Source organism: Candoia aspera, chromosome 1 (assembly GCF_035149785.1).
Source record: "Candoia aspera isolate rCanAsp1 chromosome 1, rCanAsp1.hap2, whole genome shotgun sequence".
NCBI lineage: Eukaryota > Metazoa > Chordata > Lepidosauria > Squamata > Boidae > Candoia > Candoia aspera.
The window spans coordinates 323,837,274-323,902,674 of record NC_086153.1 but is presented as its reverse complement, the minus strand read 5'-3'; the positions used below and the strand labels follow the sequence as shown (position 1 = coordinate 323,902,674).

At 41.8% G+C, this 65,401-nt stretch overlaps 1 protein-coding gene across 1 annotated transcript; it reads right to left on the bottom strand.

Moving 5' to 3' along the window:
- Nucleotides 1-9,163: 9,163 nt before the first annotated feature.
- Nucleotides 9,164-62,036, bottom strand: FRMD6 (FERM domain containing 6). Its single transcript, XM_063290527.1, has 14 exons — nucleotides 61,878-62,036; nucleotides 30,543-30,793; nucleotides 28,519-28,609; nucleotides 26,895-26,974; nucleotides 24,332-24,408; nucleotides 22,405-22,591; nucleotides 17,448-17,603; nucleotides 15,825-15,890; nucleotides 14,201-14,269; nucleotides 13,524-13,698; nucleotides 13,021-13,359; nucleotides 11,916-12,050; nucleotides 11,221-11,312; nucleotides 9,164-10,425 (listed from the first exon to the last, which is right to left on the bottom strand). The coding sequence occupies exons 2-14, from the start codon at nucleotides 30,639-30,641 to the stop codon at nucleotides 10,141-10,143; spliced, it is 1,851 nt and encodes a 616-aa protein (XP_063146597.1). The 5' UTR covers nucleotides 30,642-30,793; nucleotides 61,878-62,036; the 3' UTR covers nucleotides 9,164-10,140.
- Between the last annotated feature and the right edge of the window lie 3,365 nt (nucleotides 62,037-65,401).

The following is a 65,401-nucleotide window of genomic DNA, read 5'->3' as shown; positions in this document are numbered from 1 at the left end:
TAATGCTGGGAAAGGTGGCAGGAAAGAGAAGAAGAGGAGGACCAAGCAGCAAGGCAGATGGTTTCAGTTACAGTGGCAATGAGTGCACCACTCGAAGACTTGAAAGAACAGTTTAGGGATAAATCGTTATGGAGAAGATCTATCTATGTGGTTGCTAGGAATTGAAAACAACAATATTAATCAAAATCAATTTCAGAACTCACAGCCAGCAGGGCCTCAGGCCCCCACTGCTCACCACCCTGTAATAGGTACTCCTTTCTGCCTTGTGAAAAAGGTGAAAGGTCCCCTGTGCAAACACCGAGTCATGTCTGATCCATTGGGGGGATGCCACTTTTGCAATGTTTTCTTGGCAGACTATAGGGCAGGGTGGTTTGCCATTGCCTTCCCCAGCTGTCACCTTCCCCAGAAAGCTGGGCACTCATTTTACCGACCTCAGAAGGATGGAAGGCTGAGTCGACCTTACCTACCTTACCTGCCTTACCTCCCAAATATTTGGACTATGCTATTTGGAAAGGTAGAAGCATGGACTCTTCCTCCCTCTCCACTGATTCTGTGACTGTATTATCCATCTCATTCCTGGAACTCAAATTCTTGCAAAATGCCACTACCCAGTGTCAAAGACAGAGCTGGCCTGCCTGAAAGACTTACAGATGAGAACTTACAAAAAGTCTTTATCTGTCCTTCCTCCACCCACGTCTTCTAGCTTTTTTATTTAGAGGGATGATTCCAGTATGCAGTTCATGATTAGTTCTCTTGTATTCTTCTAACCATTAGAGATCACTACCCTCTTCCCCTCAACTCTGAATTCTTGGAATGGCTGCAGAAAGTCTTAAATTAATTCTGATTTATAGAATTAGATCTCAGGAGAAGTTACAGTCCTGATACAAATGACAGCAGCACAAATATTTAATTGCTTTTGATAACTCATGAACAATTTAAATAGTAATAGTTTTTGGATTGATCGAGGCTCTTTCACTATCTATGCAATTTATGGATAATATTTTTCATGATCCTTTTAGTCTTTTATTTGGACAATATGCTTATTTACTTTGTGCACCCAGAAAAAGTTCAGACATTCAACACTTTGGGGACTACAGTTTCTAAATTAAATTGGATAAATGAGCTTCTGATCACCCTAGATTGGACTATTTTGGTTACAGCATTACCTTGAAAGCAATTAAAATGGAACCGATCAAAGTCCAATTTATTAATTACCTGCACTATTAAGGACATGTGGCATTTTCTGAGCTTTGCCAATTTTTATCGTAATTTCTTTCTTTCTAATTTGGCTGCACTAACCATAATGCTGACTCATCTTATAAAGAAGTTGCTGCTTGCGTCACATTTTCAAATGTATTCAGAAGACATGCTAGATTTCTGGACTTCCAGAGAGAACATGGTGAGCTAGACATCCCTGAAGGATGAAATATCCCTGATATTCTGTCCCTGAAGGATGAAATACAGGATCCTTGTCGGCGAAATCTCTCTGAAGAAAGGGGAGATCATGGGATTGCCCAATGTACTCCAGACAGCTGCTACTTATGAGTAAACCACAGGAACTGGGGTTTTTGTGGCCAGCTGGTGAGTGGAGTGGCAGGGAGTCAGAGGATTCTATCTACGCTTGCAACCGTAATGTAGCTTATATGGACATAAAGTTTGGCCGAGCCTCATTTCTTAATCATGTTTGGAATTACTTCTTTACTATTTTTTAAATATTAGGAACCTTCAGAACAGCAACTTTGATGGCTTTCACCAGGTGAGTTTCCTTCAGTCCTTAACAAAAGAAATTTTAAGTGCGATTTTAAGGACTTAGTGGTTTTGGGGAATAAACGGCAAAAGGGTGATTAGAGTGTTGTTTTTGGAAAGTTATAAATGGACTAAGGGTCTAGATGGACTTGAAATTGGATTTTGAAATTAATTGAATGAATTCTTCCTGTGGGAAAATGCCTCTTGTTTTGAATTCTGATCACCCCCCACCCACACATACATGATAGGACTTTGAAGGTTGGACACTAGAGGGAACTAAAAGGAAGTAAAGATTACAATTAAAGAAGAACACATATTTGATTTGTTAACACAGAATGGAGCAAAATACTTTAACACTGAATGTACTGAAGGATATATGTGAACAATGGTCTCAAACATTAATTTTAAGAATGTCTACCATCATACATAGACTCAGCATGAATGAGGTTATGGAAGAGATCAAAGATCAAAATAATTTGAATGTGGATTTAAAAATGACAGGCTAGAAGAATGAGCTGCAAAAAGATGAAATACTGGATATACAAATGAAACTGGCTGATGTTTTAATAATTAAAAGGGACATACAACCAACCAACCTGGACAGTGACTTGGATAATTTTCCAATATTTAATCTACAAAGGAGACCTATTAAAGTTTTGAAAGACTTGGTGAGAAGGAATAAAGATAAAAAGAAAAGAAATCAAGTTCTAGGACATTATTTGAAGGGATTGAAGATCAAGGTTAAAATAGATGTTATTTCTGGTAACCCTTAATGGACTTTTGCTGACCAGGACTGAATGACAAGGTTTTAAGGATTTGTCTATAGATAAGAGAAGTTATATGGGATGAAGAGATTGTTTGTTGTATTTTAAGAGAAAGTGATAAGTTGTTAAGATTGTTTATACTTGTTGAGTTGAAGGGGGAAGCTACTTCTTTCTATTTCTTTTTTCTTTTTGTTATATTCTTATTTTTTCTTTCTTTTCTATTTTCCTTTCTGTACTTTCTATTTTTTAATTTCTATTCCAATTAGAATAGTGAGCAAAAGAAAATAGTATTTTTTTTTCTGACAAACTCAAACAGAAAAAGATTCCATTTAGATGGGATAAGTTGGACGGGGTGATTTTTACTTTTAAACAGCAGAGATTCAGAACTGAGACTTTCTGGGAAAATTCAAAGAATTGGAGGAATGCAAATGGAAGTGACAATGACATGTGATTAAACAAATGCCACAACAGATACAGCAGGACACTGAAGATGCTACCATGTTGGGAGCTACAGGTATTGATTTTTCTAAAATCTTGGTGTAACTATGGATTATAAATGATTAACGTGGAATATAAATGGAGCAAATGCTCCTCAAAAGAGAAAAAAAATCATCATTTGAAAAAGTTAAAACAAGATGTGATTTCCTTACAAGAAATACGTATTAAGAAAAAGGATATAAAAATTTGAGTCAGAAAAATTTGGGTGAAGAATTTATTTCAGCAGGAATGAAAAAAAGAAATGAAGTTGTTTTGAATATCAGTTCTCAACTATCTCCAAAACTTATATTGACTGATTATTGTGGCAGGTATGTTAGGATGGAAGTTAATTTACAGGGTGCTAAGACTTTGATATTGGGAATTTATGCCCCAAATGAAGATAAAACAGCATTTTATAAAGAAATTATGGATAAACTATTGGACTTTCTGTATGAAAATTGGTGTCTCCTGTCATCAATGACTGGAAACCCCTTATGGACTTTTTGCATAAAAAAAAATGTGACTTATGGTTTTGATGATTATAAAGGTTATAGAAAGAAGGGAGTTATGATACAATCTTAGGGAGGTTTGATTAGAATTATATGTAGAACTGCTGATCAGAAGCCACTTCTGTGTGTGTGTATACGTATGTATGTATGTATATTTTCTGTTTTCCTTTCCTTTCCTTCCCTCCCCTTCCCCTTTTTCACATTTACTGTATTTTTTTTCTCTGAATGCATTTAGTATATATGTAAAAATCTTTTAATAAAAATTACTTTAAAAAAAAGAACAGAGAAGGGCCCTGAAATAGTTCAGCCACTGGGCCCCTCAAAAACACAGGAAGAGCTCACTCAGGTAAGACTTTTTGCCTGAGTCAGGCCTCTTGGATCATAGCCCAGCTCTTATTTAACTGTTCAGGCACATGGATCCTTGAAAGCAACAGCAACAAACACATAGGACATGCAGACTAGAATTGACCAAGTGCCTGGCCAGAATAGCCCAGAAATGTATATCATACCTCTAAAGCATCTTCCTCAATCTCCTGTGAAAGGCCAAGGAAACTATGGTCCCTGAAGCTAGGGGTGTAGAGGGCACAGAGAATGGCCTTGGAGGACAGGGAAGATCTGTTACCAAGGTAACGATCAGACAAGCACAGCTTGAGCCCTATGCAAGAAACTAATTCAAGAAAACCTCCCTAATTTACACAAAGATATAGTGAGGGAGAAGGGAAGCACATTCAGATGTACAAGGTTCTGTTACTATAGGTGTTCCAATAATAGTAGTTTTAGACCCATATGACATTTCTTTCTTAGTCTGGTCTACCTTATACACTAACATAAGGAGATAGTACAATGGTTTCCACATTCTCTTCTCCAATTTCCCTTCATACAGGCCTGACAGGTGACATCTTTCTAATACTGTACAGTATTGTAATGATTTTCCTGAACCACCAGTGTTTAGTGCTGGTAATTCTGTTCAAATGAAGACCAGGAGAGCTAGAGCAATGTAAACTGACTTTTATTGTCATTTCTTAGAACTGTACCACAAAAGGCGCACCACAAACTTTCTGCATAACAAAATACATTGGCTACATTCCTTAGAGCTTGCTCAATTGCGTGCATTCCACCATCCAAGAGGAAAGGCCTTTCATAGAAAGGAGTAAGTCATTCACTTGTGCTGTGGAACAGTTGTTGCCAGAAAGTGAACCAGCAGCAACAGTGATTGGAAGCCAGAGACACCCCAGACCCGCTAAAGAATTCCCAGAAATGCAAAAGTATCTATTTTTATATATAAAAATACAATCTTGTATCATACAGCCCTGTTGGATAACATCTGCAACGTTAAAGGCTTCTTTGAATCTTTTGCTTAAACCACACCTGGCAATAGTTCCTTGTGTGACATACGTACTGATCAAGAACAATTGCTAGCTTCCCTGGCTGTAAGCCACAGCACACCATCAATGAAGTGGTGCATACCCCTTTTCAAGATGGCAATCTCACTCTCACTTGCCCACAAACATGTTCACACATGGGCTACCCTGATATTGAACCCAAATTGGAATCAACAACTATTAGGCGGGGTTACTTCAACCTTCCCTAACCTGGACATCTTTCAGATGTGTAGACTTCAACTCCAAAATTTCTCAGCCAGCCATGCCTATTGAGGAATTCTGAGCATTAATCCATACATCTGGAGGATGACTAGATCAAGGAAAATTGGAGTCCTTTATAAAAGTGTGAATGAATGGAAGCAACCTCTTATGGAGAAGGGGAAAAAAAGCACCTGAAGAGTTGTCATGGGGAAATAAGATGGAAAGGATTCTTTTCTGTTGCCTATGTATATTTCTTGATCGCCATATTTGCTCTCCCTCTTGTCATCCAGTTGACATAACTAGAGATGCTGCCAAGGTTATATTTTAGAAGCAGAGATGGGCAAAACATTGAATTACTAATTTACCAATTCTTTTCTCATGGCTGAATTTTTCTTGTTTAAATTCAGCCTCTAAATGAGGCAGCCTCTCAAAAGTGTCTGTCAACCAACCATGGAAAAGTAAGCCCATGTGTATTGTGGAACCCACCAAATACAGCATATTTCTTGGCACTTTTATGAATTAGGTCAGGATGATTGCGAGGAAAACTCACTGGTATATTTCTCAAACAACGTGGATTCACGTGATCGCTTTCCACGAGTGCTCTTAGGGGGCCTAGCTGATACTCTCATTATAGTATTTCAATTACTCCTTCCTTGTGCCATAAACTATTGAATTTACTTTGATGATTTGGGGAGCCATCCCCATCTCTGTTGCTTTTAAGACTGAAAAAGCCTTATTTCAACATAACATAGTGTACTGTGTGACACTGTTCTTGAATCCATGCAAGAAACAGCCTCATTCTACAAAATCTCTTTCATCACACAGGACAGATATTGGGGAGCCCCCCCCTCCCCACATAAAGCAATGACAATATGGGCCTGGCTTTTGCGCAACACATTGGGCTTTTGGATGAGAGCATCTTTAAAATCAGCTACAAGCACGAGACAAAAAAGGGGAATGTGTTGTTGAAGCAAACTCAAGACTCAGGTAGGTAGTATATGGCACACATTTAAGACAACCCAAGGAACATGGTTTTATTTAGTACTATGTTCTCCTACCTGGCCAGCCTCATTTATCTTTATACATGGGTCTTTGATTTCAGCCTGTTATTTCACAATGCAAGTAGATTTGTGGATCACACAACTTTAGACTGATATTAACTGGTATTAACAATAGCTAATTTGGGGGTGGTAAACAAGAACATATGAACTTCTAGATAGCAATTCAAGAATTAGCTCCATTCATTTGGGCTGGGACAGTTGGAAGTTTTTCTTAGGTTATCTGGTGTGTCACACCTTACTGCTGTGTACGAAACAAAAGATTGGGTAAACTTGGGAAACTGATCAATCCTTATGCATATACCTATGTGGTATTTTGAAAGAAGAGAACCCATCTGAATTCATGCCAGGCAGCTGGAAGAATTTAGACTATGAAAATGGGTATCATTCTTTCCAATAAATATTTCTCAAGAACAGCCTTCTTTCCACAGATATGGATGAGTCACTCCTGTCAGTGCTCCAGATGATGTAATCAGCTTAGCAAGCAGAAAGGACAATACAGCACATGGCAATATCACATTACTTCTAGCTTGCATCATCCACCAAGCCCAACATGACCTATCAGATACAGGGAAAAAGCTTATCAAAATAAAGACCCATGGCACTATGCCTCACTGAAGGTAGGCAACCACTAAGCTGTGTCAACCAACTGAAATTTATGAAGAGAAAAATATCAGTCATTGGCATTGCTATTTGTATCCAAAGGAAGCAGGAACAAGTTCATCAAAGATGTAAAAATACCACTGTCCTCTACTGGATGCCCTCCAAATATGCAGGCTACACTTTATCATCATCCTGACAGCTGATTTATATCATCTTTACTGGCCCAACAGAATACCAATTATCTGATTTTGACACCCCCAAATGGAACACTTCATTGACTTTTTAAAAATAAAAATATCCTTTTCCATGTGTGTGTGTGTGTGTATGTGTGAGCACATGTGCATACACGCATGTACAAAGAAGTATGTATATTTATATGTGTGTGTTGGGGTGTGTGTGTTTTTAGTTAGAAAAATACCATGTATCAAAATACGGCAATACTATGGCTATGAATACAAAATCTCACAAAAATATTTTTTTTTTGTAAAAGGCAATGTGCTTTGAATCTTTTTGTTTTGTTTGTAAATGCTTTACCCCATATAGTGGCTGAAAATTATTGTACCACCAGAACAATTTCTGGTAAGGGACAAATCTGCCCCTTTCCAACCACAAACAAGTTCATGGCTGCTATCCTCTGGTACAGGAAGTCCTCCTCCTGAAAGTGGTGTGACTATGCCAGGAGGAGAAACCATCTATGAGTCATGTAAAGCTTCCAGATGCTCTGGGACCATTGCTCACAAAAGTTAGCCATCTAGAACACGGACAAGCATCAGGGTCTTTCAGAGAACTGTACTATGGTCTAGTAGAAAAAGTCAGACCCCAGCATATGCTCTTGCTATTGCATGTTGACAATATAGGACAGCGTTTCTCAATCTTGGCAAATTTAAGATGTGTGGACTTCAACTCCCAGAATTCCCCAGCCAACATGCTGGCTAGGGAATTCTGGGAGTTGAAGTCTACACATCTTATAAGGTTGAGAAACACTGGTATAGGAAGACATAGCCAATTCCAGGTCCCAAAGATAAAACCTCCCTTGGGTTGATCTCCAGTCTTGGTGATGACATAGAAGCATCTATGTTCATTTCTTGGGAACAATATGGAAGTGGTCTGTCACCGTTTTTTTCAGGGACATTTTTACACCTTCCCGGTCTAGTCTATAGCCTTGGAATTTCTGCTGGGCTCCTATTCAAACACAAACCAGGTCCCATCTTATCTAGCTACAATCAAGGCTGATTAGCTGTTGCCACCTAGGTGGCCTATTGCAGCTCATATTTGCATATTTCACTTCACAGGAGACTGTAAATAATTACATGTACATAGACAGACAATAAAACAAGCATTTGTTGTATGCATATATTATAATCCATTAAGTGCAAGTCTTACGCACTTGACCAATGGGTGAAGGGTCCCTAAAGCACAATGGTAGAGAGGTAAGGAGGCAAAGATGGACCTCGAAACTCCTGGCGGAGATTGAAATCCTCAACCGTCTTGGGGAAGAAGGTGAAGAGGATGTGTTGGTTATTGAGATACGTGTTTCTGACAGTCTGGCACCCGGAAGCCCACAGCGAAGCAGCAATATGTAAAGATTTCTTCTAATCTACTAAAAATGGGCAAGTATTCACAATCCATTTTTAAGTTATAAAATGCTACACTGGATTCTTTTTTGCTAAGAGTACAGGGGGGCTGGATTCATACATCACTCTGAACTGGTAACTGAATCAACCTATTCCTGGGTTTGCACAAAGCAATTATAAACTAAGCAAGGGACTGGGCTGTGAAGTATACCAAGTCACCATAACAATCAAGGTTAAAACTAACCAAGTTTAGCAAGTTGTACAGTTGCTAGGCATTGTGTTGCAAGCCCAGCCACAGTGTTGCAGGGAAATCTTACTGGACAGCATTTTCTTCTATCTCTGTTCTATTGGTACTCACTCCTTCCCTCCACATCAGTGTGCTTGGACAATGGAAGGGTTGGCCGTCTTGCAGTGGGCCCCCCTAAAAAAGATCTCATGTTGCTTTGTTCTTCAGTGATTGGAGCATGGCAGCTGATAGAGCTTTTGTCACAACCTATGACAGACATAAAATCAGAGCATTCCTTTTGAAAGTCACACTTGTTCATTGATCTTATACTGGAACAGGATAGAAATCTCCCCCCTTTCCATAAAGGAGAGAGGAACATCTCACGATACATGGAAGCAAACTGTTTTAGTTAAAAAAAAGAAAAAAAGAACTACATTATCGGGGTGGGGAAGCCATGTTGCAACACAGAAACAACTCTTCCCCCTTATTACGCTCCATAGCAAAAAAAAAAAAGGCATTTCTTAACCATGTGTGAAATTTGCATTTACACGATTGTCTATACATGCAGTTTGAAAGAAAGGAAGCATTTTTTTTTTAAAAAAGCATTGAAATCAAAACCAAAATAAAACATCAAATGGGTTTTATATTTTCAAAAATACATTAAACATATACTCTTTTCCGCAATGTGCATATTTTTATATTCTCTCTCACACGTGCATACGCTCTCTCTCCCGCTCTCTCTCTGAACTTAAGGTACTTTGGTCAGCAAATCCTATTGCTACATCCTCATTTATTCTTAAGGGTTTCCCCCCTTTTGAAACAACAAAGCTTCCAGAAGGTTTCCCAAACCACCTAACATCTATTTTGGGATTTTTTTGTTTACTTGTTTTGGTTTTTTTTGTTGTTGTAAACTTTACAAAACAGCACAGAGGTTCCATTTGGATCAAACTCACATACTTTTTTTTTGTGAGGGGGAAGATCACAAGATGGATTAATTGCATCTCAAGTTGCTTTCACCCTCTGAGCAACTTTTCTACACAGATGTCCTTTGGGTTAGTTATTGCTTACAGCTTTGTCTTGATGTCACCCACTTTGGAGGGTGCATTTCTTTGGCTTGACAGGGCACAACAAATGGGGGAGCAGAGAAGAAATAAACTGATATTCTCACAGGGGGAAGAACTGGACTGCAAAGGTGACGGAAAAATCTACGGTATGCATAGCACAGAAGACTTAGAGCTTCCATGAGGCAAATAAAAAAATACAGATAAAGAGATATATTTATACTTAAAGTAAACATTGTGCATCCTCCTTGTGAGACAAGAGGTACTCCAAATTGGCCACTTTCAGAAGAAGAGACCATGTCTTCTAGATCCAACTGATTTATATCCAAATCAAATTCTGCCTCATGGCAAGCATTGGTGCTGAAGAGCCTACGTGTAGGACAAGCATTTATAAAAGTGCAACAGTTTACAAGGCCTTGATTTTTTTAGCATCCTGGGAAAAACGTTGAGGGGAAAATTCCTGTATGGCACATCAGAAAGGGGTTTTGGAAATGGAAACGCTTGGCTGAGTTTTTCATTAGAGTTTCGTTGAGCACCCATCAGACAACAAATTCTGGAACGTCTTCATGGGCAAGATCCAAAGAAAAGTATTTGCTGGCTCTTTTGACAGGGAAAGTGTTTTGGATGTTGATGCACTGTTGAGCTAAACAGCCATTACAATACAGGCCCTCTTCAGCCAATCCATGGCCACACCCAAATGTGTAACTCTGTGCTGTCTCTTGACACAGGCTCGCCAGGCGCAAGAAGTCTTTTTGGTAGAGCCGAATGTCATCCAGACTCAAGCTGTGGCGATCAGTGGAGGTCCTTGGCTTATGGCAGATGGTCTGTAGAAAATAAGTAAAGGTTTAATTTGCCCTTTCTCATTCTGAAACCCTCAAGCTGTGTCGAACAACACCGGTTATCTCTGGCTAGTATGTTCTTTAAATACAATTTGCTATTGATCAAAATATCCTGAGGGGTTTTTTTGTTGATGCTTTGAACTTGACTTGGAGAAGAATGATCTCTTCCCACATTTAGCCTCTTCTCTAAGGAGAACAGGAATTTGAAAAAAACACATAGGCTGGGTTCAAACAATGCATTAAATTGTAAACTTGGGTTAACAAAACACAATGGCTGTATTCACATCACATGTTGGTTTCAACAAACAAATCATATTTTGTGTGATAGTCCTTCACACAACACACCAGGATAAAGATTGTATTACCATAAGACACTGATCTACCTGCTACTGAGTTACATTTTAGCCTAGTCTGGCATGTTGTGTAAACTCAGCCAAACAGAATCTTCACTGTTACTTTTGGATTATCCCAAGGCTTAAAGTGCCTGATAAGGTGCCTTGTCAAGGAATAATCCAGTGTATTTGTTTCACTTCTCCTCTTTCTGCCTGCAGTCATAGCATTGCAAATGGAGAAAGGCAGAAGACATCATTAAGTAATGTGAGATGCTTGAAATGCAACAGATAAATGAAAAAACATGGAAAGGATTTTTCTATCATTCCAAAAACAGTGGTTTTGCCTCCATTCCTGCTATGATTAGCTACCATTAGAATGTTACCTTATGTCATAATCATCCACCCAATCAGTCTGCAAGATTTGGTTCTCCCATCACAATTCACAAACCTGTGGCAATGAATCAATGCTCTGGCCACGAAGTTTCACCACTGTCTCTGAGGAGCTGGAAGTAGACGAATTCACGTCTTTGACAACTAATCCTGAGTTAGGTGACAAGAAAATAAAACAAAAAGAAGTGAGATGTTTTCATGATTCAATAATCACTCAGTTTTCATGGTACTGTAAGTATTGCTCAGAATACGGTACATTTGAAGTTCACCTTTTGCACTGTACTGCATTGTAAAATCGTATGACCCTGCTATCTTTTAGCTAGTCTTTATGGAATTTGAAGTATAGCAGCCATGAGTCAATGGAATAAATACAACCTTCCTTAACTAGGTACTCTCCATATCTGCAGAACTTCAATTTCTATAAAGCTCACCCATCATGATTCATGCTAACTGGGGATTATGAAAGACGAAGCCCACCACTTTTGGAGGATCCTGGCTGGGGAAGGCTGTCCTAACAGATCCCTGAAAATTATTTGAGCAAAGGTGGTCAGAATTCATCCTGCTATGGCACAATTTGGTATATTAAATACAAGATGTTAAAGTTAAGACTGATATAGCTACTCCCCTTGAAATTGCTAACTTGAAATGGTTACTTCTTTACTGACCATTAAATCATTATGTTGTTTGTAGTGTATATATGGGCATTTCTTTGAAACTTTATAATAGTAATAAAAAGAATATCAGGTGTATTACCTGAATGTCCGTTAAACTTTCTGGCCATCAGCATGTCCTCTGTGATGTAAATGCAGACATCAGGGTTGACATCATCCAGAGATGTTTCGCTTGTTGGCTCTAGATCTCGAGGATCATCAACCAGCATTTCTATTTCTGAAACAAAGAGAGGATAAATGTCAGGTGAGAGGAGGATCTGGAACAGCTACATTGACAAGACTGCGGTTTCAACAAAACATCATCTCATCTGCACAATAGCTATCGATGATTCTGGGGAAATCCAGACAATACAACACCACTTTTTTGTAATGTTTGAGCCCCAAAAAATACAAAGGGAGAGTACAAGACACAGGGTGCCTCCCCCCAACCCCCATGAAAAGCAGCTGTGGGAGGCAGCAATCTAATGCAGAGAAATAACAGAGGAAGATGATGTGCACCCCTTTTCCTTGTAGGCTGTTTGTCCCACCAACTGTAGGACAGGATGAAATCCACGTGGAAAGGATTAATAGCCCTCCACAGGCCATTTTGTCACTCACGATCACTTCCTTCTGGCAGCCAAGTTTCAATAAAAAGAAAAAAAAAAAAGCCTGACACCCATCGGGAGAACGCCTGTATGCTTTGGTCATCTTCTATGTCCTGCTTTTTATTCTTGAGAATATAGCTTTGGATATTTTTAATAAAAGGGGAAATAGGAAATATAGTAGTTAAAGAGATAATGAGGTAGAAACCAAAGCAGAAGAAGGATGCAGAGTCAGGGGATAGATCCTTCTACTTGAGCATTGTCTTTATTAGGAGTTTTCAAACTTTTTCAGGCAGCAGAAATTGTTAACTAAAAATTCCAGGAAGCTGAATCAAGAGGCAAAGCTCTAGTGATAAAAATTGGCTGTGTCTAAATGAACCCCATCAACTTCTCATGCATCCCTAGGGTTTTGAGGAACACCATTCGAAAAAACCCTGGTGCATATTGGCCTTCCCAGCCTGGTTCCCTGTTGGACCAATACCCAGAATCCCTGTAGCATCATGTTCTGGAACCTGAATCCCAATTCATGAAACAAACCAACCAACACACCAAACTCTATATTACTGGGTCAAGATTGTCAAGGATGGACTAAATACGGATAATTACCATCCTCCTGGGAGGAGTCCTCCTCCAGGCGTTCCTTCTCACTGCTTTCTACTCCAGAGGTGTGAGAACTTCCATGACTGGTCATAGAGCTGCAAGCTCTCAGCTGGCGATGGACAGCAGCCACCATGAATTCCTCCTCAGCCACCCGTTCCCTGGGCTTTGGATCGGTCTCAATCCCAGAGGTATGGGAGCTGCTATGGCTAGCAGTTGAGTGGCGGGAGAGACGCTTGTGCTTCACACTGCCTGAACTACTTCCACTGGCCCGGGAGCGCTTCTCCAATTGATCCATATCAAGGTCTAGAGCATCGCTGATGTAGGACTCACGGTATTGTTTTTTCTCTGGAAGAATCATACATGAAAGAATGTAACACCCATACTTAACCTGGCATCTGAATTATGGGCTCAGAATGATGGTGCATATCTGTGGCTTCATATACACTGGGTGCTATCATGAAGTCAGAAATGCATGTATTGTCTCAAATTGGCATAGGTGGGACTGCTACCTTCATTCTCCTCCAGCTTCCTGATCTGCCGCAAGACAGGCTGCAGGTTCATGTAGAGGCGGTGGCTATTGCTCAGGAGCTGCAGGAGGTGCCGAGATCGCAGAGGGCAGCCGGTGTAGTAGGTGAGCTTGCGAGCAGATGGCAGGCCATCAGGCAGAATCTCAAACCTCTTGCCCTGCAAAAACAAGAGACATATGCAGAAGTCCACCAACACATAGAGGCTTCCATTTAGCTTGGCTTTGTAGGGATTTTTAAAGTTCTCTCTTTGGTTGTCTCTACCTTACAGTGTTTGTCATATCATAGTGTATATGGCAGCCTTTCTCAACTTTTTGGCCCTGGAGGGACCCTTGAAATATTTTTCAGGCCTCGGGGAGCCCCTGTACATTCAGGCTCAAATATAGGCTGGAAGTTACAAAATTATTATATTTGTTTCAAGCGTAGGCCTGTATATATGCATTAACAGTGTTCCTAAATTAAAAATAATGAAACTTGCCTCTTTAATATGAAATTGCCCAAATTCAAAATAATATTTTAAATAAATTGTGATTTCTCAGGGAACCCCTAGTGACCTCTTGAGGAACCCTAAGGTTCCACGGAACACTGGTTGAGAAACCCTGATATATGGTATCAAAATACCTTCAATATAGAGGGTCCAACTTTGAGATTTTCCTACTCACCACAAAAACAAGTTTTCCTACATTTGTCCAAGGGAAGTCATACAGCAGTTGTCTTTCACTGTTTACATTCTGAAACAGAAGAAAAAAAAGATAACTTGATTGTGGTCCAGTTATCTTAGAAAGTGTATGGCTTTCAAACTGAAGTTATATGTACTGCTCACTGAATTCAGCCATTATTTTTCATCTCATAAGTTGAAAAGAAACACTGGACACTAAGCTGATGCATGAAGCTTTTTGAATGATTCGCTTGATGTGGTGCTTGTCACTTTGCATATGAGGTTCTGTTTCATGCTTTTGGCTGACTGATTAGATTGGGCAGATAACTTTTTTTTTTCTGTTAAGGGCTGCATTACCCTAAGAATAATCTAATGAGACTGTATTGCTGGTGAGGGTGTTGCTGGGACCCAAAGCGGGAAGAACCTACTCATCTTTCTTTCTCTTTGCTATTCCGTCCTCTCTTCAACTTCCTCTCCATTTAGCAAATAAATATTTTTGTAAGCAGTATTTTGAAATTACATCATGAATTACAAGTTATCTATTATCCTCACTGAGTCAGCATCAATTCCTGTTCCTCAGGTGGATCCATTTCTCAGCTGTGTTCTTTAATACCTTTATTTAGTTCCATTAAAGTCCAAACCTGGAACTTCCAGAAAGTTCTCCTTAAGCCATTCAACTAGCTGAGCAGTATCTGGGACTTTTGGCCATTCAGTTACCAACAGGGTATAAAATAATGCAGAAAGCATCATTCATTCATTCATTCATTCATTCATTCATTCATTCATTCATTCATTCATATTATTTCTTCCTTCTTAGAATGAAAGATGGCATAAATACCCTCTTCCATTTTTTCCCTAAAACAACCATTCCCAGCATTTCAGGTAAGCTGGGCTAAGAGAGAGGGACTAGGCTCAAAATCATCCAGTGAGCTTCCATAAATGGGGGTGGATTTGAGTCTTCTAATCCACCATCTTAACCACATCATCATACTGGTTCATGCTTTAGGTTAGGTCTGCATATGAGACTATGGAATTTCAACAATGAAATTTGTGAGTGTTTACTCAAAATGTTTTATTCACTCAGATAATGAGCTCTGCAGAATTAGGTTCAAAGAACAGCATTTTTAACAAAAATCTTTGTACTGAGCAGGAGAATCTTGTGACACCATGAAGGTAGCACTCTGGAGCACTTTTCAAGTGCCTGCCTTGCAAAAATTAGGCTTAGAAACATCCTCCTGTTCCCCTACCTTGTTGCAAAAAATGATTCAGCTCAACAGCAAGAACATGCAACATTTTCGAGATGAAGGGCCACACCTGAGCTTCAAATGTGCATGGAAAGTATGGTACAGAGGGCAGGACCAAAAAAATAATTTCATTTCATTTTAAGATTAAACTCAAGATCATTGTTCTTGAGTCAGGCACTTAATACTTTTCTCCTTTCAGATTAAAAAAAAAGTAGTTTTGGAGGTTTCTGAGCCCACACCCAAGGCTTTGAGGAATTACATAAGACCATGGGACCACACCTTGTGTGCTTCTGCCAGAATACTGAAAAAGGAATGGCCTCAATCATGTCTGGACAGGCAACCAAATGGCCCGTGTACCAATAAGTCAGTTATGGAAACATGTACCTGGAATATTTGGATCCCTCTTGTGGTAAGCCCAAGGGAGAGGGAAGCCTCAATTTCCTTCTTGTCCTACAAGAGAGAAAATACACTTGCATTATTTCCCCACATAACATTTGGCTCAAGGACAACATGAGTTGTACACATTTACACTGACTGACTGAGAAAAGAAGCATTCCTATATGAAGACCCAATGAAAGAAGAATTTGAGCTTTTTAGCACCACAATAGTTGGGTTGGACCGCGGCTCTCAAATCCCCAGGAAGACCAGGATGGAGATGCAGGTGCATAGCCCATGGACTACATTCATTCTCTTCGAGCATCATCCCTTTGGCACTTCCAAAATTATTTTGGAGTAGGTGAGATCAGCATTTTCAGCCTGGGGGTTTTCTTACCTTTGTTTTGCTTTGGAGGAATATTTGGAGGGAAGGCTTAGCTGATCTTGTTTTCCAACAGAATAGCTAGATGTTTCTGGGAAACTCACACATAGGGCAGCATCTCCTGCTTATTGCCTACAAACAACTGGTATTTGGAAGTACACTCCTTTGCAGACAGAAGCTCCGTTTAATGATTACAACTGTATTTGAACATATCTAAATACAGCAACTAAGATGGTCAGCTGGTAACACTGAATGTATGCACTAAGAGTTCATAAAAGAATATAAAGGCAGGAGGCCTATAAAAATCTTACAACATCTTCAAGTAGGATCAACTTTGCTGTGCAAACAACTAAATAGCTTCTTGGGGCAACAATAATTCAGTGAATGACAACTGAGCAATGAATGTATTGCTCTAAATGGGGTAGCTCTGGATTTTTAAAAGATTGTACAGCCTAATTCAGTATCTAGAAAAATCCACTCCAACGTATTATAAACAATCTGAGACTGTCTCCAGTCCTGGCTGTAATATTTGGAATGTGCACAAGTAAGACATCCATAGTGGAGCACTTGAATTTGCAAAAGGCAGGCCCTACAGATTTCATCCCAATGACTTTCCACAGTTCCTGCATAGTGGAACTCATGCTGCTATTGGGCAGTGCAAGGTTTGTTCATCTCAATTATTTGAAAACTGTTCAGCAAAGCAACGTATCACTCTCTGGATCAGGAACTGGGTAGCACATCTTCTTAAATGCAAGAGGGGAAATTAATTCTGGTCTGTTCCTACTGTTAACCCATCTCTCCTCTGAGCTATGTGCATTGCTCAACTCACTGAATAATCCATACTCCCCTTGTCATTTCGAGAAACATTTCGAACATTTGCTTGCAAAGCAGCTACTGAAAGATCATGACTGCACCCAGCAAAGATAGCGCCAATCCAGGTAGCATCCTCCAGAATCTCAGCTGCCAGACAGCACAATGCCCACAGCTTTAGAATTTATCACACCCCTTTATCACCATTTTAAAAAAGGGACTATAAAACTTGACTTACAATTTAAAATGTGTCTCTAAGCCTACCTCCAAAGAATTTTTTTATTTTATTTTTCATTTTATTTTTATGATGTGAAAGAATCTTATGATAGGGAAATTTTCAAAAATTATGACTAGGAGGCATCATCCCATAAAACGGTTAGAAGCTGCTCAACAGTAGTCACTTCACCCAAAGATACACTTGCTTCAACCTCACTCCATACCTTGTACAATCTATAATAATGGACAGCTACATCATCCAGCCGAACAGCCTCCTTGATGTACTTGAGATGGGCTTCAGAGGCAGTCAGAGCACATTGGTCTTTGTGCATGATGGGGATGTGTTTCAGGATGTAATCCTTCCCTCTCTTGGCCAACACCTGTCAAGAAGAGGAATACATATTAAATATTAGGGTATGGGTTCATATTCCCAGGCACCTAGCTCTTCAACTATTTATTCATTTAGTCAATTTATATGACTCTGGGTGGTGGACAGTGTTAAAAAAGTAAGAGACAGAAACACATACAAACATTAAAATACACAGCAGCTGAGAAAAACCACAACAATCATTAGCATAGCCAGGAGACAGCCTCCTTTGCACATTGATTGCAGCCTTCCCCTCTCCAAACATCTTGGAGGCAATGAAAATGGCACTTATGCATTTCCTGGGACATTTTAAGGCATTAAAAGATTGCTCTATTTCAGAATAACCAAGGGGTGAAGAATATAAAAACAACCCTGTTGAATCAGGCTTAAGCTTGCCTTAATTCAGCATTTTGTTTCTTACAGCGGCCAACTTCTGGGATGGATATATTTTCATTCTCCTGAAAGCAGGAGATGAAAATATGCACATCATCCACCACTGTTCCCCTGAAAGTGATATTTGGAAGCGTGCAGCCCCTAGCCCAGAGGCAACAGTGAGCCTTCAAGACCAATAGACCTGTCCTCCAGCACTGCATGTGCTAGCAGACATCCACGTCATTCAAAAACAAAGCAAAGCAGAGGAGATATTAAAACACTCCTGGGGAGGTGGCTTAAAACGGAAACAGTGAATCAACACTGTTGAGAGGTTATCTTCTTCTTACCTGGCAACTTTACACTGACAGTTATCTTGGGAGTTGGCAGAACTTGAAAAGAGCTCAGTTCATCTACTAGAAAAGCTATCAAACCATGTTTCCATTATACAATATTTGAAGGAAGGTTTCATCGCAAGCAGTTGATGCATGAAACTGCCTTATGCTGATAGGCCTTTTGCCATAAACAATAATAGGCTGGATAGACCCATTTTCTCTGACTGTCATCCTCCAAATATATTGGAGCCACAACTCTCAGCATACCCAGGTCAGCACAGGCAACGTATCTGCAGGGCACAAGGCTGGTCTGCAACAACCAGGAGACACCTTTCCAGCACCTCCTTATTTTTCACAGAGACAAGAGAGATTGAGCCTGTTATCTTCTGCACCCAATAGCTCGTTTGCTACCACTGAATTATCATCTTAGCACAAGTCCTCCCAGAAAGATTCCAAGATGAGTTGGCCAGTTGGCTCTTAAATACATCACTTCTCCCAGTAACCGTTAAACTATTCTTACTGTTACGAAGTTTTCCTAATATTAAACCAGAATCTGCCTTCCAGGAACTTAATGTATTATTCCATATCATACATCTCGGAATAACAGCGAAAAGTCCTGACTTTCTTCTGTTCATTTGTAGGATAGTTTCTAAAAGTTGCATTTTAGACTTTCCCTCCCAAAACTCTTCTGCAAAATATTCAGTGAAATTACTCCTTCCTTTTTCTGCTACCTAAAAAAGAGGACGGGAAATTATGAAATCATTTTAGCATTAATAGTATTTTCACCTTGTGGAAGGAACAGTGGGCTTGGTTGTCAATTCTTCTCACTTTCTCAGCACATCACATTCTTTATTCACGGTACACACTAACAACGTTGTTTTGTTTGGTAACATTCTAAATGTCCCCAGAGAGAACACTCCAAGGGTTTTCTTTTGCATCTCCCTATCAAAGAATTTGGTGAAATTGCATCTTCCCCACCCAAATTTTGCACCATCCAAAATTATGGTACAGAACTTCAAAACCCATTTGCTTGGTTGTAGCGTCCAAAAGACAGCAAGATCTGCTTGAAATGTAACTGACCCTTCAAGGAGAACATGAAAGTAAGAATTTATGCCACATGCACTGAATCAAATAATCTCATGTTGCTATTTTCCTACATTCATATATGCTAAGAAGCGAGACAGTGAGAAATTTCTGGTGAGGATGTTTATGAATATGTGGACAAGGAGAGAAACGAGACAATCAATGTATTAAATAATAAAATCTTTAAAATTTAACTAAACAATAATAAAAATTAATCACAAATTAAGAAGTGCCTTATAATGAGTCACTGGTCTGCCTAGGTTTTGGATCTGCAAGGGAGATGCTAATCTGTCCACCAACAACTCCCTTAGTGCCTACCAGGCTCCCAACTCCATTTGGCCTTTTACGTTGAAAAAAATAATTTAAATGGGCCCCACAAACTTGTTCTTTTCTTTACAAAATTTAAGTAATATATGGTTGCAGCCCAGTGCTTTATTTGGAAGTGTGCCCATCTAGCCAGAAAAAAAAAGACTTACGGGCAGAAGAAGTGGTAGGTTCTGATAGATCAGTGCTCCATAGTTGAATGGCAGCTATCGTATAGGAATGCCCACAGCATGCTCTCAGAACTCCAAAGTGCTTTCCAACCCTTTGAGTCCTTTGACCTAGCCCACTTCTATCTGCTTCAACTGATAGCAAGCTCTCCAAGGTTTCTGACAAACATCTGCTAAAGAGGATTCATAATGACACTAATCATGGGATCTGGGACCTTTCATGTGAAAACATATGCTTCATAAGACCAAGTTGTAAACCAGTAGATTGTGTTCAATCCAAGCTGTTGTCAAGTGAGGATAATAAAATACCACTGCCATCAACTTTTCTTTGTGATGCTTCTGACATGAACCAACCAACCAACCAACCAACCTTTTCTTTGGCTGGAGTAGAAGAAAGAAAATCAAACATTCATCATATCTTAGGACTCCATACCCCGAGGAAGGTGATCTCTGCACAGTTCTAGGTCTGATGCAACAGTCAAATCATTTGCCAAGAGAGGAAAAGCCTAGTGCTCTATTTGGGCTTTAGAGATCCCTGCCAGAGGCAACATAGCAGAGTCAGTATGACATGGTGGTTAGAATACTGGACTAGGACTGAGAAGATCAAGGTTTAAATTCACCCCAATCACAGAAATTGGGTCAGTTATGATCTTCCAGCCCAACTTACTTCACAGGGTTGTTGTGAAGATAAAATTGGATGATGTACTGTTTATATTTTGTTGTGAGCTCTTGGAGTAAAGGTAGGACACAAATTTTAAAAAGTACCCAATCTCTACTGAGGAATGCAAATTATGATTATCCAAATATATTTGCCTGGGTGCACATAGCTACATGATGGTAAATTCAAGGATCATGATGTGTAGATTGGCCAACAAGTTGGCTCCTTGCCCCTTAGGACAGGCAACTTGAGGGCAATTAAACAGTTAATTGCCTCCTTCTCTACATCCTCCACCCACGTTTCCGTATAGCACCAAGCAGGCATGAATGTCTCTGTTATGCATTCCCCATGACATCACCCTCTCTTTATAACAAGAATCTATTCTCGGGATGCCCACAGCTGCTGCACCAGCCACTACTAAACATTTCAGCTGAAGCACTGCCAGCCACAAACAGTCACACAGCCAGGGAAGATATTTTCACATACTCACAAACTCCTGGTACCCCATTGCTACTGTTTAAGCCCAAGCATGTACTTCATTTCAAGGGCCCTAATTTGCTCTTCTTCACTCAATGCTCTCCAGCTCATACTTTATTCCAGAGATACGAGTAACAACAGGGTACCTCCCCTTCCTGCAACAATGAATGATTTCTTTGATATGGTTACAGCTAGGCCACTCTAAAAAATCACAGCCAAATGTCCAAATTACTTGCTTCCCTAGGGACAAACATGCAGCTGAGATACGTTATGATCAGGGACCAGGACTCAAATGCATAAATAAAAACGTCTTGCCTCTGAAGCAACAGCAGCACATGAGGTCCCACTACCTGACACAGAAGAGGATCTACCACTCTCTCACACATCACATCCTCCACACACTCTCTCCTACATACAGCACCACCAATTGTCCTTGGCTACTGTATCAATGTCTGCCTATGATGGTTTTCAGAATTTTGGAAGCAGTTTGAAGTGTTCCAGACATGGCATTCCACATGAAGTTTTTTATGGTGAAGATAAAATTAAAAGAGGAGGTTTTGTTTGGAATACCACACCTGGGACACTCAAATTGTTGCAGGAAGGGGATGTAAGGTACGTTGCACCTTGTTCCTCCCTATGACAACTCCTTCAACAAATAAGGTCCAAAATATTAGATTCATAATTTTCAAATTGTGCCTCTATAGAAGCACAGCTCATTTGTTATCACTGGGTTTCCCTCGCAAAGCACTGTTTTAAGGAAGCCCTAGTTTTCTTTATAGTGTCTACTCAAATCACAGAGATCTAACAGGCCTCAACAATGCCATTCCCGAAATTAGCTTGTTCTAGAATCTTTTGCAACATGCCTCCAAAGTTATTGGAGAAAGCCAGGAAGCCTGAAAGCCAATTTTATACCACACATCTCACCGTTATCTATAGCTTCCAAGTTCTTGTCCAGCTGATCTTAAAGCCATACAACATCTTATTAAAATGTGTCAATTGGGGCTCACTCCTTTGATATTTCTGTCCTTGCACAGTTGCTATGAGTCTCACAGTTCCTTGAATTGGCTAAGTGCACCAACAGGAAAATTGACCAAACAGTCATACTTCCTCCCTCCCTTTACCATCACAAAAACTAAGCAGGGAGGAGACTCAACAGCCAAATCTCTGAGAAAACCAACTTGGCTCTGGCAAAGCTGGAAAGGCTCACTGTGACCTTCTGCATTTCTCCCAGCTGATCGTGGCACTGGCTGACTCTGTCCTGAAACAACGTCTGCTGGGTGGAATGGTTCCGAGGGCGGCTGACCCCAACGCCACCGCAGGCTCTGTTTGTGTTTCAGCATTCAAAGTAAATAAAGAACATGCCCTTGAAGGCAAGATGGTGGTCTTGGAAGGTGTCCTTACCCACGAAGGAAAGTATGCCTCGGGTTCAAAGTATTTCCCAAAATGCTTGTTCCTTTTGAAATTGCCCAGGTCAGCCTGCAATGCAAAGGCTGCCAGGAGGAAATAGGCCTCTTCGCGCAGCATGCACTGAGAGCGCAGGACTTGTTTCCTCAGATGCCAGTAATAATAGTAGCGTGCAGTTCGGTCACTGGCCAAAGACGAGAAGAGAGAAAACAGAGAAGAAAAAATGAGCAAATGTTCAGGGCGGAGAGCAAATCAGCAAGAAAAACAGATCACAAGCACACTATCTGGGAATACTTTGGCAGCTTTTATATGCTTGATGGCAGAGCGTGCTCTTTTTTTTTCTGTTCAATCGTGTTCGATTCTCAGAGACTGCCTGGACAAGTCTCTGCAGTTTTCTTGGCAAGGTTTTTTATTATTTATTTATTTTTATTTATGTATTCAATTTGTCCCTGCCCATCTCCTCCCATCGGGGGACTTCAGAGGTGGTTTGCCATTGCCTCCTTCCTAGGGCTGAGAGAGAGTGCCTGGCCGAAGGTCACCCAGCTGGCTTTGTGCCTAAGGTGGGACTAGAACTCCCAGTCTCCCGGTTTCTAGCTTGATGCCTTCACCACTGCACCAAACTGGCTCTCTTTTGGCAGCTTTTAGATGCTTGATGGCAGAGCATTCTAACTCTTATCCCTGCTTTAATGGTATATTTCGCCTGATTTACGTGACAGAACATGGATTAACATTATTCTCCCAAATCTTTAGTAATGCCTTAAGCCTGATGTGTAGCGGTATCTCCAAGTCGGGGAGACGGGTTGGGGCCAAAATACTCAAGAAGGCAGCTGCAACCACACTACTGAGGTCACCATTTTCACTTTTTGTATCAGCCCTTTGAGGTAGGCCAGGTCAGGAAACAGACCCCATAAGAAATAGCAGAACCCTATTTTATTGATGAGAGCCAGTTTGGTGTAGTGGGTAAAGCACCAAGCTAGAAACCGGGAGACTGAGAGCGCTAGTCCCGGCTTAGGCATGAAGACAGCTGGGTGACCCTGGGCCAGTCACTCTCTCTCAGCCCTAGGAAGGAGGCCATGGCAAACCACTTCTGAAAATCCTTGCCAAGAAAACTGCAGGGACTTGTCCAGGCAGTCTCTGAGAATCTGACATGACTGAACAGATTAAAAAAAAATTATTGATATAACACAGTGTTTCTCAAATTTGGCAAGAATTCTGGGAGTTGAAGTCCACATGTCTTAAAGTTGCCAAATTTGAGAAAAACTGGTAACAGAATCTTGAAAGCCTGACAGACTCAAGGCAGGACACTCCTGAGTTTCTTTCTTACACCTTCCTCTTTTCCCAGGCTAAGTTCATGTCTTCCTAGGGGCCGCTGTACATTTTCTTCAAGGCCATCTCATTTCTCCCCTACGTGTTGTCACACTACTGTGGATGCCTCTGCTGATGTGAATTTTAACTTTTCTTACCATTGCTTTATAGCTTTAACATTTATCTTGCTTATTCATATGTTTATTCATTTTATTAACTTACAGTGTTTTATTACTTTATCAAATTTAGGTAAGCCTTGAGAGGGCTTTCATCCTTAAGGGCAGCCTGCAGATATTTTAAACAGTTAAATAGGACAAATTATCTTGATGGAAAAGTCATGCCAATTTCCAAGAGTCCCAATGCTGAAGATCTGGTAATATGTCAGTGCAGCATTTCCCTGTCTGTGGCCTCCATATATTTATTGGGATTATATCTCTCCAGATTTCCTGGCAGAAAGATGAACTAAGTGATCAATAAGCAAAAATATTCTTTAATTTATGGACAATTTTGGGAGCCAATATTTATTTTTTGCCATCCTCTAGTATCAAGGCTTTGGATAGGACTCTCTGATGGATACAAGTCCTCACTCCTCTAGGCAATCTGGCTTCCTGAAACTTACCTGATCAGGCGACCATTCTCCACATAATACTGCACTCGAAAGTGAATGATCATCGGGGGACCAAACTGGTCTATACCCTGGAGCAAACGGCAAATACAAGTGTCAGTTTCCAGACTGAGCAAAGAGTGGGGCATAAAAAGAGCTATGCTGGGTCAGTCCAAAGGTTATCTAGTCCACTTTCTGTTCCTACAGCAGCTGCTGAGATGGCCATCTGTAACAACCTCTCGCTCATGTCCCAAACTACCACCCTTCAAAGGATATCACCTCTAGTACTGACAGTCATGCACACCCATGATGATGAGTACTTTTCAGTCAGAAAGCTAAGATCCCATTTTTTTCCTAATAATTCTGTCTGTTTTTTAAGGAGCACTAGCTGGAGACACACTACAACAGAGAGACAGAGCTGGCTAAGTTGCAATTATATCCGCCAAGGAGATTGGGCAGAAGTGTGCAGGAACACACTGTTTATAACAGTTTGTTCATCAACTATCAGGTGCAATGAGACCTTAACCCAAATTTATGATGCAGCTCATTCTCCATCCTAAGTGATGCCTGAGCTTCACCGTTTCCTCTTTCGTCTGGATACAGCAGAGAGAGACTACAGTAACTTGGGGGCCCCGGTCAAACCTCACAGAACTCCAAATATTAATTTTCTGATATACCCTCCATACTCCTTTAAGTTATCTTGGGGCAATCTCACATCTTGCTGGGATCTCATTTCATAAATGAGAGCCCAGATTTCTGAAGCATCTAGCCCGACTGACTGTTTTATAGGTTTTGTTATTCACTGTATCATTTGTTCTGGAGTGCGTGATGTTACTACATTTTAATGGTAACTGGACTGGAGTCAGTTTTATGACTGAGGTGGGTGATGAGCCCAATAAATAAATAAATAAATAAATAAATAAATAGGTAGATAGATAGATAGATAGATAGCTGAATTAGAGAATGGAGTACTTTCTGTCAATATTTTATTCCTTAGAAAATTGCCCATCATCTTCAGATTACTTATCTTCTACTTATTTAGTGTCTTATTTGCTCTGAAAAAAGGAAGTCAGAGTGCCTTTAAAATGGCTCTGAGGCTAAATTAAAGCTGTTGGTTAACGTAAGACTAGTGGGCACAATTGGGCCCCAAAGCAGTGCCCAGGGGCACCAGTGTGCCTTCAGGACACTCTCTTGGAGCCCTTCAGGCTTCATGCCATAATTATTTTCATGACCATCCCTCACTATGACTGTTATGCATGGTGGAAGGGGCAGGGCTGGCCTCACCAGAAGTGAAAGGGGTGGAGTTTGTACACTGCTGTCCAGAAGTCCCACCCCACCATAAAACCAGAAATGGCACTTTTCATCTGACATTCAAAAGCCCATTGCACCCATCTCCAGGACACCAGAGGGGGCAGGGCTTACAAAAAGATGTCATTGATCACAACTCACATAGGCTAATTTATCTCCATTTCTTTTCTGTTGTTTTCTTCAAGAAATGTTAATTGCTGTTTTGGTTTAATTGAGTCTACTGCTTAAAGTAGTGGTCCAGGTTATTCAAAAATTCAAGATGTGTCAGATATCATAATAAGCCTTAGGGTGGACAACCTTGCCTGCTTTTTTGTTGCTTTCTGTGCCACCACCCTGGCTGTCCTTTTGTGAAGGGGCAATGCTCTCAAAATTGACCTATGCCCATTGGTCAAAAAGTTTGGGGTCCTCTGAGCTAATTCAAATGCTTTTTAAGGAGACCGTGATAGAGCTGAAGCTGGTGAAGATGCTTAAAGGATGAACGAATCCCCTTCTGCCCATTCTCTCACTGAGTCTTTGAGAGTTGGGTGGCATAGAAGTTTAAATCATCATCATCAATCATCATCATCATCATCCCAGAAAGGAAGAGGACAAAGCATGCAGAGATGTTGTTTTTGCAATTTTCTCAGTTTTCTGCTTGCCTCCAAAGACATTGGAAGAGTCTCTGGAAAAGAGTCCCCCTTTTCGGGGGAGATGGGTGGTGATAGAAATTTGAACAATAAACAAATAAATAAATTGCAGATATATGGGCAGCAACAGCAACAACATCGCTATGACGCTCCAGGGATTGATATGATCCCACTAAGGGTCAGAGATGTCCAAGGATGCTGGCTCTTACTTCTGATGCATATACAGAAGAGGCTGTTGCTGGGCTTGTGGCTAAAGGGCACATTTGCAGAGGGTTTTTTTAATTGAGCCCCACTGTAGCCAGGAACATTCAGTATTTTGGAGCTGGAGTTCTTGCAGAAATTGCCTCTAGAAGCTGAACATCAGCTTGTGTTTCCCTCCCAGATGCTCACTGTGGGACAGCCTTCACTACGAAGTAACTCCAATACTGCACTTACGCATGCGTACCAAAGAGCATGACACTGAGGCCAGGCGGCCCTTCTGTTGCCGCCCCACACATAACATATGGTGGGGTGAATGAGGCTAGAGTGCATAACCTACTAGCCATAGCAATGGCAAAGAAAGGCAAGCATGCGGTGTAAGTGGGCAGCTGCTGCCTATTTCAGTCCTCCTGACCATAAAGATGAAACCAGAGTGGCACTCCTACCTTGCTCGCTTCTTTCTTCCATTCTTTTGGGCAGTATTTGTAGAGCTTCTGGGATAATTCCATGTATACATGCTCATTATCTGATACAGAAAGGGACAAGAAGATTGTATTTTGTATGCAGGCTGAGCAAAGCGCTTTCTGATATTCTTTTAAAAACAGTAACAATGATGCACTTATGACTAAGGAAAGCCATGCTTATAAAAGCTGCTTTTGTGGACCAGCTGAAGCATTTCTGCTGGGAAGAAAACGACAGAAGGAATTCCCTCATAAGCTCTCCTTCAGGAAATAGACATTTTAAAAAACAGCATTCTATAATTTATTCTTCTAGCACAACTTGTCCACTTTTTTAAAATGTTGCAAAAATTGCATATTTGCATACCTATTGCAAACAATATGGCAAGGCTGATGAAATACTTTTGTTTGCTTAGGAAGTTTGACTTTTTAAGGATAATCCTAGTAGCCCAGTATTTCTATACTTTTACTGTGATATTTCTACAGTAAAGGTCCAAGTGGTGAAATATTATCTAACCTATTACCTAGCCATGGGAATGTGATCTTATTTCAAGCACTCTAGTTTTCTTTCCTTTTTATTTTAAGAGTCAATTATGGTTTTTGCAAAGCATGGACAACTTTTAGCTGCAGCTTCAACCCATTGCCTCAGTTTGTAAACAAAGATATTGACCAGGTTTGCATATTTGGCTACCATTGTTTACTTAACTTGGTTTATAAAATAATCAATAATTGTCTTGGTTCCCATAATGTGCTGAGGTCTTAAACCAAATGGTTAGATTCACACACTGGGTTAAGCCAAAATCAAGCAAACCATGATACAGCTTAGTGAGACTGTGAATCTAGCCTCTGATACTGATTACACACACACGTGTGTGTGTGTATACACACCAATCAACCAGACATGAGAAGCTGGAGAAGTACCAGGGCCTGAAGGAGGAACTAGAGAGGATGTAGAAAGTGAAGGCCAAAGTGGTCCCAGTGGTAGCAGGGGCACTTGGGGCTGTGACTCCCAAGCTGGGAGAGGAGCTCCAACAGATCCCAGGAGCAACATCAGAGTTCTCTGTCCAGAAGAGTGCAGTGCTAGGAACAGCTGAGATACTGCGCAGAAGCCTCGAACTCCCAGGCCTCTGTTAGAGGACCCGAGGTTGAGGAAGACACACACCACCCATAGGGGTGAGAAGGGATTTTTTTTTTTTATTGGTGCCTTTGAGTCAGTGTTGACTCTTGGTGACTGCCTGGACTAATTCTTGCAGTTTTCTTGGCAAAATTTCAGAAGTGGTTTGCTGTTGCCTTCTTCCTAGGGCTGAGACAGAGTGACTGGCCCAAAGTCACCCAGCTGGCTTTGTGCCTAAGGCAGGACTAGAACTCACAGTCTTTTGGTTTCTAGCCTGGTGCCTTAACCACTACACCAAACTGGCTCTCTGATAGTGATCTATTGCCACGGCATACTTGAAACTATTATTTAATGATTCTTCATCAATTCAATTTTTCTGCAGCAAACAAATGCCAAACAATCCCTGGGAAAATAACGCAGGTCCAACGACAATCACATGATACAAACACAAAGTGAGTGGAGAATTCACAGCAATAGCATTGCTCCATTTGGACTTACTTTGTATCACACTGAGCCCAAAGAGGTGCCCATCCTTCAGCCGTAGCAGGTCACAAACTTGGACAAGTAACTCATGGCACAATATTTTAACCTACAGAATGCAAAGGAAAAGGAAACTACTACAGTCTGTAATTATTTTAACAAGAATGTCAGGGGAAATTGCAAGGAAAGGTATTGTGCCATTACTCTGATTTTTATTAAGGAACTACAATGGTCACAGTAAAACAAGGCTGACTTGTTCAAAGACCTATCAAGCTATGGTCAAAGCAGCCTGAATTATTTACATTACAAATTGTGTAAAAACAAGATCCCCCGAGGCTTTCACTGCTTGCTAACCTTTGCTGGCTGCATCTGACAAAATGCTACTCATTAGAATACATCTACTCTCTTCTTCTTTTTAACTAACAGAAAACTAGCAAAATCCATCATACCAAGAAGTCCCCAAATCTTACCATCTTTTGCTATTTTTATGTTTAAGAGTTTGGATTTTGTGATACTTAATTCTGTGGGGCTAGGGAGACATATGGCCCCTGCTTCATGTGCCAGTTTGGTAGCAATTTTGATAAAAGCAGGTAAATAAAATACACCAACCCACTGTGACATTGTCTCATTTCCAGCACATCTCTCTTGATACTGCAAGGATCTTGTCAGGAGGGCACTAAGCCAAACTTAGTAACAGCAGGGGAAAAAGAGCAGCGCAAGCACCTCTTAAGAACAAACAAAAAGATATAGAAGAGGAGGATGGAGAATGGTCCAGTTAGGTAACAAAAACAGGATAAAGTTCTAACTTCTTAGTAAGTCATTAATCTATTGAAGAATCATTTGGTCAGGAAAGGTAGGCCTTTTATACAGCAAAAATGGAGAATACATTTTCCTCAGGATGGAATTATTGGATTACTGGTGTTCTCTGAGTTTGGTTTTCTTCTGGCAGATATTTCATTCCCAAACTAGGTCAGAGCCCTGGTGATGTTACACTATCTGAGAATGAAACATCTGCCAGAAGAAAACTGAGTTCAGAAAACACCAAGAACCCAAAATGTTACATAACACCAAACAACTAAGATATTAAACTCAAAGCCTTCTATTTCCAAAAACAAATCTGTTCTTACTGCTGAGCTGAGACAAACAGCTTCTGGAACAGAAATAGAGATATGGTAAGATAACAATTGCTTTCTTTTTCTTTTAGTTGACAGAGTCTCATAAGGACAGACACAAGACCATGAAGGGTTAGAAAAGTACTCTTAATTTATTTCCAAAAGGCAATTTGTGGAAGTCAGCAATGACAGAAGCATTTGTGGAAGATGGGTTTCTAACCTATCTGTCAACAAGCATCCTAAGATGTTTGTGCTGGCTGGCCAATTTGGATAAAGCTTAGATTTGTCATTTGCTTTCTCCGAGATGATCCTTTTTTATCAGATAAAGCAACGTGGGGTGCCTTCAGTTTGAATGAAGACCAGATTGGGGGCAGGGTTGGGTGGGAGAAAAGAAGGGAATGTGTCCTTCCCACACATTTATTGACTCAAAACTGCACATCAACTCCATTTGCTTTTCTTCTCAAAAATAAACGATACATTTTATTTCTCAAATAGAAATCAGAGGATGGGGATTAAGAGCAGCAAAAAAGCTGGGAAGAAAGGGATTTCAAAAGTGTTGATTAAAAGCAAGCCTTAGTATTGCTGCAGTTTCACAAAAATACATTTGGTCCTCTGCAACTCAGTGTGCCTTTGTATGGGCTTCAGTCCGGTTTATGGTCTTTGAAAGCACATACCTGCAAGAGAAAGCTTGATGCACAGTACTCTGGGTCTCAAGAAGAGCACGCTGGAGATGCCGATGCTTGATGAATCAAAGTAGCATCAAAGCACAAGTGCAAAACTGGCAGAGCTATGACCAGCCCCCAGAACTTTCAAAGATTGGAAGATAAACCACCACATTGCCATGATGCAATTTTCTGCTCTTATATAGGTGTGTGTTTGTTTAAAGAAAAACAGACACGCAAACACTGCCATGGGTGACAGTTCACTCACATTGATAATGATGTTGAGGGAATCGTCATTGGGGAGGAAAATACAGACACTCCGTCGATCCTGCATGACTCTGTTATTGTGGAAGTTCAGTTTGTTCATTGTGTTCCAGGCCCTCCCTGTAGACTGATGAGTGAGCCACTCCGAGACTGGGTAGGAGACTCAGGGGCACAGCTCTCAACAGAGTGTTTCTCTTTGTCACCCACGGCACAGCAGGCAGGACAACCCAGCATTTCTCCCCATGGGCACCATGGCTGGAAAGGAGGAGAAACACAGAAGATGTTAGACCCTGCACAGCACAAGGAAGGGGGAGAAGGATTTTGCCCACTTTGCCAAATGAGTTGATGCAATGATGAGGATAAGCTCTGCCCCCTCATGACGCAGCCCCATCCACTTTACAGCATTGTCCCCAAACTATTGATGCCAACTCTCTCCCCACTTCATTAAATAAATCTTCCAGCTACCACAGGGCTGCCCACCTTTGCTCTAGGTGAATCAAATACGTGAGCCAAGTCACCAGGAGTCAACCTCCCCCCCACCAACTTCTGCAAACCTCCAAAGATACTTGACCTTTGCCAGTCCGTAGATATACCATAGGCCACACTGGTCTTAAAGATGCTCTTTTGGAGGTGGAGCCACTCCACTTACACATACACCCAGCCTTTTCCAAAGGGGGTAATCTGATTGACTGGGAACTGGCTACTTGAAAGACAGCTCAACCCTGTTGAAAAAATGGTTCCATTTGTTTTAGGACAGAGCTACTGACCTTGAACTATACCAGAGATGGCAACCTCACCATTTCCCTTTCTGCCCACCCCCTAAATCACGGATAGAGATTGTGTGCACACACACAAACACACACACACACACACACTGCCCAGCCCTTACAACCACAGGTACATGTCATAGGCCTTAGGATCGTATCAGGCTTTCAACTGCATGCTAAAAGCCATAGTTCAATATGCAGAGACAGCTAGGATCCTAATCTTTGGTGGGATGTCAAGGGTTCATAAGGGGTTCATAACCTTATGTTGCTCCCCAATGAAAAATTAGCCTTTTTTGCCATAACCATGGTGCACAGCCTCCAGGGACTGCAAAAGGATCTGGGAAGCCTTATTCTTTGCACTCTGTGCTGCCTATATATTACACTTCTCTTAAGATAATGTTACCTATGTCTAATGAACTGGACTGGTCCACAAAAGCTTATGCCATGTACATTCATGTTGATTTTATTTTTTAAGTTGCCATAACATCCTTTGTTGTTTCTGCTATATTAATATGGCCTTCTCTAGAACTATGAAATTGTTGGGGAGGAGAAAACTTTTCAACCAAGATCAGGAACAGATTATTTGGAAAATCCTGTTTCGTTCCCGTATGTCTGCACTGTAAGACTGATCCTGTTGTCTTTGTTCCATATGTTTCAATCTTCAAAGACAAATTGGATAGCTACTGGTGACCGACCTTCCTAGTGATGATCTTCAACTGTATTCAACCGAAGCATTCAGTGAGTGCTGAAACTGTGGCAGGGAATGCTTCTCATTGGCTAAAGTATATGGATGCTCCCAAGGACAAGAGGAACCATGAGAATGGCATTTCTGTGCACTGCTGCCTTTGGGTTCTCCAGTATCTGGGCATGAATTCAATCTGCTAAGAGGCCTTCCCACTGCTCTCCTGCCTCCACAGGGCTGAGAAAGAAAGAGGATAATATCAGGAAGGCACTGACAGGACTCTAGGCCCAGTAGTCCTTGTAGTGAACTTGTCAAAAGCAACTTTCCCCAACTTGGTGTTTTCTTAGCACTTCCTCCCAAGATTTGTTGGACTTCACTTGCCTTAATTTCCTGCTAGCATGGCAATCTGGCTATGCTGGTGATGGAGAAGGGGGCTGGATGGGGGGCTGAAGTCCCAACAAATCTAGGTTGGGGAATACAGATCAAGAGTGTGGTAAATCCTAGATTATTTGCTCATTCTGAACAGATTAGAACAAATCTGCTCCAAACCAGTTACTTTGATATTTCTATAATTCTCTTATTAATATTAAGGGCAACACTTCAGTTGTCAACATCATTTCTCCCCTTTCTTTGAAAGTTATTTTCTGGAAGAAATTTAAAGCCAAGATTATTATGAGCCTTTGGAATCCAGATACTTAAAGGGCTTAGTCAGCCAGCTTTTCACTACCCAAAACTGAGTGTGATAAGCGCTAAACTACTGAGTTCATCTGAAGTTACAGAAACCCCACAATTATGTGGGTAGACAGCTTATGAGATTTTGAAGTCTTCCTTCTCTAACTTGGTGCTCTGGGTGGCAGGGGATCGAAAATGTGGGTTTTAGGCCCCACAGAGCCATGGAGCACCAGGTTGGAGAAAGCTGTCAGAACCTCCAGAAGAAATCACTGAATTACACTAGAAACTGGGAAGAGACTTTCTCTTTGCGCTCACCAGACTTCACAACATGGATTTTGGAGCTCTCACAACATTTCAAGACATCCCAACATACAAGCTATCTTGAATTATGTCTATATGGGTACTTGACTCTTTTAGTTAGAGGTATGCTACAGATGACAGGTTTCTAAAATTATTCTTGTGTTGAGTCTTGCCCAACAGATTAATCTGCAAGCTCATTTACTCTACATTCTGGTATCATCTTAATATATTTGACTTCTTAAAAAATGGGAGTTTGGACACTATACATGATCCAAAAATGCCTGAAGGGGATTGTAGAACCATAAGGATTCTGACCTTGACTTCTTAGTATCTGAATCTGATAGTGAAAATGACTCAGGATCAGTGAGTTCTGATGTGAGAATCAACTCCAAGAGAAGAAGACATCTCCCTTCTCCGAAACACTCCAAAGTTCATTTATACCATCAGCCAAAAAGCTATGCTGCCACCAGTGCTTAGGACTAAGGGTGCAGGCTCTTTAAGGCCAAGAACTTCCAGACAGGGCGTTGCTGTGTTAGCAGCTGCTTTGTAGGCTGTGAATCAGCACTGAAGCATCCCTCTTGTTGAAGCCTTGTTTTCTTACATGTTTCAGATCTTTTTGTTACAATAGAGATTGCTATCTAGATTGTAAAACAACAAAGAATCTCAGAGCACTTTAAGACTAAGACGTGTCTTAGGCACATGAGCTTTCATGGATCTCAGTCTGCTTCATCTGACATGTATTTTGACCCCTTGCTGTCAACTGTGACTATGCCCAGCACTACAGATTACTTCTTGGATTCTGACTTAATGCAATGACAGATCAGAGTTATTAGCAATATCAATCACGACAGTATCCTGCTGTCTGTTGTAGTATGCCCCTCAGCAGCTGATGGACTTGGCAGCTATGACCTTCATTGTCCATATACTAGGCCTGCATCAGAAGGGGCTGTGTATGCGTACAAGTAACTGCATCAGATCCTAGTCTACTCAGATTCCCCCCTCTAGTGGAGAAGGTCCCCACTGATCTCTACATAGACCTTGTTGCATGTCAAATATATAATTCTGTGGCACTTGGCATTTCACCATCCCTGTCACATGTTTTTTGCATGTGGAAGAGGCTCATCTGAACCTCCTCTGCAGATTCAGGCCCACTGGATTATTTGGTCAAGCCCCAGTAAAAGAAATGTTTTTGAACTATGAATTGAACAGTATAGAGAGAAAAGAAGATTGCTTTGATGGAAATATGCAGGAACCATTAGGCAAAAGAGGCTGAATCGTTTTTTTAAGTCCAGAACAATGAGCTAACATTCGGAAGAGGCTCAGGCAGATGCCTCCCTAATTAACTAGAGAATATGGAGGGGGAGGTATAGCACAATTAGACTTGCAAGGTTCTGTTATTGTAGCCAATCTCAATAAAAATAGTTTTTGCCTTCCCCTGGTATTGATTTCCTGGTCTCATCTATCTAGTGGGGCTGACAGCTAAGAGGCAATATAAGTCAAATCAGTTGGCTAGCCCAATTATTCATTTGAAAGCTTACAGAATAGCAATATTACTAAACTTAGTATACACAGACCAGCCTCCTTCCTCCAATTTAGCACCCTCCAGACTGCATGCTGGCTGCCGTGACAGGCAAGAGAAGGTATGGTCTGGCAATGGGTGGGCAGATTTAGAAGAAAGGGGATCAACAGCTTGGTGCAGGTCCCTTCTTCTAAGCCAGATGCTCCTGTTTGAGCCCAGGTGGCCCAGGTCTCCAGATGCTGTTGGTAAACACCAGATCAGTGTGCCATAAGACTGCATCCATGATATGGTGAAGGATAGAGTGAGCTGACCTGGTATGTATTATTAAGACCTGGCTGGGCTGCAATGAAGATGTAGCTTTGTTGGAAATCTCCCCGGCAGGGTTTCAAGTCCTGCAGCCACAATACCAAGATTAGGGAGGATGAGTAGCTGCGAGCATTTGGGAGACTTTCATGGTGATAAGGCGCATTGCCCCAGAGGTGGAGGGCTGTGAGTGCCTCTGGGTGGAATTGGATCATACTGACAAGCTGGGGCTGCTTCTGGTGTACCAACTACTTACTTCCCAACACCAACCCTTCAGGAGCTTCTAGATCTTGTCCTTGGGCTGGTGTTACAGTTCCCAAGAATTTTAGTCTTGCCCTGGGAAAGGGGTCTGGTACAGCATGTGAGTTCAATGCCTCCATGCTGACCATAGGCTTGTCACAAGTAATTGCAGCCCCAACAGATGTGAGAGGGCACACATTGGACCTGGTCTTTATTCAGAGCAGAGGAGACATGAACTGAAAATAGAAGACATCAACAGGTGCCTTTTGCTGTGGTCAGATCACTTCCTCATTTAACTGTACACCATGGAAACTCTGGAGCTCTACAAGGTGGTCTGAGATGGTCTGCCCCAGTTACTGAATCGATCCAGAGGGTGTCCAGAAAGTTATTAGGTAGTTCCCTGACAATTTGGTGGGCAGTTCTGTCCCCATGCCTGATCAATCAATGGAACACAGAGACAGCCAGAGTGTTGGGGGAGATTGTTCCAGCCTGGACTCTGCCTGAATGAACCTGAGCAGCTCCTGAGTTAGCTGAAAAAATGAAGCAACTGAAAAGTCCCCTAGAGCAACTGTGACAGAAAGCCAGAAGCAGAAATGTACTTTTATGGGCCCTTTTAAGGGCCAGCTGAGAGTTTTCCCTCCATGGGAGGTTCGTGGGGTCACTGGCTTTCTTAGTGGTGGCTCCCACCATATGGAACACTTTATCCTGGAGGTTTAGGTAGCCCCAAACCTGCCTTGCTTTTAGGAAGCAAGTTAAACTAAAGAAGTGCTATTCCAGCAAGCTTTTGGTCCGAAATTCTGCTTGGGCCACTATCAGTTTCTTTATCATTGTTTCATTTCTATTGCATTATCTTTTGAACAGTTGTACCCTGCCCAGGGTCTGTATGAAATGTGGCTAAATAAAATCAATAAACAAACACGTAATAAATGCACACAGGTGGAGGACACCAGATTGGGAAAGGCTGTAGATATATGTAGACCAACAGGAATCCCCAAATGCTAGGCCATGTAGCAACAATGCCTTTAAAATCAGCAGCTCATTCACACCCCCAGAAAGGCTATAATAAATCAGGAGCAGCATAGAATTCACTTCTTTTTAGTCCCCTCACTCCAAATCACAATCAGAAGTAAAGGAACTGATTCCCTACTGCCAGGGCCGCAACTGGGGGGGGGGGGGGAGGCAACCGGGGCATGTGCCCTGGGCGCCGTGCCAGTGGGGCGCCAAAATGAGTGCTGGGGGGGGGGGATACCAAAATGGGCGCAGAATCCACGTTTGCCCCAGGTGACACAGATCCTAGTTGCGGCCCTGCCTACTGCTCTCAACCTTTGGAGAGAGCCAGTTTGGTCTAGTGGTGAAGGCACCAGGCTAGAAACCAGGAGACTGTGAGTTCTCGTCCTGTTAGGCATGAAGCCAGCTAGGTGACTTTGGGCCAGTCACACTCTCTCAGCCCTATGAAGGAGGCAATGGCAAACCACTTCTGAAATCTTGCCAAGAAAACTGCAGGGACTTCTCCAGGCAGTTGTCAGGAGTCAACACTGACTCAAAGGCACCCTCCCCCCACAACCTTTCTCTGATGATGGGAGGGGCAGCTTCCTTCCAGTGGCCCACCAGATGGAAAACAGTGTCCAGCTCACTCTAGGTGAGATCCCCTGGGAAGCTATACCTCTCTGTTATGTGGATTTTGTGGGAAAACATCACAGGAAACATTTTCTTGCTATGAATCAATTAAAATCTGAACTATCCTACTAATTTGTAATTAATAAAGGAAATATATGCTGTGCTAATTCTATATTTTAAATATAAATACCTTAAATATTTTGCCAACTGTCCAAAGTAGTTAAGCTCAAATATCTGATTGGCGGTGGGGGTGGAAGGACCAATAAAGTGCAATTAGTGTGGTTCAAAGATATATTCAAATCATCTGTGAGCTTTACTTCAAAATTAGTTTCATGGTGATATCTGGAAATATTTTAAAATGTGGTAATTCAATAACAATGTGCACCTCCCTTACATTATTTAAATTTTAAGAAAACAAGGCACAAAAGAAACCTTTACTAGCAACAATCCTACACACCCAATTTGGTTTGTATTTATTAATTAGGTACTTGTTTTATAAAAGAATTAATTTCTAAATGCTGAACAGTTTAAATGGGCGTTAACTACTGGAATAGGTTTCACTAAATGTTTCTGGGGAGACCTCAACTTCAGTGGACAGAATAACTTTTTTAAAATGGATGTGTTCACTTGCTTGACACAATTCATGCGGCTATTTGTAAGAGCTGCTCTGTTGGATCAGATGCCTTTCATCATCTCCTACTCTGACATCCTTCCCACCAGCCAAAGCCGCTTCCCCACCCCTTTCTTCACAGCCTCCTCCAGCCATTACTGAAGTGATATAAAACTTTTCCTCATTACTGTTATTTTGGTCCAAAGATGGCTTGATGACTCTAGAAGTCACTTGTGGAAGAAAGATTTCCAGGCACTCCAAGAGCAGGACAAAAATTAAATAAATCTGCAGTCATATGAGTTGGTTATCTGATTGTGTTTAAAGGAGAAAAAGGAGATTTTCAGGGTGCTATCTTCTGTTGCTCGGTATTCAACAGGCACAGGAGGAAATGCGGAAAACATAGACGCTGCTACCCTAGAATTTTGGCTGCTCTGTCCCTTCCTCCTTTAAATAAAATAGATAACTGATATTCACATCTGAGAATCTCAACTGGCTCTTTTCCTTTTGTGCTGTGTCTCAGACAAAAACGTTACAGCCACCCTGAGACAGCAACCTGCCTATAAGCAATGGGAGAAGAGAGATCCTAATTCATAGGGAAGAAATCATCCACCACCCAAAATTAAAAAGAAAATTAAGCCATCATCACATGTGTTTTGCACTTCACACAGACCAAGACAGCAAAGCAATAATCTATCAGTTCTGCATGAAGAAGATACCAGGACAACAGAGGACAAAAAGGAGAAACTTTCTGGTCTGCAATACACAGCCAAGCAATTCAGTACTTTCCTCATACAGCATTTATGAGGAAATATCATGCCAGTTCCACAAAGCATTTACCTTGTATGGCTTACATATGCTTTTATTCTATGCAGTAGGTTAAATATGCCTTCTCCCATCTCCTGAGATCATGTCTATTGCAACTAAAGTACCCAAGATCTCTCATGGCCCGGCTCTGAAGTCCTGATTAAGATCTTAAAGTGTCAGAAGAACGATGAACGGTGAACAGAGCCATCACCTTTTCTATAGTGACCCTCCAGCTATGGAACTTCCTCTGGAATGAGGTTCACTGGATCTTCCATTTTTTCCCCATATCAGGTGAATTTTAATTAAATTAGCCTAAGCCTCATGAAATAGCTGAATCTCATACGTTCTCACATCAGACTTAGTGAGATGTTGACCATTTCTAATCTTTACTAACATTTTAAAGTTTCTTGGCACTTATCACATCAAGTGAAAATGTGTGATGCTGCTTACCCCCTTAGCAGATTTAGAATGGTTAGTTCATTTGCTTGCTCTCTAACCAGGTGGTTGTGCTGGGGATGATTTGAGTATTCATAAAACCATTGGTATGGTGGCATCATTAGCCACAAAACGCCAATGCAAACAGCTGAAATTGCATCCTGCCACTCTTCTAATCCTCCAAGCTCTCCTAATCACTCCACTTTTTTCTTTTTCTTGAACCAGCTGGACAGACTTTCAAATAAAGCATTCTTCCACTTTTTTTCCCCCTCAAGAATGCCTATGAAGCCAATGTGAGGCCTAGGTGACTTGTAAATAAAGATGCTTGGGGAGGCTTAAAGTTTTATTTGAAGCATTCTCCAGCTTCCTTTTTCTTTTTAATTAAAATAATATTTTAGAAGTAGGCACCCAGCACTGTGTTACTTCCTCCTGTAGTAGTATTTTACTGAAGCATACCTGTAATTTTCAAATGCTATGAAGTAAAAAATCCTGCTCTCCTCTTGGCATAGCAAGCTAAGGAGAAAGTGGTATTTAAACTAGAGGCTATGTAGCAATCTGTTTAAAGGCCTCTTCGCTCTTTGGTAGCCAGATTACCTGCTGTATTTGCTCACATTCCCTTCCCTACCAAGTAAATTATAAAGTCTTTGCCTTTTGCTTGTGGATAAAATACCACATCTGCCAATGGTGCTTTAACAGCAGCTCCAGCTACCCAAGAAAACAATCAAAGGAGAAAACCACACCCCCACCAAAACTGACAGGGCAAGCTCCTGCATATAAACAGGGAGCCAACCCCACACTCACTCACACTGATGTTACCTAGTTGGGTGATGAAATGTCTGCAAGCAAACAGCCAAGTTCAGAGAGCACCAAGGACTCCACAGTTCAACCCTGAACTACAGATATTCTCTTCTATTGAAAATAATCAAAAGCCAATATAGCTACATTAATAAATTTAAAAAATCAGATGTGAAGGCTATCGTTGCTTAATATATTCAATAAACCAGAAAGGATAAAAACTTTTAATTTTCGAGAACTCTTCCCAGGCAAGTGGGTAAGGGGGAAAAGGAAGGGAAAAATGCTTTTGTCTGATTTTACAGCCACGTCTGTACCAGGCCAGATTGTTTGATGAAGTGATGAGGAGCACAGATTTACAAACTGAGGTTTAACAGGCACCCTGCACAAAGAAGGTGTGCTCTTGTGAGAGGGTTTTTTTATGGCCTGGAGATGATGAACGTTGATTAGAAGCGTTGAGCAGGCCTGACTGGCCTTGACCACCAATGGGAAGGCCTGACTGGGCAGTACGTGTAGGCTCTGTTGCATCCACGGAAGCTAAGAAACCATCTGGTATGATGGCTTCTGCTGTTGATCTTTAATGCTACATTCTGAAGCTTCAGGGCCTGTTGTGCTGAGGTTTGGAATGTCTCTCCAAGTCCCAGTTTTCTTGGGCACCATAAAGAGAATGGAAGACATGACAGAAAAAGACTCCCGTGCAGCTAGTTGCTCTGTCACACCAATGTCCAGCAAGTTTCTATGATTCCTTAACCATGAGCTATCCTTAACCGTCCTCACTCTAAACATTCATCCTTCCTTCCTTTTGTTCTCGGCCACAAAAACCAACCGTTCTAAAGCAGTGCTTCAAAATCAAAAGTTTCTGCTACTTGTCACTGTTTACTGTTTGAACTCATACAGCTATTCATCTTAAATCAGGTTTGTGGTATGAAATCATCAGTCTGTGCAAGCAAGATCAGTGTTTCCTGTTTGAAATCACCAATTTCTGCAAATCCCTCACTTGAATGCTACATGCATTGCTTGCTCAGCCTATCATCTTTTTTTTTTTTGTCTCATAGACATTTCAGGTTAACTTTTCTTCCTTGTCAGCTGTGCAATAACAGTACACAAAAAAGAACATGTCCAGGAAAATCTGGACATGGTACTCTCAGTATTATAAGCTTGATAAAATAGGCTGAGTGAACAAATGTAATCCATGACGATGACGACAGTAGATGCAAACCTAACACAGGCAAGACTTCTACAACTGATGATGTGCTTCATGGTTCATGTTTGGTTTTGCTCACTTTTTCAGCCTTTAAGGCCTGCAACTGGCATGGCTGGGATGACATCAAAGAGAGTGGGATATTCATGTCAGTCTTTTTTTTTTTTTTTCACTTGGAGGGCTTAAGGGCAAAGGTTTCCATATTTTTACCACCCTGCTACCCCACAATCATGCTGAAAATCAGTGAAAAATCTGGAGATGCTCTGTCAGCTGTAAAATGAGGGTTGGAGCAACATCCAAACCACGGACAACAGGTTCCCCATCTTTGATTATAGCTGTCATGTTTGATCTGTAGCATGTTTTCAGCAATCTACTTTCCAGCAGAATCCCCTTTTTTGAGAGAGAGAGAGAGAGAGAGAGAGAGAGAGAGAAAGTGTGAGCGAGTGCACTAGTATAACACTGTAGCTACGACAACGCTGAATACTAATAAATCTCTGGTTCAAATCTCATTCACAAATTCCATCCCCTTTCAGGACTCATTCAAGTGTTAGCCCCCAATTTTCTACTGGTCTCATTTTTGGTGTGTATACATGCAAACACACACACACACACACACAAGGATGGAAATGTTGGCTCTCATGGCTACTGAGAAAGTTATAGTTTGGAGAAGTGTGGAGGATCTCACTTGAAAACCCTCTCTCTCTCTCTTTTTCACATATGCACATGGAAGAACCAGTGTACTTTTATATACCTTCAGTGGCAAACCTGGGTCTGCGACTCTACAAAATGTGATTAAAAGTTTGACATCTCTAACAATTACTTAGCTTCTTTTCACTGTGTTCAGACATGCTGCGATGCATGTGCTTAGCCTGACCCTTTAACTGTAAAAGTAATGGCTTCCCCAGTTCAAGGTATTGATAGTAAAGGTAAAGGTTTCCCTTGACGTAAACTCCAGTCGAATCCGACTCTAGGGGGCGGTGCTCATCTCCGTTTCTAAGCCATGGAGCCGGCGTTGTCATAGACACTTCCGGGTCATGTGGCCAGCATGACGACACGGAACGCCGTTACCTTCCCGCCGAAGCGGTACCTATTGATCTACTCACATTTGCATGTTTTCGAACTGCTAGGTGAGCAGGAGCTGGGACGAGCAACGGGAGCTCACCCCGCCGTGCGGTTTCGAACCGCCGACCTTCCGATCGGCAGCTCAGCGATTTAACCCGCAGCGCCACCGCGTCCCTCAAGGTATTGATACAAATGAATAAAGACACCAGTTCTAAAGAGATGTTCCTCCCCCAGCATCACCAACCCAGGCACACAGATCGATTGAGGAGGTCCTGCCCACAATCCTACTTTTGAATACGGCCTACGGAATACTAACTTGCGATAGGCAGAGCCATCTGTCTGGTGGTGCCCTGACAGCGGAATTCCCTTTTTGATCAGATATAGAAGGCACCTGTTGAAAACTCAACTTTCCTGCTAGGGTTAAAACTGTGATGCCTTACATTTTACTGCCTTGCTTTTTATGTGTTATTTGCTGACACGTTATGTGGTTCTTGGCTTTTACTGGGTCTTGACTCTATTTTTGGATTTTTTTTAATGATGAAAGGACATCGTGATTTTTATAAAATAATTGATCAATTTAAAAAAAAAGTGCTTCAGGGAATCCAAAATGTACTGTAGTGATATCCAGCATTGGAACCTCTTGTCTCTTTCCTTTGCAATGCAGAGATCTTAATAGTCATACACAGAAGTGATCTTTCAGCCTCCACCAGAAAATACCTGTACCACAGATCGCTATCTGCTCAAGCTCACCCTGTTGGAATGACAGGCTGTCACATTATTAGACCGGAGAGCTGTTTTAAAATAAAAAAATCCATGGAGGCAATGGGGTTTGGATTTTCTTTCCAGTTTGAAATGACTCTGATAAATGGGAGGATCTGAATTCCAACAAGCAACAAAAAAAAGTTATGTCATTTAGATGCATTTTTCGCAATGCAGGCCCAAGGGGGCTGGAAAGAAAGAGAGTGCTGGAGTCAGGGAAAATTCTTTCAACCATCTGCTTTTCATTTTCACAAAGAAATCTTTGATTCCTTCATGCACAATACACAGCTAATGTAGCCAAGTTCTCCCCCTCAGCACTGGAATAGTGGTAGGCAAGCAATGCTGTTCCAAACTTTTCTACAATCCTGGTGATCAGGAAAAGAACCTCCAAGTTGAGATGGTCCTTGGTCTATCTGGGATATTTCTGCTCCAACTGGGATGGGAGGTCTTATTTGCTGAACTGCCCTAGGAACAGGCAAAGCCAACCCGGACCCTTAAGATGTCTTTCAAGCCCACCCAGCCTTTGGCAGGGGAGCAGATTAAGCAAGGGACTCTTTCCATTGCTCCCAACAGAAAAGGCTAACCAAAGGGCTGGTGGCAGTCTACCTCAGATCACAGCAGAGCCCTTATGTTTGTGCTGGATGGTGCAGGGAAGTGATCCCTCGCCTTTTGCACATGAGGGGAGCCAAATGAAAGCCCATTTTGCCTGTTGAATCTGGTTAACAAGCCTTGGTTAATAACAGCAATCTGGCACATGGAGAACTTCTGAGATTGGCCGCCTGCTGCAGGTGTCCTAGAAAAGATGTACCATGTCATGAAGATGTACTGAATGACATGAAGATTCTGCTTGGTTTATATGCAAAGGCAGAAGGAAAAAATAGTGAATGCAGTATTTCAAATTCTGGCAGTCCTAAGATTTAGACACACTTGGGTAGCGCAATGTAAGCCAGTGCAAAGTGAGGCAAAAAAATTAGCTTCGTGCACACTGAGGGGATTTGACTTGGCAATTACTCAGCAGGAAAGAACCTAGTGTCATGTTGGAAGAATTACATAAATATTTAAACACTGCTTAAGGCAGAGGTGCCGCGAGTAAATCCAAAATGGGAATTATTAAGAAAGACTGAAAATCTTGGTATTAGGATATAGATTTATGCTGAAAAGTTCTTTAAAAGTAGGAACTACAACAGTCAGTGAGTCAGAGTACAGATTCACCGAGCCCAATGCTATCTCCTTATTTGCCCCTGGCACACTAAGAAGGATGCCATGTTAGAGTCCTTCTTCTATGGGGGTGACTTTCTCTACGCAGAACGGGGTTTCATACAAAGCATTCCAACACGGTCCTTTCAGCTGAAGAGCAGGTAAGCCCTGTTTGCTAACAGAATGCTGGGATTTTTTTTAACACTGCAGAGGAGGAGATATGCTGGATGACTAGACTGTAGCTCACAAGTCCTTAAATTACACGTCCTAAGCTTTTCATGTTAAGATCAGTGAATCAAAAGTGCTGAATGAGATTCAGAAGCCCTAGATAACACCGAAGCATTGTAATTCAGTAATTGGGAATCAGGGAATCAAACAAGCTTTATAAAGCTAAAAGAGGCAAAATTGAAAAGCCCTTGTTTTGAATTTCAAAGGCATTTTGAGTTTTGCTTCTACAACTTCAGCAGAGATACTGTGCCAAGTTGAGCAATTTTTTCCTCCCCAAATCTGAAGCAAAGCTTAATGCCTTGAGAGTGGGAAGTGGGACATTAAGACATTTATCCCTGGTTATTAGAAAATGATCTTCCCGCTTTTGACAGCACTCCTTGCAGAGGCTGCTGTATCTATTTAACAGAGGAAAAACTAGGATAAGAGACTAATTATCAATTTCTTCAAGATGTTCTCAAGCCAATGCATTTATGCAGCAGACCTCCAATGTACAGTTACTGCACAGAATCATGCACACACAGAAAGCCCCAATAAATCCCATTACTAGATGCTTATTTATTATCAAACTTTGTAAAGTCCTCACTGAAAGACTGCCTCCTGTAGGCCAAAAGCAGTATCTACCAAAACAGTACATAAAAGGTTATCAGATCTACAGTATACGTTGCTAAATATGTCACCTACTTACCCAGCTTTTGGCTTCCCAAATACATTTGGTTGGCCATGGTTAAATGAGGAGGACTTCTAGACTAGATGGAGCTTTAACCTGATCCTAGAAAACACTTCTTATGAGTTCTGGTTAGTACATATGAGTCTTTCACACAGATTACAAAAACTAGCCTGAGAGAAATTCATTTGAGAGACAGCTTGCCACGAAGACTGGTAGAATCATGGTTTAAACATCAACTGTGCCTTGAACATATTTCTCCCAGGTCCAAACACATTACTTTAGCCACTACATCACAATGGATCAGTGCATTGTGCTAGAATTTTATTAAAAAAAAAATCAGGAACATCAGCAAAATCTTCACTACCCTGCCATTCTGTGAAGGCTGTATTTTCTTTTTCTTCATTCAGCTAGGCTGCACAGCCCCCCTCTTCAGTATTCAAATATGAAAGAGGTGTTGATACTTCTGTAAAGAAGGATGACAGACATCTGTGCAAAAGATCTCACCTCGTGCATTGGATTATATTGTAGTACTACTGTGACAGCCTACCCAATACAGCACCCTTTGGAATTTTTGGAATACAACTCCCAGCAATCATGGTCTTTGGGAATTCTGGGAGTGATAGTATAACAGGGACTATGCTCTGGGATCTCTGAAGAAAAGAAGCGGTAGTACATCATCAACATACCTTCAGACTGAGATTAGTTTGAGCTATCTTGTAAGAGGTTGATTTGAGGTTGAAGCATTCTTTATCCCTGAGTAAGTTTCAAAGATAAAAGAATTATAAATTGCCTGGAAGCTTTCCTACAACCTACTAGTCAAAAGTAACATGATAGCAGTCAAGATCATAAGAGATGAATGACTTTTGCCAGATATCAACTCAACTAAATGTGGCATCACTCAGACAGTTCTGAAATCTTGGGGAACAGACAGGAAAACCCAGTTCTTGAACCAGCATCCCCAGATTAGTACTTTTCAGATTTATTACACATCAGCTCCCAGAATCTCTACCCACCACAGTCAGTGGCTGAAATTTAACACATCAGGAGGGTACCAGATTCCAGAAGGTAGCTTCACACAACATAGTTGAAGACTCAGCCTTCCTCTTTAAGAACCACCTGAAACAACCTCAGGGAACGTACACTGCACCCTGATGGCATTCCCCTTCAGTTTGGGTTCAGTGCAACAGAAAAAGCCACCACCGCAAAAATGAGTTGGAAAGTTTGCTGACATTTTCCGTACTGCATCAGCTACAAGCTGCTGAGATTTATTCTGTTAGGGAGAAGCTGGGCTTCTTGCTGCCACACACCATGCAAAACATTTTGCTCTCTCCATGGAAAAATGTTTGCCTGATCCCCAGGGATTACAGAAAAATCTGGAAAGGGCTCCTAGGCAGAGAGACCACAACTGCTGATGCTTGTGCTGCTTGTGCCAAAAGTATCTTTTGCTTCCTGTTTTAGGTTAAATTTAGGAGTCTGGCTTCCTCGGGATTTAAAATAGGTATTGCAATCACTACAGCATGCACCATAGTGGATTTGTTTTCAAACAGCACTTTCTAATCCTGTTCTTTAACAACTGGTTGACAGATGGCAACACACTAGCTTGCCCTGTCCCCTGCATCTTTCACAAGTACTTGCAAGCAGGTAAGCAAATGTCATGCCAAAGGTCCAAGATTCAGTCCTTGTATCCGCTGTCATTGGATCCATGGGGCTTTGGCTTGTCATCATATTGCTTCCAATAGCATTATGAAATAGTACCAGTGTTATTCTGTAGTTATTGCCTGTGCGAATACATATATTTGTGTGAAGGTATGAATGGAGATGTATGAAAGAGGGCATACTTGAGATGCAGTCAAAGCAAGCTAAAAAAGCAAAGGGTTTGTTCTGGAAGATTTCAGCTTATGCAGCATGGGGAGAAGTATCAGAAGGAAGACCTCCAAGAATATTCAAGAGATGGTTCTCAAATCAAGATGGTTTGCATGTGAACTGGATGTGGGTTAGGTTAATAGAAAAATACCAGGAGGCCTATGAAGAGAACCAGGATGGAATTGGCCATGCCTTGCTGGAACTGATAAAAGGGAATGGAACTATACTATTTTGGAGCCACCACACAGAATGAGGTACCATGCATGGTGGACTTCCTGCCTCAGTTCTTCTGCAACTCAGGACTCGCTGGGCCAGCTCAAAACACACCCCAGTAAGTATAGATGTACATTGTGTGTATGTATGAGAGAGGGAGAGGGAGAGAAGGATTTAATGCTTTTACTTCAGAACATGAACAATAAAAGTTATAAACTTGTATTTGTTTCTTCATGTCTGAAGTCTCTGGATAAATCAGAACTGAAGGAGTAATAAAGAACCTCATTATGGCCCCCCATGTGGCAAGTTTAGATGTACTGTCTCTAGGCAAAGATACTTTGGAGGAACCCAGGAGTGCCAAGGGAAGATTTTCCTCTACTTTTAAACACTGTTGTGCCGGAAGGGATGGGAGATTTTCAGAAAAATCTGCAGCTGTGGAAGGAAACGATAACTACTACACCCCCATGCATGATTCTCCTTGAATATCTTGCCCACGCAATGACAAAGGATATCAGAAAAAAAAATCTTACACTGATGCCAATAGAGCTTCTAAGCTTCAATGCCATGTAGGAGGGGGGATTCCAGAAGTCTTATATGACAGAGGGGGTGGGTGGGTTACCCCTCTAACCACCATGAAAGCGAAAAAGGTGAAAGGTCCCCTGTGCAAGCACCGAGCCGTGTCTGACCCTTTGGGGGGACACCGCTTTCGTGACGTTTTCACTGCCGCCTACCATTCTGTGCCACACGAGGCTCATCTAACCACCATACATGTTGTGATATTCTCAAGAGACAATTAAGCTTAAGGGAAAAAGCCAAACTCCTTTTGCTATCTTCTATATCAGTGTTTCTCAAACTTGGCAACTTTAAGTCATGTGGACATCAACTCCCAGAATTCCCCAGCCAGCCAGGATCAATCAAAGTTCAGCTAATCAAGCACCCAGTTTCCAAAAACAGTCAATCAGCACTTCTTGGAAGTACATAAAAGCTGAGGCTGTGATCTTATTTGTCCCTAGACTCTGATATTTAAACATAAAAATGAACATTTATTTAAGATGGTGGGAGCCACTCTTAAAAGGACAAATTTATCAATTTTAAGGAGTTTTTCCTACTTTAGCGAGGACAATTACAAAGCTATCTGGCTGAAATCCAGTTTAAAAATCAAGAACTGCAAGGAAGAACAGGAGGCTGACCTGTAGGTCCATGCCTTTGCACTAAAATAATTGTTACGCATTTCTGTTTAATTAATACCCATTTCTATTTAATGGCTAGTAATTACTTCTACTTTAGCATCTATATTACCATATGCAGATATTATAAAAAGTGGCCTCTCTCCTGTCCTCGTTTTGGTTGACACATAAATTGCCACCCTAATCTCCACCCTAACCATTCCATCAATTACAAACTAGCTCATACATTTTCATAGCCTAATTAAACAAGTACAAAACAGCCCCAAGAATAGCCATTACAGGTACTGTAATCGAACGTATTAAGAACCTCACTAGTCAAAAAGCAGGAAAAAAAGGAACAAATTAAAATGGCAAAGGACTGAGAAAATATACAGTATAGATTTATTTTTTGGCTTGCACAGATAGGGTAAATGCCTTGCACAACTTTCTGGGGAGTGCATCCCATAGTTTGGCTGCTTTCCCCAAAGCATCTGGAGTGAAAGAACGCAGAGAAAGGGCCTTCTCTGAAGATCCAGATGTTTGGGGGCAATATCTGTCTCAAATCACGAAGGGCTTTAATGGACGGAATCTTCAGCAAAAAAGTCAAGCATTCGTTGTAACACACTTTACCACTTATCCCACCCTACTGATGCCACATACTGGTGTCATACAGGAAAGTGACACATACTGACTAGATGTCTGAAGGATAGAATTAGCAGCAGAAATCCCGAGACACCCCAATGCAGCTTTTATAAAGGCTAGGACAGTGGTGAGAGAAGACACAGACATGAAAAGATTCAACATCAAGAGACATCTGGGTTGTAAATGTCAGCAGAAGAAGCCACCCAGTTATGCTGTGCAGGAATTTGGCTCTGCATTCTTTGGAATGTTATTTAGCAAGAGTTGGTCTGAAGGCAATTGTGAGAAGCAAGGCTGTTCGTTGCATTTTCCAACTCCAGTGTCCTCAGTTTGCTTGCTTGTAATAATCATTACTGTTAGGCCAGACATTTAAACCGTATTCCTTTTATTCAAGTGCAAATTGATGGCCAGTCTTTCCCCACTGATTGGTCAAGACGGTAAAACTTTGTGGATAAATTGGAGGTGGGGAAAGAGTTTTTGAAGGGGTTTCCTGATACCGATTTTAAGACTCCCACCACTAAGTATCTTGTGACAACTCTTCACTACAGTGATAGGAAGATGGGGTCTTTTCTTAACAGTAATTCCACAACCAAGCAGCAAGGAATTTCTGGCTACTTTCTTGTTGTTCTAGCTCCACAATCATGATAAGAAGTCCCCAAAAGGGGACTCAAGGGCGGCCCAACCTTTATTTGCAATTCAGTGTGTTGTGGATGAATTTGAACAATTGGGTTAATTGAATAAGCCATAATTAAGTGAGCAATGGATAAGTATGCCTTGTGAATGTAGCCACTCCTTCCTCCAATTAATTGAGGACAAGCTGTTTGGAGAGCAGCCGCAGAAGTTCACTATAACGGCTGAAGCCAACTTACACATGCAAGAGAATGGGGGAGGTGCGGCTGCTGCTAAATTGCACCCTATGAGACTGTGAGAGTGATGACAAAATTGCATGTTTCTGCACTCCTGTAGATATAAATAGAAAATCAGCATGACAGAGAGAGTATTTCTAGCTTAGTCATCACCTGTACCATGTTTTCAACCTGCAGGGATTTTCTTATTTACCAGACCCATTTATTTAAGGAAAAGTTGTTTACAATTCCACAGAAGCATGTAAAATACACTTGATACTATTATATACTTGACAATGGGGCAGGCGTGTACACACACACACACACTCACTCACAGCGGCTTTTAGTTTTTACACTAACTTCCTAACTCCAAGACGTGGCAGTGATGCAATTATATCATCAGGTCATGACAAATGTTCGTCTCTTCTCGGGGACATGGGGCTCTTATGTACACAAGTTTCTAAAATCATCGAATTCTAGGACCGATGGGGAAATTGAAAGGGAAAGGAATGTTAAGCTCTGCAAAGGTTTAGTAAATCTTTTTTTAAATTGGGGTTTTAAAAGCCTCCAAATGGCTCCTCTGCAAAAACAGGCATAGAGAACACTGCCTGCCCATCACAGCATTGTATGTATCATACACTTATTTCTATGGCCTTGGGAATCAGTGTCAAATAATCTCAAGTGATAAACTGAACACAAAAAAAGCCGAACCCTGATATCTTGCCAGATTTTGAGTGAATTTTGCAGAAAACGGCTGAAATGAAGCAAGATTTGGCAATCTGAAAATATTTTGACCCAACTGTGAGATTTGGGCAGTTTTTAACTGATCTGGAACACCTTCAAACACGAGGGCTGATTCCCACAGGCACTACTTTGACAACTACTGCCCTATGTAAAAAGAAATGAGATTATAGGGAACAATGGCTATTTGAGCAACTGTTACCTGGCCTTCAAAGTTGCCATTCAAACTGTTATTGACCTCATCAGAATTTTACCCGCTACTGGTTGCCAGATTTGGAGAGGATGCAAAGCCAGAACCAGTCCTGGCCAAATGGCACTTTCCCTCCAATATGGGACCTCCACCTCCAGAAGAGTTTCTGGGGACGGAGAGCGAAGCATTTTCAACAAGACCAAGAAATCCCTTCCAGAAATAAACAGAGGCATTCAGAACATGTGCACGAGAGAAAATATGAGAGGGGTGGGGATCGGGATGATATACTGTCCTGCAACAATGCTATGAGATAAGAGGACAGTTATGCAGCCACTGCAATTAATTAAAAAAGTATTTGCCAGCCATGATCTGGCCTCCAAGGCGGCGGCTGAGGAGGAGGAGAGAGAGTAAATCAGATGACTCAAATTTCCTTGGAGAAAAAAATTTGTGGAAAACTTCCTCTTTCACTCCAGCTGGCTCAGGAGGTGAAGCACACTGTCAAACCAATCTTCTCTGGTTGCCCAGACAATTACCTGCTGTCATTCTATTAATGGTTTACTTTATAACATATTGCAATGTTTCCCAGCCACTAAGCAGGAAGCTGCCCTGGATCCCAGCTCCAGCTCCACAGGGCTCACATGAGGCTTACCCACAGAAGTCCAAACCCTTCCCATTCTTGCCCTTCCTTTATACTCCCAAATTTACTACAGATGGCATGCAGAGTCTCTGGAGCAGATCTGGAAGATGCCTGGTGGTAGGAAAACTCACCTTGCCAACTGTATATTTTCTCTTGTAACGAGAACATTTCTGGATACAACCAGAAGAAAACATGCCTGTTAAGGGCAAAGAATCTCTTGCCTTCATCACTACTGGCGGAGAAGGTGCCTGTGCCTGGGACTGTCCTGCCTCATAACATCTAATTACGGAAGGTAGGCAATCTGATGATTCCCTATTTTGGACCTACTCCCACACTGGCAGCAGCTAGCATGGCCAGAGTCCAGGAATTATGGGATTTAGAGTCCCAAACCTCTAGTAAACATCAAGCTGCCTATCTCTGGTCTAGTAAATAAATTAGATCCATTTCTGGGCTTCCATATTTCCTTATCCTCTAATAAAGCAGAGGAGGAATGAGGAAAACTGGAAGCATGATGATGTCACAGCATACTTTTTATTTAGGGGCTTAAGAAAAAACATTGTTTCTACAGCCTCCTCTGATTCTTTTCTTGCACGTTATGACTGGCAAGCAAAACCCTCCTCTTTCTGAAGTGAAGCTTCTTTCTCAAGCTTTAGGGTTCAGCACAGGGACAGTCCTGGAGCTAGAAGAATCATTGCTTTGAGATGGACAGCTATATAAATTGAATAAATAAATAAATAAACAGAAGCCATTAATTTCTCCCCTACTTCCTTTAAAATGAAAAGTTCCAGTGGCTGAAATAATCAAGTCAGGTATTCTGTCTCCCACAGGGGCCATCTGGATGCCCCAGGGAAGACTAGAAGCAGAATAAAACGATAGTACCTTCAGTACAAATTCAGAAGAAAGCATCTTTTGTTTGATTGTGTGCTGGGTTGCTTGGAAGCAGCTTTCATATACCACAGATAAATTAGCAAGCAATTGTTTCTAAATCAGTCACGTTAAACACAGGCAATTTATCATTAGAACTGTGTATCAACTCAGATGACATAAAGAGTCTATTAATCCAGAAAATCTGTTTCCACAACTAGCTAGCCAGATGTTTCCAGAATACCTTTAAGACCTTAAAGCAATAAATCTAAGCTGCTGCCCCACAACGTCATTCAAAGGTATACTACCACTAGCCATAAAAGTTCTACTGAATTGTATTAACTAATGGCCTGGATTTCCACTGCCATGAAGCTAGATAAGAAAGGGATTACAAACATACCAGAATTTCACATCCAATATTTGAAGTACCTTTTTTTCTCCTTTCTGGATCTACTATCAATTAATTTCACTGCGTTATCCCAAATTCTCATATTAATCAAATAAGTAAGAATGATATTTGTATTCATGGGTGTCTGCAGCTACAGGTGCTTTCATCAAAATGTGCCATAAGCCTTACAACTTAGGGATCTGTGTGCAACATGATGCCACATATACAAAAGGGGCTGGGCTTTTGTTCTGGTGGTGCAATGCTGGTTTCATCAGAGTGACTGGTTTGACTATCTCTTCCAGATGCTGCTTTGGGCACCCACTACTTCCATACTATCACACAGCCATTTCGTTCTGCTACTCAATCTCATTTTCCCCAAAGAGGAAAAAGGCCCATTTCCCACATACCCCCTTCATCATTTGCACCTTTAGGAGGCCCTTTTTGAGCCAGGGTTAAACCACATCCCTGTACCTACTGATCTAATTATGGTTGGGCTGAATATACTTTTTTCTCCTACAAAAATGGCTTCCATTTTTCCATATTTGTTTCCAATATTTGCAATGTTATTTCAAATATTCCATGGTACTGCTTTTGAACTGATTTTATTGTTGGAATGGCAGAGGGCACAACTGCTGGTTTTTGCTTCCATTCTTTTTTTACACTTCATTCTGAAGCTTCCTTGGCTAACTACACTTCCCAACCTGAAAAAACTCAGTGGAAGGACCTTCCCCTTGGGGTCTTCGCCTGGAGAACTGAAGTTTGGGAAGCCTGGGAAGCTACAGATTGCTGGAGAGATGATTGTAGGCAGTAGGACATCTATGCATATATTCCTTTGACTGCCTTGTCAATAGAGGAATGCCGTACTCCATTAATGAGAGTTTCTTTGGAATTCTCTTCTCCTTGAAAGAAATTTCCAAAACAAATTTTCTGTCATGAAACTGAATGAGCATGGTAAAAAAATTCAGGAAAATAATTGACATGGCAATAGTTCAAATTGCATAGCATGAGCTGTAAACAAAAACCAGCCTTCCTTGCGTTAGCAATATCCAACTCTGTTGTGCCACAATTCCCATTGTTCCTAACCAATAGGGCTGCGCTGTATGCAGATTACAGAAGTTGTACTCCAACACAGGGGAAGACAGCAGATTCAGAAATGTTTGTGAGGTCTGTGGACAGCTTTAGATGCTCCTCTCCTCCCTAATCACATCCTTTGCCCTACCAGACTGTTTATTCATTTAAAGGCCTCCTGATCACTACTTTGGCTTCTCAGAATGGCACCATCAGGCTTCTGTTGTCTTTTCTTTTGTTTAGACTCCCCTGCCAGGAGCGATAGATGTCAGAACTCATTTTAACTATTAGCTCCCCTGATCCCAACTGAAGCCAAACCTACCAGTTGCTCTGGGCATAGAAGCATCGCTGTCAACTCCAATGGGATTTAACATGCTTCAAGTTCCAGCCAGGGAGATCCAGGACACACAATAGAACAGATTAAAAGGCTTCCGGCCTTAAGATTTCTGCAGAGATGACCTCTCAACATAAATGTGTAAATAGTTCTCTGAAGCACTGGAAAACCCACCCACAATGGAACTTATTAACTGTTTCCTTCTCATCATCCTTCACCCTAAACTAAGCTTCCATTCTTCTTGGGGTAGTGACTTGGTTTTGTTAGACCAGTGTTTCTCAACCTTGGTAACTTTAAGATGTGTGGACTTCAACTCTCAGAATTCCCCAGCCAGCCATGCTAGCTGGGGAATTCTGGGAGTTGAAGTCCACACATCTTAAAGTTGCCAAGGTTGAGAAACACTGTGTTATACTGTGGAAGTCTACACAATCTTATTCACCCAACACACTCCAAATTTGTTGGATGATGTATCACATCAATTCCAGCAGCACAGTCAGCAAGGCATACAACATAACTGTCAGAGCTGAAAACAGGCAACTTTTAAAAAATGTAAATAAAATAGGCATGTTAAGTCTTCTGGACATTTACATGTTGAAGAGGGATCTTAAAGCTGTAACTGATTGCAGGCTGACTCTGAATCAACTATTTAAGGAAGTGGCTAAAAAAGGCAGGTGCCATGAAGTTAAGCACGATTTCCAAGTTGCAGGAAATAATTGCTCTAATCTGTTCTGCACAGCTCAGCTCCCACTTCAAATGTTCAGCTCTGAGCTCCCCATTTTAATAAGGATCCCAAGAAACTGAAACTAGTGCAAAGGAGGCTAATGCAGATGATCAGTGGCCTGGAACTCAAATCCTATGAGGAGATGCTGAGCAGACTGGCCGAAGATGGAAGCAGGATAACTATCTGCCCAAAAAAGAGGAGTTACGTTGTGGTGACAGAGAATATCTCATGAAGTAAGAACTATTAAGAAAACAGCCTTAGCACCTTGTCTTCCAGTAAAAGGAATTTTGTCACAGGCCCTGCTTACCATGCTAACCGTTTTGTAAGAGTGACCATAACATGCACTCAAAATTCCCAATCTGTTCCCCAGCCCAAGAAACTTGGAGAACTCTATTCTGGCCTGTCCCATGGTTGGGATTTCTCCAGGGTCGGCCCTCAGTCTGATTATGTTACCCCATATATTAGAGGCACTCCACTGAAAAAAAAACCTTGTATCACAGTGGCAACATTTCAGATCTAGATGTGATGGAATGTGGCTAAAGTAGCTGTACTTGGACAAAGATTAAAATTGGCCCCAATGCCATAAACGCTACCGTAATGTATCCCTTACGGTATCAAAGCTTTTAAATAACCCTCAGTCAATTTTTAAGGCCCATTTTAACTCCTGCCTGTTTCAAACTACATCGCCTATTGCTTCATATTTTTCATTGCAAATACTGGTCATCACAAAAAAATGCATACAGCCAAAGGAAGTTTGGTGTTTCAAAGCCATGCAAATATGCTGAATTTATAAGATGGGGAGAGGGGAAGAAAAGATGATAAAATTCTCTGTTACCAACTACCTCTCTTCAGGTAGTAAGGAGATCTTCATAGCATCCAAAGCAAAGTTTAATAATAAACCAAACAAAACTTTCTTCATCTTCAAAGTCCACCCAGTTTCCAGCACATGTAAAAAATAAAATGGAATTGCGATCATTTGAAATTGACATATTTTCTGCATCTGGTCTGAATTATTCTTTCATAACACTGCCTTGCATATAATAAGATAATTGCTTGCAGATTTAGATTTTTCCTTCTTTAGGACTTTCTCTTAAAAAATGAGGTTTAAAAGAAATGGAGAAGGAAGATAAACTATACCAGTGAATCTGGATCTTCCGTCATTTAAGCCCCACCTATCCCTCTTTTCAAGATGGAAACTTAAATGGCATTCATGTTTTCAGGCAGTCTATCATTATATAATGCTCTGATGTGGGTGCAGGTCCATCTCTTTTATTATTTGAAAAATCTGAAGGCCAGAAGAGGGGAAGAAATTACAACACATGAGCCGCACTGTTTTCTTAGTTCGACACACACAAAAATACACACCACTATTATAATGTTAATGCAATCAAAATGAGCTGCTACAAAATAAAACATTTTGCTCACATGTATACTACCTTCCTCCCTGCAAAATATGAGACTCCTTTGCAGTGGAAACTTTTTTTTCCCTACCTATATCTGCATATAGAAATTCCCAACTTGTAAATTTCTAGCATGAAATAGATTTACTGTAGAGTTTTGTCCAATCACAGGACTGCTGTGTCAGAAGGAACTTCAAAGCTCCTTCTGTAGCAAGTGCTCTTATCTCCTTTTTCAATACTGCTACAGAATAATTATCTCACCTTCTGTAGGTTACATGGCATAGAAAAAAAGTGCTCACTGGCTAATTAAGCACACACATACTTCCAGCTCTTGAGCATTTGGCTGGCAGGCTCTGAATAAAATACTCTGCTGGCAAAATAACTCTTCTTCATGGGAAACCTTTCCTTTCTATTCATTAAGAGCTTTTTAAAACCATGACTGATCAATCTGATAGAAACTGGAATCTTCACACTGATGTCTCTGGCATAATCTCACAATTGCTACAACAAAATTTTCTAACCTAATGCCCTCCAGATATGCTGGATGTAAATTCCCATAGTCCCCAGCCAGCATGGCCAATACATCTGAACAATACCAAGTTACATAAGAATGTATTACTGGAAGACATCAAAGCCTATCAGGCAGCTGACTAAAGACAGAGGGCTTTCTTACTCCAGCCACTAGGTAGCACTGCCTACTATTGCATCGTTTGACTTTTTTCAGCTTGAGCCAAATTTTATTTATTTATTTATTCATCGACTTTTGCCACCGCCCATCTCCCCGCAGAGGAGGGACTCTGGGTGGTTTTCAATAAAGGTAAAAGATTTAAAATACAATAAAACCGTAAATAATACATAAAATATAAATATATTTTCCAACATTATAATATAGAATGGGCTATGTTTCTTTTTTACTTTTGCTCTCTGCCTATCAAGAACCTGGATCGCATCTAACAGTGGAGAAAAACTCTTTCCAAAAACGGGGAATTGGACAGTACATGTTTACTTGTCCTAGTTATCCAAGTGTCACATGAAATCTACAAGACACTTAGTAAAGTTCAATCTGTTCTTCCTTCCTTCCTCAAGCAATTTTTCTTTTGTTCCGTCTTAAAACTCTGACCATGCCAACCTCAGAACTTCAATATTAAGCTTTTTTCTTTCCCTCCCTTCTATCATCTAAGTTTTTGCAACATCGTGCCTGAAAACGAGATCTGGGTATCTCAAAGCCTTACAGCAGTTTGGAATATATTCAGTATTCTAATAAAAAAATACTGCCTGATAGTAGATTTTGGATTTTTTTCTTATGAAACAGAATAGCTTACTTATTCTACTCCTAATTGTGCTTTGACTAGGATGAGATACTGGAGAAACAGTTTGGGCTAGAGGTTAAGGCACTGGACTAGGATTGAGGAATCCTAAAATCTAGTCCTGCCTTAGGCACAAAGCCAGCTGGGTGACTTTGGGCCAGTCCTTCTCCCTAAGTCCTGGGCAATGGCAAATCACTTCTGAAAATGCTGCCAAGAAAACTGCATGGACTTGTTCAAGTAGTCACAGAAGACAGACAGACGCACAGAGGATGAAATACTGTGTAGAATATCCCACTGCATGCATCCGTGTTTCAGTAGATCAATGATGTCATTATGACATCAGCAACCACAAAAGTACTCCCTACACTCATCTAGCTTAGCAACAAACACATCTTACAAGAGAAGAAGCAAATGTTTCATCAAGTCATTTGCAAATTGTAGCTTAGATTCTTCATTCAGTTCTGGATGTTTGCTATTTTTCTGGTATAAAAGCAAAAGAAAGCAGAGGAAAGATAGACGCAGACATACAAGCCCAGCATAGCTATTGCTTCAAAAACCAAAGTTGGCAAAACTGCAGGAGTGGAGGAAACAGGTGGGATCAAATATCCTTGCACAACTTGCACATACCCAAATGGACTAAACACAGTACAGTGCCTGAGCTGTACAGGCCTTTTGCATGGATGCAATATATCACAATATAAGGTAAAGGTAAAGGTTTCCCTTGACATTAAGTCCAGTCGTGTCCGACTCTAGGGGGCGGTGCTCATCTCCGTTTCAAAGCCGAAGAGCCGGCGTTTGTCCGTAGACACTTCCACGGTCATGTGGCCGGCATGACTACACAGAACGCCGTTACCTGCCCGCTGAAGCGGTACCTATTAATCTACTCACATTGGCATGTTTTCGAACTGCTAGGTTGGCAGGAGCTGGGACTAGCAACGGGAGCTCACCCCATCACACGGATTCGAACCGCCGACCTTCCGATCGGCAAGCTCAGCAGCTCAGCGGTTTAACCCGCAGCGCCACCGCGTCCCTATATATATCACAATATAACTCACTGATAAAATGCAGGGAAGGGTGAAACCAAACCATTTCAAGATCAAAATGCTCCATTTTTTAGTTTGGTCCAACCATTCCAGAAGTGTCAACGGTCAAAATACCCATTTCCAATTCAAAACAGAACCGTTTCAAGTTTGAAATATATTTGGAATCAGAAAAAGTCTTTTTGCACTCAAAACAACAGTTCAGTATTCAAAACACCTTGTATACTTCTAGTAGATTTACTCACAATGCATTTGTTTCCCTGCAATCTTTCTGGTTTTAGGTTACCTCTTTGCTACCTGGTTTCACATTTCTTTCTTACCACCCTTCCAGTTGCTTGTTGTTTTCCCAAATAACATGCCATGAGCATAAAGAGCTGCTTACACAGCAAAAAGCAATGCAGACATGAGCAACAAACAAATATGAATATTTTGCCGGTCCCAGAACGAAGCAGCAAAAAAGCCAGAGAGCAGACATTTTTATAATATCGAAGCTTTCAATGATCAAGAAAGTCGATGTGAAACACTGAAGTATGTTCAACAGGAGCTTAATGCAGCATGCTTAGCAGTGGCACGTATGAAAAAAATGTTTTTAAAAAAATATATGCTTCACCTTTTTTGTGTAGTAATAAGATTCATCTCACAAAGCAGCTGTATATTGGAAGAGACTTTTTACATAACCCAACAAGCCATGATGTGGTTTGTTTAGCTTAGCATGCCAGATGAATGCCAAGCTTAGCACTCTGGGTAGAACAAATTGTGGTTTATTCAAGAAATGGAGATTGTAACAATCCATGATTTATTCAATGTGTGAAGTCAGTCTATAGGTCCATTATGCATCTGAAATAGGAAGACAGAGGACACCAGTTTTCTAGACTGTCCCAAGGATCTTCTGAAGTTACACAACTTGAGATGCTTTGGGACAAAAAGGCCAGACATCGATTTGACACTTTTGACAGGCACATCTATCAATAAGCTTGATTTGTTCGCTTTTCCAAAGACATCTGGATCCACAGATGTAGCAAAATGAAATACTACAGTCCAGAGATAGCGATGGCACAAGACACTACCACTTTCAGATGCCAATAGGTGACCACATTTTGATGGGCTAGCCATTTTCAGTATATAAATAAAGAGGATAAAAATGGCCAGAGATCATGGGGAACAGGATCGTGCTCTTCAGAATGGCATGAAGAAGACCTCCTTCCGAGGAAGGGATGTTGTCAGGGTGCAGCAGGGTGCTAGCTTGACTGGATAGGTTGCAAGTCTTCATTGCTTCTGACTCTCTCCATAATAATTTGCATGTCAATTCCAAGAGATCTCCAGGGGTCAGGACAGAGGACAGGCCTTGAAACACTGAATTCCTAGAGAGCAGAAGAATGCAAGTACAGTATTGCTGGGGAAGATCAAGGTCTTTCCAGCCCAGCAACAGCTACCCATCAGATGTTTCTCAAAACTGAGAGAGGACATGAACATAATAGTATCACACAGAACCTGGGGCCCAATATCAGTCAAATATCCTCCCTTAACAAGTGTGTCTGTATACACAAACACAGTTATAAGGAAAAAGCTTAAAGAGGAAACAAATGGCATGGCAGTGAAATGTAACAAGGACAGTTTGACAATTCTATTCAAGCTGTAGTGTATGTAAAACAAGCAGTCACCATTCACAAATGACAGTTGGTGTTAACGTAATTGTGAAAATGCTAGCAATTAACACCTAAGAGATAGGACATCACTGATTAAGTTTACACACTGCACTATGTGACAACAAGATTTACTTGTTTTGAGCTTAGGATGTTGCATGAACTCAGCCATTATACCTTCTTCAACACACCATGGCTCAGCTTGATGGATGAACCCCACCTGGTGTCTCCATATTAATGCCCTAGTGGATTGAATCAGGTTTCTTCATCAACTGCTAATCTACTATTTTCCAGGTCCTTTAAAATGTCTTAGTTCAACATTACTGCATTTTTTATGCCAAACTCTTACACAGCTACTTCTACAACCGATGAAAACAGTATATTGGGAAGCTGAAGTGAAGTGGAACTCAAATGCAAAGTTTTTATTCAAAGAGGAGCAATGTTGTATCAGATCTGGTCCCCAATTATTGCTTCCAAAGGTCATAATGTCTCCTACTATCAAACATCTACTTGGTAATTGTGACAGCATCCTTGCAAGGTAGGATCAGATGAACAGCTCTGCCCAAATCCAACCAGCAAATCTATAGCAGGCAAGAAATTAGAGCAATTTCCATTCAGACTAATGCTGAGCTCAATACACCCCCACTTTTCCACCAACATCAGCTTCTATAAGTAGAGCTAAATAGCCCAACCTCCTTCAATAATGATGTGCACCAGATAAGTTGGACTACAATTCCCATGAACCCCTGCAGCATGGACAATGTAGTGCAACATTAGTAGATTTGAGGCTATCGAACTGCAAACTTTAATGAACTGTAATCTAGTTTGCCAAACAACAGTGCCCGCACTATTATCTACAACATTTCAGAACTTGGTTATAGGCACATAGTTCAACAATCAACAAGTTGCACTTGAATTTGAACACAGAATGAACCCTAGAAAGGTACAGAGGAGCAGTATTTGAAAGAGTCCTTTTTAGGGCTCATTCTTGGCCTGGCAGATTGAACCTCAGCACTGCAGAGCTGCAGCAGGGTTTTCCCCCTGAAGTAGGTAGGGACCTGTTACAAATAAAAGTGCTCTCCCTTATCAAACACCCCTCCAGGACTCTATCAGAGGACCAGTCTCAGAGTCTCTACTAATCCCTCAGGGCCCACAGGGCAACATCATCCATCTTCCTTATCAGTGGATCACCAAGTTACCCAAAACACGACTGCTAAGATTAAGCAAAGGTGGTGGTTGGAGGGGGGATGAACAAAGAAAGGGGTGCCTGGATGCCACTCTAGATCATGCACACACAAAGCTGCTTATTTGGATTCTGCCTGCACAGTTATACATACTCAAGTCCCCTTCCTCTGGAAGGAAAACACTGACTTCAAGGCACTGTTGCAGCTCACCCCTTTCTTTCAAAGCAACTGAGTGGAGCAGTTGAATTCCAGCATTAAAGTCCAGTACAGGCCATCTCAGATCCCATCACGCCAAAGGAGCCTTTCTCCCAGCTCTGGCTGTCCATGGAGAAGTCCAACTATGCTCAGTTTAGCTTACCTTGTGCTGCAACTTTTCTACGACCCCTCCTAGGTTTACTAAGTGGCGTTTTGCTTGGGACCTTCTGGGAGCCTCCATTTCTGCCCCACAATTTTCCTGGCTGGTGGTGGGGTAATTGCTCAAGCAGTCCGGTATAATAAATACCTGAGCCCCTGTGCATTGATCTGAAGCAGCCAGTTTCCAATAAAGTAAACCTCCCTTCTTGCAGCTGGAGCAAAGCATCCAGCCCACAGCTGCTGACCCTCCCACCCCAACCCCCGCCACCCATTTCCCCTTCACACAATCTGATTCAGACAATCCTGAGTCTCAAGAGAGAGAAAGGCTCCGAGCGCTTCCTGCAAACCCCCCCCCCCAAATTCTTCGTCCAATGGTCCTGCTGGCTGGAGATGCTGGAAGTTCTCGTCCGCACATCCGAAAGGCACCAAGCTGGAGCCCGCCGAGAGGAATCCGCTGGCCTCCCATGCCTTTTTGGGCAAGCCCGCTCCCACGAGAATCGCCGCGTCGTTTCGGCAGCCTCCCCCCGCACCCCACCCCCCGGCCGTTATTAAAAGCCGTCAAAGTTCAGCTTGCCTCTGGAGAGTGACCCCAATCCTGCTGTCACAGCGCGCCCCAAGCCCGCCTCTCTTTGGAACCCCTTCCCCGAAAGGAGGCTCCCCGACGCCGCTGCCCCCGAGACGCAACCAAGAAGGCGCCCCCAGCGCGCGCTTCGCTTCCAAAGAAAGCCGAGTTTGGGCAGGAAAGCGCGACGGGGGCACCTCATTCCGCTCGCCCTCCTCTTCCTTCCTTCCTCTCCCTCCGGCCCGGGCTCTGCATTCCTGTTCAAAAAGGCAGCGGCTGAACGGCACAGGGGCGCTCCAAGCAGCCCACCGGGCTCGGCTCTTACCTCCGCCGGAAAGGAGAAGGGCTCCCTACGGCGCCACCGCCGCGCCTCCTCCCCGTGCTCCCTGGAGGGAGCCCCGGTCCTGCTTGGCGGCGGCGGCGGCGGCTATTGCCTTCCGCGCTGGTGCTACTCCCGCTGTTACAACCGCTCCTCCCTTCACTCTGTTCGGGAGCCGACTGTAGCCTCAATCACAACACATGGAAAGAGCCAAGCTGGGGACCGTACCAAGAGCCGCTGCCGGGGGTGGCTGGTGCGTTGCGATCCGCGTCCGGCTCCCTGCGGCAGCGGAGCGGGCCGCGCGCTGCACCTCGGCCTGTCAGAACCTCGTCGGCGGTCCAGAGCCTCCCAAGCTAGCGCTTGGCTAGGGCTAGAAGGGCGATCCCTGTGGGCCTTCTTCTGTGGCTCCCCTCCCCTTCCTCCCTTGGTACAAACCGTTCCCCAAGCATAACATTCGCTTGTAGGAGAATGAGCGTCACCCACAGCTATGCAGCAGCTGGGGAGGATTCGCGAGGGTAGGAAGGAAAGGTGCCCGGGTGCGAGATGGTTGCTTTCCTCCCCAACTTTTCGATCCGAGACTTGGCGCCTTCCAATCCTAGCTCTACGACTTGGCTCACTATGGACTCATGAGTGAGCGATATTCTGCAAGTGCTCAGAGGCACTCTTGTTAGTGGTGTTCCAAGGCCCCTTAGGGATCAGGGTGGTAGCTCGATTATCAAGGAATGTGATTTTGAGTGTTACACCAGTTAGTAGACCTGTGTGTGAATATAACAGTATTATGAACAATATGTTTGGGGTTTTTAAATATGTTTGTAAACATTACACATTAATACACATTATTAAAGGCCTTTGTGCAAGACAGAAAGAGAAGGTGCCATCCGAGTTCTATTCAAATTAAAAGAAGAAAAACCAGGCCAATTTAATGAGTGTTATCTAGACTGGAACATTGGTTGAAAAGTAACTCCTGCTTGTTTCACACACCACACTTAGACCAGGTTTGCTTTCAGCAAGGTTGAGCCTTACCTTACTTTGCAAACTCACCAATGATGGTTTGTATAAGAAATCATCGTCAAGCAAATAGTGCCGTGGCATGCTCTGCCAACCCAGCTATAAAGCCAAAGGAAAGGGAAGCAGTGGAGGAGAATTTGGACAATGCAGTATTTAGCAAAATGGAAAGCGACCTAAAGGGCCAAAGTCGTCATACAATTCGTTCTGTGTTTTGTGCATACAGTCTTTTCAGACCAAAGATCAGCCTTACGAGGCGGGCTCTCCATGCCTAGCAGGTATCTGAATTCCATTTGGCTGGAACTGGGGAACTGCTCTCGTCACATCTGGAGCCTGGAATATCCTTTGTAGGGGGAGCCCCCCTGTTCTTCCTTTTGACTTCCAAAGCTACATAAAGCCTGTTTATCTTTGGCCTGCTCACTTGTTACATTTTACTTTCCCAGTTCAATGTCTATCAGAGCAGAACTTGCCTTACTGTTTGGTCTGTTATTACATTATATTTCACTGCAATTCTTATGCTATTGTTGGGTGAGATGCCTGACACTGCAAACCTGCTTAAAGCATTTTAACCAGCATAGTTTTATATTTAATTTATCTAACGTATTAATACGCCAGAATTATTACCCCCCATTGCAGAGGGGGTGCCGAGATGAACAGTCCAACCTTACATAAGTCTACTACTTAGAAGTAAGTCCCCGTGTAGTTGAATGATGCTTGATTTCAAGGAAGAAAATAAAGCACTGCAATTTTATGCTACAATCCGTAAACATAAGCCTGAGAATAAGTCTGGCGCACACAGGGAGGATTTACATTAACAAAAGACTGAGCTGTAAGGCTACTAAACAAATTACTGCAAGGGGATGGGAGATCCACTGAACTCAGCAGTATGTGTTTCTGTGTACTGACTCCAAAGGCTGCATTTGCAAAGCATGCTCAGTTGTCAACCATGATTGACCAACCACCATGACAAAGCCAAAGTCAAACAAACAATATGATGTTTTAGAGTGCTACGTGAATCAGACTATTACACTATACTAGGTTTGTTTTGATTTAGCGTGCTTTGTGAATATAACCATTGTAGTTTCCAAAGCAGAGGTTATGGATTAGCACAGTGTTCTTCAACCTTGGCAACTTTGAGATGGGTGGACTTCAACTCCCAGAATTCCCCAGCCAGCATGCGGGCTAGAAATTCTGGGAGTTGAAGTCCAGATACCTTAAAGATGCCAAGGTTGAAGAACATTGGTTTAGCAAATGTGAACACAGCTACAGTAAATTATAGGGGCAGAATATGTCAGCAATTCTACTGTAAATGGAGGGAGAAAGGCAAGAAGTGATGTGTTTACAGGAAGCAAGGTTTATCTTAAACAAAGACAGAAATATTAGGAGGGGGACCCTGGGCTGTAATCCAGCAAGATTTGTTAAGTATATGCAACTTTTAGGCATTCTCTGCAGGATTATTCTTTCTGCTTTCCCTCTGGACAACAGCCTGCTCCCCCACCCCCCATTGTAGCAGTTTGCAGTGTGTAAGAAAGGATTTTTAAAAAAGAGACTAAAGGCCATGTTACATGCCCAGGTCTGCCCACATGACTCTCAGGCCATCATCCATTATCCCTGGCCATTTAGCTGAGTGCATGGGAACTGTGATAACTGGAATTTAGAATCTGGAGTGGTGCATCTGGGGCCAGCATATGTGGCCACCTGTGGTGTAACAAGTAGAGTCAAAAGAAGTTATGGGCATGCATTTTATTTAAAAGTAACATCTACTTAATTCAATGGCAGTAACTACCAGATCCTGTAATGTTTGCATTTTGAATATATTCACCAATGAAGAAGTCTGAAATGTAAGAGGATGCAGATGAATAAGAATGCAAAATATGTCCTGCAGATAAATGTCCAGCCATCATCATCTGAATTAAAAAGAAATGGCCACATGGTTCTTTGTGAAGAATATATCAGGAAGTCTTCTGGACTCTGTCCAGAAGAGTGCAGTGCTAGGAACAGCTAAGATACTGCACAGAACCCTCAAACTCCCAGGCCTCTGGCAGAGGACCCGAGGCTGAGGAAGACACACACCACCCATAGGAGAAGGGAATTTTGTATGTATCTGTGTATGGATGGATGTTATAATGTACGGGAGTGTTGTAAAGAAAATGCAGACTGCAGTAAATAGTATTGATGAGTTTCAAAACTCAGGAAACATTTGCCTGAAATGATCCTTTCTGGGCTTTGTGCTAAGCTACATCTGCTCGAATACAATGAAAGGTCTTCTGCAGGAGCAAGCAGCTGCCCTCGGTAATTTTGACCTATGTTATTTAGATTCCTTGTGTAATTGCATTCCAGCAAAAGTGAAAATACAAAATCCAATGTGTACAGAGTGGGGAAAATAGCTTCTGCAATGAGGGGGAGGGAGGGAGGCATTGCATGGTAATTCCCCCCCCCCCCCATAGCAGTGTAATAACTGTTTTTGCACTCGCAGCCCCATGCAAAAATTAGGTTAATATTAACCTTTCCTTTCCCTGGGCACT

Excerpts from the sequence above, each read along its gene's own strand:
- FRMD6 (XM_063290527.1), bottom strand. The coding sequence starts at position 30,641 with ATGAACAAACTGAACTTCCACAATAACAGAGTCATGCAGGATCGACGG. Across the intron at positions 13,360-13,523 it reads GAAGCTGGAGGAGAATGAAG|AGAAAAAACAATACCGTGAG; the intron begins GTAGCAGTCCCA and ends TGATTCTTCCAG. Across the intron at positions 12,051-13,020 it reads GGACTCCTCCCAGGAGGATG|AAATAGAAATGCTGGTTGAT; the intron begins GTAATTATCCGT and ends TCTTTGTTTCAG.